Here is a 71212-nt window from a genome sequence, read left to right as displayed (position 1 = left end):
CAAGAAGTGGTCAAGCAGTTAGTTGTTGAGGGTAGCTAGTCTCAAGCATGTTGTTAGCTGGTCTTAAGCATAAGATTGAGTTAAATAAGTTATTTATTATTTCTGTTAGGTTGTTAGTATGAGAAGGCCTTGGGATCGGCTAGGTAGTTAGAAAGCTAATCCCTTACTTTGAGGCTATCTCAATGGTAGGAAGTTAAGAAGTTAAGAAGTTTCTGTATTTAAAGACCACCTCACCACATGGTGAAGGCAGTCGAAAGTCAATAAACTTTTATGGTCTTATTCTCACCTTAAGAAGAATATCCTTTTTTTATCCTTCTAGCTTTGACTGGGACCTAACATTGGTATCAGAGCTAGGCTCCATGGCAACCAACAAAGAACGAGTTGAGAGTTTGGAAGTTGGGCTTGGAGGACTCCAAGCAAGTTTGAGTAGGCTCAAGTTAGGTGTTAATGACAAGTTACACCAGCTTGAGGCTTCTATTAGTAAGATGTCTGAAGTCTTGTTTGCACGGCAGGAACCATCTACGAGCCACGCTAATGAACACAGTGGACAGCCCTCCTACGGACAGTCCCGTGACAATACAGAAGGAGGACGACCCACGTTTTCCTCAAAGTTAGCCAAGCTCGAGTTTCCCAAGTATGCAGGTGATGACCCAACCGAATGGTTCGCTTGTGTTGATCAGTTCTTCGAATACCAACACATCGAGGATTCACAGAAAGTGTCACTAGCTTCCTTCCATTTGGAAGGAGAAGCAAACCAATGGTGGCAATGGCTTCGCCGGACCTATATCGAAGACGGGAAGGAGGTAACGTGGAAGATTTTTGTAGAAGAACTCTCGGCCCGTTTCGGCCCAACCGACTGTGAAGACTTCGATGAGTCGTTATCCAAAATACGACAAACGGGGTCTCTACGTGACTATCAGAAGGAGTTTGAACGATTGGGCAATAGGGTGCACAGATGGACTCAGAAGGCGCTTGTCGGTACGTTCATGGGAGGGCTCAAAACTGACACAACCGACGGGATTCGGATGGTCAAACCGAAATCCTTGAAGGACGCTATCAGCTTGGCCAGAATGAAGGATGAGCAGCTGCGTCGTCAGGAGAGGACTCTGCGTGTAGCTACCAGGACCGCCGGTGACTCTTTCCCGACAAAGACGAAGACCACCCCATCATTGAAACGTCTTTCTTGGACAGAGATGCAGCGGAGGCGTGCTCAAGGTTTGTGTTTTAACTGTGATGAGAGGTTTGGGCCCGGGCATAAATGCAATGGACCGCAACTGTTACTGCTCGACGGGAACTGCAGCGACGACGAACCAGAAGATGCCGAACAAAGCTTCACCGAATTGTGCAGGGAGCCGGAAATATCTCTACATGCTCTCACGGGTTGGTCGGCAGCTAGAACCATGCGCGTCACGGCCAAGGTAGGATCACACGAACTGATTGTTCTCATTGACAGTGGATCCACCCATAACTTCATCAACAATAAGATAGTCGGACTGCTGCACCTACCGGTAATACCTACCGAGCCGTTCAACGTCAAGGTAGCCAATGGCGAACCCCTTAAGTGACGAGGAAGATTTGAGAACGTGCATGTTCTTCTACAAGGTATTCCATTCACCTTGACACTTTATTCTTTACCACAAATTGGGTTGGATATGGTACTAGGAATCCATTGGCTAGACCAATTGGGAACTGTGGCATGTGATTGGAAGCGTATGACGGTGGAGTTTTCCTGGGCCAACCAACACCGGCTGTTGAAGGGGATCGACCACCAAACAATTCAGCTTGCCTCCTTCAGACAGATTACGAAGGGGATCAAACAGGAACACTCGTTATTTGCCGTCTGCCTCCAAGCAATCACAGAAGAAGTGTCTCCACAACTTAGCCCGGATATGCAACAACTATTGGCGGAATTCAGTGATCTCTACCAAGAACCAACACAACTGCCACCACGAAGAGAGAGAGACCACCGCATCACTCTCAAAGGAGGAACGGAACCTGTCAACATCAGCCGTACAGGTATGCCTATTTCCAAAAAGCTGCGATTGAAAAACAAGTACAAGATATGTTACAGTTGGGACACATCCGATCTAGCACAAGTCCATTTTCTTCCCCTGTCTTGCTAGTTAAGAAAAAAGATGGGACTTGGCGTTTTTGTATCGATTATCGGGCACTCAATGCCGTGACCATTAAGGATAGATTTCTTATCCCCACTGTTGACGATATGCTAGATGAACTGTATGGAGCTTCTTTTTTTACCAAACTTGATTTACGATCCGGATATCACTAGGTATGGATCCACCCACTGGACATTCATAAAACGGCATTTCAAACACACAATGGTCACTATGAATATTTGGTTATGCCTTTTGGCCTGTGTAATGCACCTTCCACATTTCAGGCTATTATGAATTCTGTCTTTCGACCCTATCTCCGTAAATTTGTGCTAGTTTTCTTTGATGATATTCTTATCTACAGTCCCAACTGGAACATGCATCTTGAACATGTTTGAATAGCTTTTGAGATTTTAAAGCATCACCAATTTTTTATCAAATTTAGTAAATGCATATTCGGTCAGTCAAAGGTGGAGTATCTGGGACACATTGTCACTTCCCACGGGGTCAAGGTAGACCAAGGGAAAATTGAGGCTATGCTTAAGTGGCCTCAACCCACTCATATTACTAACTTGTGAGCATTCTTAGGACTTACAGGGTATTACAGGAAGTTCGTCCGTAACTATGGGATCATCGCTCGACCCCTCACGAATCTTCTCAAGAAGGGTGAATTCAAATGGACCACCGAAGCGCAAGAAGCATTCACAGCCTTAAAAAAGGCAATGACCACTACTCCCACATTGGCAATGCCTAATTTTGAGGAGCCTTTTACCATTGAGTCGGATGCTTTCGGAGCAGGTATTGGAGCGGTATTGACACAACAGGGACGACCCATTGCATTCATGAGCCAAGCTCTAGGCGTCAACAAACAGAGTTGGTCCACATATGCCAAAGAAATGCTCGCCATTGTTCAGGCAATACGAACATGGCGACCTTACCTATTGGGCCACAAGTTTTACGTCCAGACCGATCAACGCAGCCTCAAGTATCTACTAGAGCAACGCATTGAAACACCCGAACAACAGAAATGGGTATCCAAACTGCTCGGGTATGACTATGAAATCATCTACAAGCCTGGACGAGAAAACTCTGCTGCAGATGCACTTTCGAGAATCTTGGGGAGTCTTAGCCTTAACACTCTTTATATGCCTCAAACATCTCTGTGGAACACCATCAAGAAAGATGCCAGCACCCACCCATACATGATCCGCATCAGCAAGCAAGCAATGGAGAATCCTGGAGCTCCCTACACATGGAAAAATGGGCTGGTATGTTATAAAAACCAGGTCGTGATTCCTCCTCAGTCCCCCCTCGTTTCTATACTCTTACAAGAGTTCCATGACTCCCCGTATGGTGGACATTCTGGTGTCCTACGCACATACAAGCGTATGGCACAACAATTCTATTGGCCCTCTATGTACAAAGATATTCAACAATATGTAGCTTCATGTGCCATTTGAAAAGAATAAAGCAGACACTCTATCCCCGGCAGGACTGCTACAGCCACTACTTGTTCCCTACCAAGTATGGGATGACATTACCATGGATTTTATAGAGGGACTACGACCCTCCAAAGGAAAAACCACTATTTTTGTGGTAGTAGACCGCCTCACTAAATCAGCTCATTTCTTGACCTTGCCACATCCCTATACGACAAAGGTAGTAGCTGAAAGGTTTGTAGAAGGAATTGTGAAGTTGCATGGGATGCCAAAGACGATAGTTAGTGACAAAGATCCTATATTCATCAGCCACTTTTGGAGGGAATTCTTTAAGATGTCTGGTACCAAATTGCAGATGAGCTCCGCCTACCATCCCTAGACTGTTGGATAGTCAGAAGTGGTCAACCGTTGTCTAGAGCAGTATCTTCGTTGCTTTGTTTTTCAGCAACCTCGGAAGTGGAGCTCCTTCCTTCCATGGGCAGAATTCTGGTATAACACCACCTATCATTCCTCTATCGGAATGACGCCCTTTCAAGCACTATATGGAAGACCACCACCTCGTATTCCAAATTACCAAGGTGGAACATCCCCAGTAGAAGAGGTAGATCAAGCCATGCTCTCTCGCAATGCCATTTTGCAACAACTCAAAGTAAACCTACATGCGGCCATTAACCGCATGACCCAAATGGCCAACGTTAAAAGAAGAGACATCGAATTCCAAGTGGGTGATCTGGTTTTCCTCAAGCTCCACCCATACCGACAACAAACGGTTCATAGGCGGGCCTATCACAAACTGGCCAGTCACTATTATGGGCCATACAAAGTGGAGGAACGAATAGGCAAAGTGGCCTATAGACTGCAACTTCTTGAGGGCTCGCGCATCCATCCAGTTTTCCACGTCTCCCTACTCAAAAGACAGGTGGGCGACACCACTACCACAAGCACCGAATTACCACCCATAAATGAGGAAGGGGAACTCATCACTGAACCAGCCGCTATTTTGGATAACCGCTGGGTGAAGAAAGGATCCACCTTCGTGGAGGAGAGCCTCGTCCAATGGAAGAACCTTCCTAGTGAAGATGCCACATGGGAGACTTCCCAAGAGTTGCGCGAGAAGTACATAAATCTGGACCTTGAGGACAAGGTCCATCTTCAGGATGGGGGCAATGATGGGCCGCGAAGGTCGAAGAGGGTACCCATGCGTAACCCAAAAGTACGTGGACTGAAATTGGGTCCATGCATACCCAGCCCATCACGTACGACCCATGCAAGCCCATGTAGCGGCTCAACAGAGCAGGAACCCAGAGAGCAGGATTTGGCCAACCACAAGAAGCGGTCAAGCAGTTAGTTGTTGAGGGTAGCTAGTCTCAAGCATGTTGTTAGCAGTTAGCTGGTCTTAAGCATAAGATTGAGTCAAATAAGTTATTTATTATTTCTGTTAAGTTGTTAGTATGAGAAGGCCTTGGGATCGGCTAGGTAGTTAGAGAGATAATCCCTTACTTTGAGGTTATCTCAGTGGTAGGAAGTTAAGAAGTTTCTGTATTTAAAGACCACCTCACCACATGGTGAAGGCAATCGAAAGTCAATAAACTTTTATGGTCTTATTCTCACCTTAAGAAGAATACCCTTTTTTTATCCTTCTAAATTTGACTGGGACCTAACACTCCCTGGGCCGAATGATGATTCTTTCGAGCTTGGCTTCAGCCAGTGCAAGTCCGTGTTAACACAGTTTGAACAGTCTCCTGCAATTTTGCATTGGGAATGTCTTTCCATGAAATAAAGCACATAATTTTGAACATATTCCCAATTAATGCAAGATTGTGAAGGCTGTTCAAACAAGCTTTGCACTGACTGAAGCTGAACTCTCGATTCTTCCAGGAGCCTGCAAGGGGTGGTGGAGGGGAGTCATGGCCCCCGTATGCCTAAAAATTCTCCACATCCCTATTGATGTTTCACTTATACAGTTATACATTGATTCCTCACCCTTGTTTCATTAACTTTTGCCCCCCCAATCTATGTTGGATTCTTCTGTTATGGATTGATGGATTCGGATTTATGGGGTACTGGGGTTAATAGCTTAATTCATGATCCTTTTGTTGTTAAAGAGAAATGTGCAATTTTTCTGTTGGTTCATTTGGAAAAACAGGAATGATAAGCTTTTTAACAACAAATCTGTTCATCTCCCTATTCTCCTTGATAAGGTACTTCATTATTTCTTGAAGATTAACGGATTTTGCTAATACACTTTAAAGTTTGGAATCCAATCATTTGGGTTAATTCGAGGGTTGGGTCTATCAAGATCAATTTTGATGCCTCCTGTAACTTTGAGGGGGGTTGTACTCCATTGCTTGTATTGCTAAGGATCATCTTGGTGTGGTCCTTGACATCTTAAAGCTTAGTGTGTTGGTCTCTCTACTATTAATTTAGCTGAAATTTGGACTGCTTAGAAAATTCTCAACATTGTCATCAATTTTAAAGACTACCACGTTATCCTTGAAGGAGACTCGAAGGTCATCATTGATTGCCTAAGGAACTGGTCCACCTTGGAGATTGAAGAATATCATTGAGGAATGCCATATGCTTGTTTGAATGTAGGTATCACTTTTCGCTAGGGGTGGCAACGAGCCGAGCTTTTCATGAGCTGCTCGAGTTCGGCTCGGCTCGTGTGGCTTGCGAGCTAGATCGAATATATATATATATATATAATAAAAATATTATAATTATTATAATTCTTAATTTTTTAAATTTAATATAAATTTTTTTATAAAATATTTTTTCTCAAAATCGAGCTCGAGCCGAGCCAAGCTCAAGCTTATGAACTTCTGACTTGAGCCGCACTCGAGCTCAAGGTTCTGGCTCGAACCGAGATCGAGCTTGAGCTCGAGCCTTGTAGAATAGTCTCGAGCCGAGCTCAAGCCTGGTACTATTCAACTCGGCTTGGCTCGAATCCACCCCTACTTTTCGCCTTGTGTATCATGAAGCTAACCAAGCTGCTGATTGGCTAGCTCGTAATGATCTTTTTGGAGGTCAAGTTAGTATGGATTGTTTTCCATGGTCTCTAAATTTTATCTATTTTTATGATGTTTGGGGAAGTGCTATCCTCATCTTGTGTACCTACGTCAGATCTATAAAAAAAAAATGTTGGACTTAAACTCTTCGTCTCTGAGAGGATGAAAGTTGTTCTGATGGGTTTTCTTCTTATTTTTGAGAAAAGTTTTGATCATGGTTTTCAAAATTAGACCGGACTGAAAAAACCAAGAACCAATCACTTGGCCAATTCTGTTTTCCCCAAAACCATTGATTTTGGTCAATGAACCACTGAATCGGGCAATTAATCGTTCAAACGGTTTTGACCATTTTTTATTTTTCTGATTTTTTTTTATTTTTCTGTCAGAACGGGCCAAGTATTTAGTTTGAACGGTTGGACCATTCAACCCAGTAACCGGACCCCTGACTGGTTCGGTCACCGGGTCGATTTTAAAAACCATGGTTTTGATGGTTTCTCTTCTTGTACCATTACTGCCAAAACTGGTTTGATATATAAACTGAGAGACAACATTCAATTCAAAGCAATTAGAAGGTGTCTCTATCTAGATCTCACTTTATACGTTTTTTGTTTTTTTATGAAAAAGATAAAATATTAATTCTTAAAAGTAAAAAAACAAGCATACAAGGCATATACATCAAAGAATAGTAGCACACTGCTCTGCTTCTCAAGCCACAAAGGCTGGACAAACCCCCCAAAAGGGCCTAGACCCAAACAACCCACAGGACGGGTTAGGCACTCAAGGCCCCATCTGAATAACAAAACAAGCCCGTACACAAGAGGCTCCAATTGGTACTTTGGGTTCCTCAAATAATAGGCTTAGCAACCACCACGTCATAAAATTTCTTGAGCTGCCTTAATCTTCTACACCTTGGAGGATAGTCCAAGCTAGGCTGTCAATGGACCAGATATTGGTCCAATCTGATCCAGTCCATTACAAGTTTATTACAGATGGACCAGATCCAATTCAATTCAATGAATATCTTGGATCACTCTAGACTGGTCCAATTGAATGTTTGGGCCATTCAAATTGTTCAAATTGATTTTAATTTAGATTGGGTCTAACCCAAACTTGATTCTTTGATACCCATACTTTTATCTTATCTCAATGGATCAGATATTGATTCAATCTGATCCAATCCAATATAAATTTATTTCAAATAGATCAGATGATTCAAATCCAATCCAATAAATACTTTGGACCATTAAATTTGGACTAGTCCAATTAAATGTCTTATTGTTTAAATTGATTTTTGATTCAGATGGATCCAATCCAAACCCAGTCCACTGACACCCGTAGTCCAAGCTGTCAAAGGAACATCCGGAACAGAAACCGTCCAGATCCGACTCAGACTCCAAACTGAAGAAATGATCCAACAATGGAGCAGAGACAGTATATACACTTCTTTTTTCCTTAGCTCTACATTACTCACGAACTTGGTCCTCCTGACCATCTGCGAAGGTCACCCTAAGAAACTTGCCAAAAGCCATAGGGTAGGTAGTCTTGTATATGAATTTGGACTCTCAATTTACAAGTATAGATTGCCCAATTTTTTCTTTGATTTTTCTTATAAGTAAATGGTTGTTTAATACTTAATAGTTATAAATTTAACCTTGTGCATGCAGGCCTCTGATATATTTATTTATTTTTATCTTTCATTCGGGTTTGCATTTGGAAATTTTAAAAATTCCATAAAAATTTGTCCAATTATCTCTATTTTAGGTTCTGCTTGTTTCAACATAAAAATAAGATTAATGGCCTAAAATGTTTTTTCTCGGAGATTTTCATTTTTACTATATAGAAGCAATGCAGGCGGGCTCATTTTTCAATTAGAATACTGGAAAAAAGAAGAAATAATAATGCTTAATCTATTTAATTTATGAAGGGTGTTTGCCTGTTTGATGAACAATAATAATGCTTTTCTAGTTTCTATTATGTAATCCATTTACTTGAGAATTAAAATTAGGGTTCGACTATAATATCGGAAAAATTTACAGCCAATCGACCAGTATCATACAAAGAGGTTACGAATCAAGTGATATTCATCAAAATTCACGGGGTGCTTTGATTGGTCAGAGATCTTCCATTACCATGTCTTTCCACTTCCATGCATGAAACAGTGCAATTATAGATCTTTCTTTCTACTAACAACAAATTTAGAATTGATGTACATAAATCATGATTGAGTTGTTTGGTTATCGGCTGCTATACTTGTTACTCCTTTCTCGGCGTTTCATAACTTTCAGCGCCATTTGCAGAGATCTCTAGGGTACCCTCTCCTGGTGCTCAGTATTACTTCTTTATTGGTCAACACTTTGATTTTTCTATTGGTGCTTTGATCTGGTTATCTCTTCTCTTGCTTGTTATTTATATTGCCATGTAATCTGAGCGTTTCATAGAATGAAAATTCATGAAAAATAAGACAATTACCATCATGTATGTACAGGTAAAAGACCTGACTGACTCTCTTCAAGTAGCTAAATGCCTCATCATCTGATTCTGATTAGTGATTCATCTTGAGGGAATTAATAAGAAAGTGCATTATTGTAAGAAATTTTAACTTAGGTAATTGGTTAAAATGCCCAACAATAAAATATATGCCTCAGACATGGTTCAAAATCTGATACATATATATTTATTATTATATCATATGATATGTATCAGTTTTCAGGGTCCTCGAAATGTTAAATATTGAGACTTTGGACCTTTATTATTAATAAGTTTGAACCTTAATATCCTTTGCAACTTGTAACAAAACCTAGCAATCTTCAGAAAGTAGGAATTTTCTTAATTTAGTAAGGCATCAGGTGATCTCTTTCAAACTCTTGTGTTAAGAGATCTTTTTTTCTTTCCACTAACAACAAATTTAATTAGAATGCCTATATACCATGACTGAGCTAATAAAAGCTCTCATTTCTATCTAAAGGACAAAAGATAAATCTATGATGCAGAAAAGATACGGTATGGAAAGAGTTTTGACCAATCAAAACCCACCCATAAATTTTGATAAAAAAAAAACCCCTTATTTGCTACCATGTTTATGATTCCATTTTATTGGTCAATTGTTTTTCAGATTTTCCGTATTAAATTTTTAGCGCTTGTTCGGTATTAAGTAAGTTTCTATAAAACGTGGATCGTTTCAATCCATTGGGTTCCACTAGCATGGTTGAAACCACACCACACTCTTTCATTGCATGGCATGGATTCTTTATTAGTAAAGTTTTCGATAAAATACTTTAATCATTTATTGTAGGAACTTATAAAAATGATTGCATCTACTATGGCATGGATGTTCAATCCATGTTATCTATGGTGTGTACTGAACTGATTTACACCCTCAAATCAATGTATACAAAACCATGATCATTGAGACGATAGTCTTAAATAGGTCAACAGCTCCACAGGAGAGACAGACGTTGTGGCAAATATCTATACAAGGAGGGGACGTTATGCATAGCCTCTAGGAGTTCTGCTCTATTCAAATTGTACAATCCACTTCACAAATTCGAAGTTGGGCTCAAGTGTTAAAACTAAAAAGATCCTCGGCAATTGTGTATCATTTATTTACAATATTTGAATTTGCTTCTATTTTATTTCAGTTAGCATCTTTTATTTTCAACAATCACCAAGTGTGGGTAATTAACATGATTTGATTCCCATTAGAAGCAGTCAAATAATGTTTGATCGTGTAATTAGTGATACTCACAAATGGATTAACAAAAGCATAGAGATTAGAGATTTGATTTAGCTAGTCGGATAAAATGCCCATGCATGCCTCTTGTAAATTTGTGACAAAACCTAACAATCTCAAATGGAAGTGAACGTTTCATTCTTCATGGCCTCGATATAGAGTTTGAGTTTTCACACAAGATGCAGTATATTAGATAATATAAATTAGACATGCTTTAATTTTTCTTTTTTTAGGGTTTTGGGTGCAGTTTCCTGAGAGATACATAAAATCCAACTCTTTGCTTCAAATGGGAGAGACAGTTCTTGGCTTTTCTGGGTGGAAAGGTAGAAAAATTAGTGGGCTCCCACCGTACTTACTTGATGTAAAGAGATAAGTGACCCTAAAACATTTTCAATTTACTTTCAGTGTAAACCCTATTTCACAAGATTTAAGTAGTCATCAAGGTTTGAAATTTCGTCAATGCATTGGAGTATCGCATTGGTCCTATCCCGATGTGCTTAATATTAAGTATTTTATGTTTTAATTTTAATATATTTTCAAGGGTCCAGCCTTGCTAAAACCTGTCCCCTGTAAAATGCAAAATAAATAAAAAACTAAAAAAAAAGGAAGCCTGAGGTGAGTTCGATGGTGGAAGTAGTAGATTGATTCCTTCATACTTTGGACTTAGAATTAATTTCCCAAGCCAATTCTTATCTGTGTGCAGTGTTGCTTATTGGGTATGCTGATAAGCTTGAGTCCGGATCTCCTGTCCACGTTTATCCTAATCACACATAAAGAAAATCTCATCCTCTACTCTGCATAGTATTATGCAAGGGTAGATGTTTCTAATTCACGGGGTAGTGTATTGTGGGTAGGAGATCCGCCTCGATAAGCTCATCAATATTAATTACATGTGGCAAGCAATGCCGCGTGAGGTCCATAATTTCGAAGTAGGGTTTTGTGTGGAACAATCACGTTACAAGCTGCAGTGTCGTTGCCTGACAATAGTTGAATTCCAACTTCAATTCTCATATCTTAGTAAACCCTGAATCTGAATCTGGATCTGAGGATTTCTTTTTCAAACCTCTACTTAGTAATTAACAGAGACAGGTTAACAGTTATAACTTCCTCATCCCACAGTTGAAACGGTTGTATTTTCTGCAAAGTTTACCATTTGTAGACCATTGTTTTAAGGAACTAATATTACTACAACCTGGAGCTAAGAATGTAATTAAATGTTTGCTTTTATAAACAAAGGGGCTCTGATAAAGTTGGAGAATCCCTTCTTTATGTCCTCACTCTAGGCCTTTCTTCTTTCATTAATTCCATTTCTTACATTACACAATTAATAAGAAGGTTATTCTTTTGCTCATTTGATATATTTTATTTATGATTTTTGTCTCTGTTATTTGATGATTTTGGGAGTAGCAAATTAGTCCAGAACGTGGTTTTATTAAGCACTGTAATTCTTCATGCATGGGCCTAATTTGTCAAATTTGAGGGAAGAACACAGCAAATACTTGCTGGGAGCATTAAGGAGATTGTTCCTTAAACAATAAAATAGATCCATCATCTTTTAATCAAAACCCGGATGGATTGAGCAGAAGGGAGAGGTCTCTGAATCTTCTATCCCAGTTATCAGTACTATGTACTGTGCTTAAAAATCTCACTGCATTCAATTCTCACCCAGGAGAGCTCGATCGAAAACTCCTATATAAAGGCTTCAGTTGGGAGGGATTGAGTTGAGACCATTTCATGATCTGATCAAACTTCTGTATCCTTTGCTTCTGTTTTTTCTTTCATTCTCCATCCCATTACATACATCACCATGCTGAACCCAGAGACGTCCTCTTGTTCCAGCAATCACTTGGAAATTCCTCAAACCAAACGCTGGGCTTATAAATGTTTCTACTGTGGAGCGACGTTTCTGAATCCTCATGCACGGTTCAAGCATGAGAGTCGTGCTCATCAGCGGGAACTCAGCAATCCATACCTTGCCATTCGCAGGGCTAAGAGGCAGTTCGTCGCCCGATGGCGTTGCTCCATTGCAGATGAAGATGATTGCCCGCCGCTGAGTTCAACAACTTCAACAAAACACAGAAGTAAAGCAAGGGTTTCGCCATTCAATGAGGGCCAGGGTGATGAAGTCAACTCAGTTCTGGATTTGACATTACATCTCTAATTAACTAGAACAAGGAATCTCTCTCTCTCTCTCTCTCTCATCCTCATCTATTTCTGTGATAACCATATAGATTCTCGATTCATGGACTCCACATGAGATCGTAATCAAGTTTTGCAGGTTAATTCCATTAATGGTGGATGTTTGTGCTTACATCTCTAGATAGTAGATACTAAATAAACTGCTGGGCACGAATTGAATGCTCCACAAAGGAAAAGGAAACTGACCATCTTTCTACTGTACAGTTTCATGGTTCATTTTGAAGATCTTAACAGTTTTATGGTTCACAATGTAGTGTAGAACCCCACCTAAAAATTTTTCAAGAGTTCTGATTTGTGCTGCTCAAGATTTCTAAAAACTGATCCCATGAATGTTTCTTATTTCTGATTTTTTATTCATTTTCTCTTTTAATCTTCTTTCTTGGTTTTTGGTTTCATCTTATATTGTCTGATAAGCTGGACAAAAGCAGTCTATGCCTTAACTGATTTTTATTTCCATTAAATAATTATGTAAACAACATCAGACATTTAAAGAAAACTGAGGTTCTCTTCTGGTAATTCTGACAGAAGCATATAAATTTGATATCGTTTAGATATGAATTGGGAATCTATATGAAAGTGAAGCAGAATATGGACTTATGTTATCCAATTCAATAAGGTTTATTTCTCTTGTAAAAATGGCTAAAATAGAATGGTATATTGAGTCTTGCCAGGAGAAGCCTAGTATTCACAATATATGGATATGGCATTAAACAGAATAGAATGGAGAAAGAGGATTCATGAGCCAACCCCATATAGTTAATTGGGGTAAGGCTCGGAGGACAATGATGATGATGACATATTCTACATTCACCAGTACTAGAATATGTAGGCTTATTAACACACAACCTGCATCATATATAAAAATAACAGAAGGGGAGAGAAAACAAAATACAATATGCTTCAAAAAGATGAACTTTATTAGAACATATAACATAGAGATGTAGTTTATTGTGAAGAATCTCAGCATCCATAGAGAACACTTGTTTCCCCTAATTGTCTTCAACCCTGCACATCCAGCTTATACCCTGATGGATGCGTTGGCCTTTATCCCTTTGAGCTAGTGTGCTCTCTTGTTGTTTCTTGTTTTGGATATTCAGAATGTCGACCTCATTCTCCAGCATTGGACTTAGTACCAGTCTAGTCATCTGGGCATTTTTCATATATAGTATGAAACTCTCATGCTTTTGGTAATTACGCATCAAGCAAATCAAATATTAAGATAAGCACTACATTAGAAGTAGATTTCAAAGCAATGTTTTTCTTGCTATTAGAAAAATATATTTGGGAGTTTCAGATGCAGGAAAATAGCTTTTTTTAATTAAAGACAATAATACATCATTATCTAAATTTAATTAGTATTAGATTTAATTGATATTATTGCCTATGTGAAACTGTCCAATGAAGCATGGCTATTGCTACTACTGTTTGTTTCTTTTTTAACACAGGAAGATATCATAAAACTTCCTGAAATGTAAAATTCAAATTCTACTGTTCCTTTGACACAGTCTTAACAATTAAACACTAAGACAAGATTAAGGTTTTGGGAGAAGAGGATTTCGAAGTTCAAAAGGAGAGCCAGAAATGAAGTTTGATCCACACTTGTCCTCAACCATCATATTCGGCTAGTACTGATATGCATGCATATTAATGTTCTAACTCCTAACAACCCATTTAGAAAAGGGAAGAATATCTTATTGGAGTCTTTCAAAGAGGAGCCATGCATCCTCCATCTATCTGTGAGAACTCTGCGAGATGAAGCTATGCATATCAATATAATCCTAACTCCTAAGAACTATCAACTATATATAATTTTCATGTTGGTTACGTTTTGATGATTAGGGTAAGATGTTCATAGATTAACGGTAATGGTTATTAGAATGTGCTAACCGATTGAGCTAAAGATTTCTTGGTTGTGTTTGGATAAGCTTCAGAATTTTTGCTTTTAAAGCCGAAAAGCGCAATGCCCTAATTTTAGGCATTGCGCTTCATGGCTTAAATGTGTCGTCTTAAAAACAACTCTTATCAAACACCCAAAAACACTTTTTGGCTCAACCTTATTTTTCACAGCCTCAATCTCAAAAGCAAAAGGTTATCCAAAAAAATCCTAAACAACCTTTTCATGTAGAAAGACAAACTATATATTTTAATTGAAAAATATATAGCTGTGGATTGAGGCTTCATATCCCTCCATTTTTCAACCAATCCAGTTCATACTGGAGTGACTGATGTAACTGTTTCTGGTCACGTACCATTTTTTGTGATGTATAAATTTTTTTTGGCTAAGTACCTCGTTATTTGACCCGGTGGTGACGTGCCATGGTGATGAGCTATTTGGTGGCGAACTCCCTGGTGGAGAACTGCCTGGTGGCAAGCACGCTGGTGGAGAGCTACTTGGTGACGAACTGCTTGGTGGCGAACTCCCTTGTGGAGAACTGCCCGGTGGCGAGCTCCCTGGTGGCGAACTGCTTGGTGGTGAGCTCCCTGGTGAAGAACTGCCTGGTGGCGAGCTCCCTGGTGGAGAGATACTTGGTGGCGAACTGCCTGGTGACGAGCTCCCTGGTGGCGAACTGCCTGGTGGCGATCTCCCTGGTGGCGAACTGCCTGGTGACGATCTCCCTGGTGGAGAGCTACTTGGTGGCGAACTGCCTGGTGGCAAGCTCCCTGGTGGCGAACTGCCTGGTGGCAAGCTCCCTGGTGGCGAACTGTCTGGTGGCGAACTCCCTGGTGGTGAGCTCCCTGGTGGACTCGTCATTTGACCTGCTCCTAGGCGGCCTGCAACTCAGAGGATGGTGGAACTCTTTGGTGCAGCGCAACCCGACTACCCTCTGCGTGAGGTGATTTCCTCTCCTTTGTAGGCGGCGGGAGCTGAGGGACCTGCGAGAACTGAATCAAAGGACCCGGGGGTATTTTCCCGGCGGGGACTCTCCGATGCCTAAGTTAGCATTCTGATTACAGAGAGCTTGGAGAGAAATGAGAGAGCTAGAGAGTAGGGGTTACCATCCTTTTTTCCCTCTCCTTGGCTTTGGGGGTCGGAGTCCTTATATAGTGGTGTCCTCGCGGGTTAGGTGGGTGAAAAGCCTTCAAACGGTAAGACTCGTCATATCCCATCAGAACCGGGGTACGGTGTTGAACTCCTCGAGGTTGTCAAGTTGGCGCTTGTGTCAGGCGGCCAGGTCGGCGCCTGTGCCAGGTTGTCAGGTCGGCGCCTGTGTCAGTTAGCGGGTCGGTGTCTGGGCCAGGTTGTCAAGTCGGCACCTGTGTTAGTCGGCGGGTCGATGTCTTGGCCAGGTTGTCAAACAGGAGATCTTCCTGTGATACGCCAAACTACTCTTTTGTACTGAGCTACCCTACAAGTGGCGAGCTGCCCGGGGGAGCTATGCCGAGCTGCTTGTGGCGAGCTTTGTCGAGCTGCCTGGCTCCTTGGTGGTGAGCTCCTTGGAGAACTGTCTAGCTCCTTGGCGAGCTCTTTGGTGAGCTACCGAGCTCCTTGGCGAGCTCCTTGGTGAGCTACCAAGCTCGCGGGGTATGCCCTTAGGGTTCATCGGTGGGCATCTTATGGGTTGCCAGGTCGGCCAGATCAGATCATGTGTCGGGCTGATCCAAGTCGGCCAGGTCGGTGCCCCGGCGGGACACCAACTTGGTAAGTTGTTGCCTGGGTGTCACCTAGTTGTCACGAGGTGCCACGTGTCACAATTTCACTGGTGGGCCAAATCTGCCCTCATCATTTGCCCCCCACTCCCGAGCTGAGTGTAACTCAGTGAAGGGAGTAGATTTCTTTTGGCCCGTAAGTCGACGAGCTAGTAACTGCTGATCCAATTCCTTAGGCTTTGGGAGCTGCTTGTATGTGGCAAGTTGCTAGTAAGGCGAGGGGGTCTCCGCCAGTTCAGTAGTGTAGCCCTTAGGCTCTGGGGCAACTTATAGTTCACTTTTGCTAATTTTGCTCCTGCTGAGGAAGCGACTGGATATTTAGCAATAGTGTGGCCCGTAGGCTTTGGGAGTGACTCGTAGTCTACTCTTTTTTTACTTTGCCCGTGCCGGAGAGGCGAACGGGTCTTAAGCAGTAATGTGGCCCGTAGGCTTTGGGAGTGACTCGTAGTCTACTCTTTTTTGACTTTGCCCATGCCGGAGAGGCGACCGGGTCTTAAGCAATAATGTGGCCGGTAGGCATTGCCTGTGAGGTGTCGAGCTATGATTGTGCTACATCAGCTTCGTAATGCCGGTCACCCACTCCTACAAGAAGCTACTAGGAGCTCGACCTTCAGGGGTAGCACTACTAAATTTAGGTCGCCAGCTCACACAGGAGCCTTGGAAGGCTCGACCGGTAAGGGCGCCTATGTAGTCTGTTGGCCACCAACTCCTATGGAAGCCATGAAGAGCTCATCTTTGTAGGGGGGACCTTGCGGAGAGGACTGATGAGACATTATTTGAATTGAAAGTAAGGTTGGTAGAGCTACTTAGTCTGTTAGGTCCCTGCACAGTCTTTGAGTTCATAAAAAATGTAAATTATAAAGCGATAGCTTCAATTTCTAAAAAGTGAGGACTTAGCTTTGGTAAGATGAAAATTTAGCTTTTGTAGATTGAGAACTTTGCTTTTTTGTAGTGTTCCCACAGACGGCGCCAATTGATGTAACCGTTTCTGGTCACGTACCATTTTTTGTGATGTATAATTTTTTTTGGCTAAGTACCTCGTTATTTGACCCGGTGGTGACGTGCCTTGGTGGTGAGCTACTTGGTGGCGAACTCCCTGGTGGAGAATGGCCTGGTGACGAGCTCGCTAGTGGAGAGCTACTTGGTGATGAACTGCTTGGTGGCGAACTCCCTGGTGGAGAACTGCCCGGTGGCGAGCTGCTTGGTGGTGAGCTCCCTGGTGGCGAAATGCCTAGTGGCAAGCTCCCTGGTGGAAAGCTACTTGGTGGCGAACTGCCTGGTGGCGAGCTCCCTGGTGGAGAGCTACTTGGTGGGGAACTGCCAGGTGGCGAACTTCCTGGTGGTGAGCTCCCTGGTGGGGAACTACCTGGTGACGAACTGCCTGGTGGTGAACTCCCTGGTGGCGAACTCCCTGGTGGACTCGTCATTTGACCTGCTCTTAGGCGGCTTGCAACTCAGAGGATGGTGGAGCTCCCTGGTGCAGCGCAACCCGACTACCCTCTACGTGAGGTGATTTCCTCTCCTTTGTAGGTGGCGGGAGCTGAGGGACCTGCGAGAACTGAATCAGAGGACCCGGGGGTATTTTCCCGACGGGGACTCTCCGATGCCTAATTTAGCATTCTGATTACAGAGAGCTTGGAGAGAAATGAGAGAGCTAGAGAGCAGGGGTTACCATCCTTTTTTCCCTCTCCTTGGCTTTGGGGGTCGGAGTCCTTATATAGTGGTGTCCTCGCGGGTTAGGTGGGTGAAAAGCCTTCAAACAGTAAGACTCGTCGTATCCCGTCAGAACCGGGGTACGGTGGTGAACTCCTTGAGGTTGTCATGCTGGCGCTTGTGCCAGGCGGCCAGGTCGGCGCCAGTGTTACTCGGCGGGTCGGTGTCTGGGCCAGGTTGTCAAGTCGGCGCCTGTGTCAGTCGGCGGGTCGGTTTCTGCGCCAGTTGTCAGGCAGGAGATCTTCTTGCGATACGCCAAACTACTCTTCTGTACCGAGCTACCCTACAAGTGGCGAGCTGCCCGGGGGAGCTATGCTGAGCTCCTTGGGCTATGCCAAGCTGCTTGTGGCGAGCTTTGCCGAGCTGCCTAGTTCCTTGGTGGCGAGCTCCTTGGAGAGGTGTCTAGCTCCTTGGCGAGCTCTTTGGTGAGCTACCGAGCTCGCGGGGTATGCCGTTATGGTTCATCGGTGGGCATCTTATGGGTTGCCAGGTCGGCCAGGTCGGATCAGGTGTCAGGCTGATCCAGGTCGGCCAGGTCGCGCAGGCCGCGCTAGGCCGGCCAGGTCGGTTCCCCGGCGGGACACGGACTTAGTAAGTTGTTGCCTGGGTGTCGCCTCGTTGTCACAAGGTGCCACGTGTCACAATTTCACTAGAGGGCCAAATATGCCCTCATCATACACCATTCCCCATTCCTGGAAAATTTTATTGATACTGTATTTAAAAAATTTAATGACAAATCATAAATTTATACTTTCATAGAGAGCCATTTAGAATAGACTACTTCTTTCTTAAACTTGTTTCAGATTATGTCATTCACAGTTCCATAGGAGTGGGGACATCAAAAATTTTTATTAATATCCAAAAAAGAATTGTATAGGAGTGGGGACGTAAAAACCTGTTATGGCCCCGAGCGTAGGATCGCGTCCCGGGTCGCTCCACCGCAGGAACCTTAGATCTTTCCTTGCCCTTGGCCTTGCGTACAGGCCCTATTTTGACTATCTCGTGGGTGATTTGTCCAAGAGACCACCCGAACTCTCCTAATGGGTGATTTGTCCAAGAGATCACCCAAACTCTCCTCACTCTCTTTCTTGACTGCGAAAAACTGATTCCTTTATTTCAATTCGTAGCTCCTTAAATAGGAGATTACAAAAGGAAATTCTTAATTAAACTCAAACTCCTAATTACCAACTCCTAATGGTAACTCTTACTTAAGATAAGATAAAGATAAGGGATATGATAAGCTGGCGGCGAGTTGGCTTGACGTGTCCAGATAAGGGTGGGCCCACCCTTATGAGCTATCATGTGGGCCCCGCTCTGCTGCTACTACCGTGTGCGTGCGCGCGGCTCGTGGTGCCGCTACCGCGCGGTGCGTGCGCACAGTGCTGCTGCCACGCAGTGCGTGCGCGCGGCTCACGGTGTCGGGTGTGTGCGCGGTGCGTGCTGCCGTGTAGTGTGTGCGATGCGCGCTGCTGCCTGGCGGTGCGTGCTGCGCACCCTGATGCCACTGTCGTGCGGTGTCGGGCCTATGCGCGGGCATGCTGCCGTGCGGTGCGTGCTACTGCCTGGCGGTGCGTGCTACACGCTATTGGCAGTGCGTGCTACCGTGCGGTGCCGGGCCTGTGCATGGGCATGCTGCCGTGCGGTGCGCGCTGCTGTGCGATCTGTTGTACGTGCTGCTGCCTATGACTGTGCCGCAGTGCGCTGCCGGATGGTGTAACCATAACAAAATCCTACCCTCTAAAAAAACTATACAAATAGACCTTCCATTTCATAAATTACAAAAAGTGCAATAAAAAAAAAGATAATAAATTATCGCCATACATCTTAATTAAACAAGGAATCTGAATTCATTGGGGCTGATGCAAGTCTATCTGAGCTCTAAAAGTATATGTGGAACTGCAACTGTCATTACATGTAGGGGTGTCAATGGACCGGTTTAGGGTTGGACCCCGTCCAAATCAAAATTGATTTGGATGGATTGGATGGATCAATAAGACATTGAATTGGACTAGTGAGACAATTTATAAGCGATGTTTGGTGGAAAATCCGGAAAGCCCAACTATGCCGTGGTTCAGTGAAAAAGTGGCATTTCGCCGAAGCTTCCTTAAGTAGTTTCCTCAAAGCGGCTAAGTGAAAGCAGTAAAATTAAAGCTTCAACCCACCCAAACCGGCCCAAATAGTAGAAAAAGAGCTTTTGTCCGAAAGGAATTCATCTCACTCATGAATTCATGATAAATGCCTGTGCGTGGGCCAAAATAGGACCACCTTCTCCCTTTAGCACCAACTTTCTGCTTAAACACAGGCCCAGCCAAGCTTTGACAACTAAGCCATGGAGCTGCTCCAGATGTTATTGGTTTTTTGGTTCCCCTCCCACAAAAACTCCTTTTTCTATTACAAAGGCAGTGACTATATTGCTCCACTAATGAACCCCTTTTTCTTTAAGGTCTCATAGAATATATGATCTTAGTTGTAGGGTTTCATCGTATTCTCATCGTCTGAGAAATCTGAAAAGAATGGAACAAAAGAAGATTTCAAAATGTGACGTGTTGGTTACAAAAAAAAAAAAAGTCTTCTATGAGTTATTTTATTGGCTTTATTTGATTCTCAAATCTGGTTCAAATAATCCATGCCCTTAAATGGAGCAGCTTTCCTTGGACAAAACCACATGAGAATTCAAACGAGAGGCTTCCATTAAGAAAATCATGTTCACCCAATGGGAATTTGTTGTTTTCTTTCAGGTGGCCCATGCTACATTGTTGAAGGACGGGTTGCTGGGGAGTGGGGACACATATCAAAGCTGTTTTTGGCTTAACCATTAAGTTAAAAACAGCTTATGACCCAGTAGTTGAGATGGTCACTCGGTTTACTTTCGAAAATGGAGCCGTGGGATCAAACCCATATAACTGTGTAATGTTTTTATGGTAAGAGTTATGGACTTCACATGCACCCTATTCCGTTGTTGCCGATTGCTTGATGGAGTTCAGATCTGTGCCTCACAATGTCCCACAGAACATCCCCGCTGTGTTCCTTTTCTATCGCTTTACTGGCGTATTGAGATCCATACAGTCCCTATCTTTTGATTTCTATTTTAACTTTCCTTTGTCTTCTCACTAAGGATGTACCCCTTCATCAAAAATATGATATGCCGAAATTTAATTTTTGTCAATTATGGGGCCATTGGTAATGGCTGAAATTGCTGAAGTGGATGACTTAATGCTTTGTCCTTAATTTCCAAAATTAAGGTTGGTAATTGTTAAGGGTGTCAATGGATTGGTTTTGAATTGGACCCCATCCAGTCTAAAATCAATTTAGATGGATTGGACAGACCAACAAGACATTGGATTGGATCAATTCGGTCTAAAATTTTTATTAGATTGGATTGAACCTGCTCCATCTGTAATAAATTTATATTGGATTGAGTTGGATTAAACCAATATCTGATCTATTGATATAAAATAAGATTGAAACCAATCTATATCAAAACAAATTTGAACAGACTGGACAGTCCAAACATTGAATTGAATCCCAAAATAGTCCAAAATATTCATTGGATTGGATTGAACCTAGTCCATATATAACGGATTCACATTAGACTGGATCGGATTGCACCAAACCAGTCCAATTGACACCCCTAATAATTGTTAACCATTCAGAGACTTATTCACTAAACAACAAATCAATAAGCTTTTCAATTCAATCTTTACTTATTCACTAAACAACAAACCAATAAGCTTTTCAATTCAATCATTTCAGTTGTTATGTGCCTTTTTGGGTGGCTTTTGCGCAGCAGCTTTTAACATTAATGAACTGCTAAGCCGGAAAATCGCGAAGCCATGATAAATAAATAAATAACCACTAAGCTGAAGATGGGCTTATATGAACCAAAAAAATGACTTTCCAAATAAATCTTAGTAATAGCTTCTATAAAGCAGCTCAGTCATGCTCTCCCAAAGGGCTTTAGGAAACAGCCCCAAGACTCCTCACTTTCATTTCTCTTATTCAAAGGTAAATTTGAAAATTGAAACAAATTACACCTATTTTCGAAGCAACTTGATATCTTCCATGAAGAAGATAGAACACGTTTTATTTTTTTATGGTAAAATGACAAAAAGCCTCCTCTTTCTTCACGGCAGACGTGGGTTAAACCCCTGAATTAATGGGCCAGTAGGCCCCAGAAATTACCCTCTGCATTAGAAGATTTCATCGCATTCCATCGTTTTCGTACAAAGAATCCAAAATGGTTGTTTTCAAGGCCGTATCCATGGGCTTTTCCATCAGGATCCATCCAACGAATGCTACATGGCCCACATCCCTCTATTCTTTATTTAAACCTTAATAAAGATAGATACCCCTCCTAGTTGGGCCATTTGAGGTCATAGAAAAGGATGCCATTCCTACCCTTCTTTGTTTAGACAGATACATGTAACAAAGACCCTTGCCACGTGTCAAGGTAAGCAAATTCTTTTGGATGCCTTTGAGTGACGTGGACTAGAAGTGGAACGTGGCAAACCAGAGTCAAGTGATCGATTATTTCTTAGACGGTTTGAATCCTCTCCATCCTATGATCCTATCTTCGCACGCTACATCCTCTCTTAGACCCCCCACATCGAATCAAAATCCTCACTTTGCTTTGGCTCGGGTCACTCGGTTCGGTTGTCGAGGTGGTGGACCAAGTGACTCACGAGATACGAGGTGGACCGGTGACTCAGTCTGACGAACACGGAACATCGAGTCATCGACTTTAGTGGGCAGTTGGAGTTTAGCGAGAAAGAACGTACTCTAATAAAAAGTCATAAAATTAGTCGGTTCTCCTTATCCACACGTGGCAGTTCCAGAAAACAGAAAACCTTGCCCGTAATGACGAGATTACCCTCTCCCCAATCCCAAATTTCTAGAATCATGCCATCAATATTTGTCAACGCTTTACCATTTCGTTTTCATTTCCAGAAATTAAGAAAAATAAAGAGAAAAAAAATTAAAGTACAGCACCAGAAATTTTCACACAAAGAAGAGGGAAGAAATAAAATTTGATTAAAAAGAACAAGGTAAACCAGAGAGAATTTCATTATAGTTTTGTTCACAATCTAACAAATCCCTCTCCCACTCTCTCAATTAATCGATCGAGAGTGGCATCAGAAAGTGATCACCGGATCGAGCATCCATCTCTCCACATCGTCTCTTTTCTTTAATCTTCACGAAACACAGTCATTTCGTTTCTCCGTGTATTATTCTCAGATTTTAACGATCTTGGCAGCTTTAACCACCGGATTTTCCCGCGATATCGCCTCCCGACCCGCAGCCTTGTAATCGTAACTGCACTCGTGCCGGTCTGAATACCTGTGCTCCGAACAGAACAGATCCCCGCAGCGGCACCTGAAGCCGGTCAATCCCACCTTCCTCCGACAACCCGAGCACCGGTTCACCTCCCGCCTCACGACCGAGCTTGTCACCTCAGCAGCTGCCGTCGTGTCACGCTTGGTTACCTCCCTAAGAATCTCCGGCTCCGCTGGACGATCCGATCTCTCCGGAGACCGGACGGAGCTGGATCTGGGCTTGTCCTTGCCGGAGAACTTGAGAGGAGTGAGGACTCCCGCGGAGGCCTTGAAGCAGTTCTGGCACATGTTGTTGGTGGTAGGGTTGCCGGGGAACCCGCAATTGTTGATGCAGAGGGTTAGGGTTTCGGGGACCTTGAATTCGGTCTCTTCTTTCTCTCGTTGAGCCATTTCTCTTCTTTCCGATTCCGATCTGCGTCCGTTCGAAGAGGGAAAAAGAGAATCGCGCGGGTGAGAGGGGGCTGTGGTGGTGATGGGTTCGTTCGTTCGTTCGTTCGTTCGTTCTTTTGGGTTGAACGACGAAAGAAATTTGGGGCAGAAATGGGAGAGCGGAGGGCTCCTTTAAGGCGGCGATTCGAGGATGGGTAATGGTAATGCCATATGGGCCTGGGCCCTCTTTGGAACGCGCATCAGACGTTTCCTTTATTGCTTTTACTATAATACCCCTACTCCCTTTTCTTTTGATTTTACATCATAATGTCTGCGTTCTGCTCCTTCTGGATCTCCTCTGACACTCTGATGTGTTGTGACTTGTTTCTCCGTTAAAAGTAATTGGACGATGCAGCGTCATCCACGGGAGCATCGTAGAGGTTGGCACGACGATGGCCACCATCCGATTTGATTGATGGATCAGCTATCGAGTTCGAGTGGGTCCCCTCGGTGCCAAGGAATTAGTTTAGTTCAGGGCTGACGTACCTACACTGTTGAACAAAAAACATGAGGGGTAAATATGGAATTGTAACTTTGATTTGATGGTATCTTCGTTTTCTCCCCTCTGGCTTTTAGCCGCCCAGGCTGACCGCCTCTTTCTCTTTCACGGGGGGTGTGGTGTGGGGGTCGCTCTCATCCCCAGCCATGCCGTACACGTGGGACGATGCCATTTGTACACGTGGCACGCGGATGTCCCATTACCCAGGTACTCGCTGCCAAGGCGGAAGAGTCATCGCCCCAGCAGCAACTCCAACTCCTTCCGCGGCTGATACGACTTCCACTTTTTCAAAGTTATCTGGACAGGACTGAAGACCCCCCCCCCATCTGACGCATTCGCAAGTTGCAACGTGCTGGTGGGCTCCACCAGATCGATTGGGTCCCACCGCACCAGTCTCATAAATTCATCGCCTCATGATCCACCGCGATTCCAATCATCCGTGCGAGGCAGGTTCATAATCGTCGCGACCACTGACATAGCGGGTCCCACCGGTAGCGTAAGGTCTTACTAAGCGTAACGTGAGCTAAGCCGAATGATAAAGGTTAAAGGGGGCATAATATGATGCATTGCATTCCGCCTTGTTGGCTGCGTTATGTCGGCAAATTCTCTGACAACATCGTGGGGCTGGGGATGTAGAGCCGAGCCTAGCTGACGCGTCCGTCGAAGCGAAAGGATATAAGCATCGGACAAGCATATAAAAACAACGCGCGCATGGCTTACGCGCAGAAAACAACGCACTAAACAAAAGCATGTGTGATGGATGAGTTGGTGGGGGCCCATTCAGAATGGGCCTTAAATAGCCAATAGATGCGTCGACGCCCGTAGTCGTAGCATAAACAAGTAGGTATAATGTTTCTTGGCTTGACGTGTGATTAGGCATATGGCTGCCTTTTCCCTAATAAACATGTTGTGGTGGGTCGTCGAATACGTGGCACTGATTTGGTAGGTTAGTTTGGTTGGGTGTGACCGTGTGAGTATAAAAGAAAATGCTGGTCTCCACTCTCCACCGCGTCGGCTTTTGGTTTTTTTGGGTACTGGCCTACTCGGTGGTGGTGCTTTTGTTGGTGAACTCGTCATTCAAAGAAACCTGGTGGGTTAACTCCTTGACTCGGGTGAGTCATGAATGGATGGATAATTGGAGAAAGGAGAGCACAATTACGTAAGAAAGAAAAAGAGATGGTTTGGATAATTGGAGAAAGGAGAAATGGACGACGGACAGGCTTTTGTGATCTGGCTTGGGCCTTAAAGCCTATATTGCCATTGGTTGGGGGTTGCCTTTCCCACCTCCCCACCCCCCAATCATTTACTTTAGTTCACTTTCGTCCTGTGAAAAGGGGGTAGACGGCCAACCATGAACCGGTGTAGTTTCCAAGCAAACCGGTCCCAAGCCGGGTTTTTTTTTATTTTTTAACAATAAATATATTGGTTTTGCTGTATTTGTGGGCTTGGGCTATAATAGGCTCTACAATATTAAATAGGCCAGGATGGGCCAAGACGCATTGCTGTAGATTTCTATATAAGGCACAAGAATGGCCCAACAACATGAACCAAAATTCTCTATATCATATCATCTCTCTCTCTCTCTAAAAGACAAAAACACCCATAGATGAGTATCAATTCAGTCAAGAGTAAACTAATCTGAGTTGGTAGGAACATACAGTGGATCTTGATCAGTTTCCAAGAAGATTTGGATCACTCCAGAAAATGAGGCTCTGTAGATTATGTATAAAAAAATTATTGTAGCAAATTTGAAAATGAAGTCAGAAAAATGAACCATATCTCATCTCTTTTGTTGGCCATATACCAAATATTTGATCAAATTAAACATTGCATCAGAAGAAAATTTTCAATTTAATGATAAAAGCCAAAAACATCAACATAAACTCTCAATTGTCGTCCCACATTGAAAAAACACCAGCATTTGGATTTTGAACCGAATCTGCCGTCCACCCACCGTAACCCGCAGAACTCATCTCATCGTAATCAACCTTAACCAGCCCGGCGCCGGTTTCCGGACCTATTCCTCCTCCATGCACAGTAGCTGAGTTGGGTGCCATCATTATCCCGTTGCACAAATACCCACCTCCATTGTAGCTAACTCCGGTGCCCACATTTCCATTGTAGTTGGTAGCAAGGCTTCCTCCGTTGTTCTCCATTACAGGCAAGGCCGTCGGTTGTCCCATGTTCATCATACCATGAAGAAAAGCAGGATGGCTGGAAAGGTAGCTCTGGTTAAACTGAGACTCTTGACCAGCAGCATTAAACAGCGAAGTGGGTTGTTGGTGCAACTGGAGGTAATTTTGATGAAACTGAGAGTCATGGCCGCCATATTGAGGACTACTCAGCTGGTTTTGTAAAGCCAGTAAAGTCTGAGGCTGAGCTTGCTCAATTGGTTGCAGTAATGGGTATCCCTGAAAATTACTGGAGCTTGTGCCGTAGAAACTGGAACTGCGAGTTCTGATTTCCTCTCTGTTCCTCGATGACTCAATCGCTTTAGTCTCCTTCAACCGCTTGGCTGCTCCATTTCCAATAGGTAGTGTGCTGCTTTCGAGAATGCTCTTGACATCATAACGGTTCATGTCGAAGTTGGTCACAGCATTCAGCCCTCTGAACTTGATAGCAGCGATATCATAAGCCTCTGCTGCTTCCTCTTCGGTACCTATATATAATTAAGAAGATAGAGGAATATTAGTTCACATTTCAGAAAAGCTAGCTTTGTGACGTTACGTTGCTACTTACTGAAAGTTCCTAAATAGAGGTCTTTGTTTCCAGCAACCCTTCCAATGCGAGCTTGCCATCTTCCATGTTGATGATGCCTAGAGAGAGAGAAAGAGAGATCAGTATGCCTGTTTGTAAAAAGGGAGAGAGGTAAGGGACCAGAGAGAATGCTCCCTATAATACCTTGTGACCCCACGATACATGGATGCACCCCTTGAAAAGCCGCTGCTTTTCCTGAAAGTTCAAGCAAGAAGAAGAATTAAGAGAGGATTACGAATATGATGATCACTAGGGTTTCAACTGTAACTCATGTTTGGACCCTAAGATTATATGCGAAGCAAGACAAAAACAATTGAATACAAACAAGGATTGATGAACATATACTTGAGCATGAACTCCAACTGCACTTAATTAATGATGATTACCTTCTAAGAGATGCCACAAACTCTTGCCTTGTCATATTCTTCATCTCCTCCAATTCCTTTTCATAGTTACTAATCTGAAATGTCATAGACATGTACACCCCAAGAATCAATCAGCATGAACAGAAAAACGTTAATGTGGGCACAAATTAAAGTTTCTACAGTTCACCATTCTCAAGCAACAAATGTGCATGACATACAGGAAAGTTTGTTGTAGTGGATGTTCCCCAGTACTTGAGTGCAGCCAAATCATAAGCCCTAGCTGCCTTCTCTTCCTTGTCATATCCACCTGCTCAGAGGAAAAAAAAAAAAAAAAAAGATGAGGAGGAAAATAGGCAAATCTTCAAAAGCCGATCTTGTTTAGCAAAACTGGGAACCAGAAATGACTAAATTAATGCATGGAATCAGTAATCTATACTCACCCAAGTAGACTTCAAAGATGTAAAGGGATCCGAGCAACAAGAACACAATGATAGGAGATAAAATGAATCGTCAGTAACTCAACAAAAAGATATTTTGTTGGCGGCCGTGATCAAAACCCTAGAGCTAGAAACTGAAGTCTTACCTTGGCGACCTTTCCTTGATTGTCCCTCCCTTCTACAACTGTTATCCCACAGATGAGCTTCATACCTTCCTGTCCATCTATGCCTGCAATCACACCGAAAGCCATTAGATTGTTAAGAAATTGCAGCATAAGCAAAGAAGCAATAGAGGGTTCAGGGTTGTACCTTGTTACACCTCGGTATATCGATGTTCTCTGCCCAAATGTATCCATAGATCTTCTGGGTGTCACATCAACAGCACTACTGCTACTAGTACTCTCAGTACCCTTAGCAGTTCCCATGGACAACGTCAATGACTGTAAATTGTTACCAATTCCACGAGGATCGTTACTATTAGCCGATGGAGCCTCCAAGCTCTGCATCGACTGTAGGTTGTCGTTGGATAAGAGGTAATTAGGGTGGGTTGCCGTAATTTGGTTAAACGAAGCAAGGTTGAGCTCGTTCTCAGGTTTGCTGACACCAAGAAAATCTGCCACCTTTGGGACTTCCTCGCCGCCGTGAGAACTCATCAGATTCCACTCTGCAAAACCTAAGAGAGTCACAGAAGGATAACGAGAGAATAGAGGAAGAAGAATGTGGGGAATTTTAAATACCTTGGATTTGGAAGGAATGACCCACTGTATCGTTTACCAATCCCAGAGAGAATTGAGATGGAGATGCATGGAGATTATTAGTAGGCATGGTTGAGGGAGTAGGAGAGATATTGAAAGCCAGCCAGCTATTTGAATTCATGGAGCCCATTTGTTCTTTCAAAACAGACTTGGAACTGTGTTAAGATCTTCCTGCATAGATCACAAGAAATTATGAGAAAACCTTGTTGAGGAAAATCATGACAGATTGAGACACCATAAGTTTTTAGCCGTGGAAGAAGGTACCAAAGTGAAGAAAGATAACAGAAAAGAACTCTCTATCTACGCTTTTCATGTCCAAATAATGCATGAATGTTGCTCAGAAAGGGGTGAGAGGGACAGAGAAAGATGGAGTATCATCATTCTTCAATATGTAACACTTTTAGCAGCTCTCCCCCTCTCCCTTACAACTTGAACCACGAGCTTTAAGGGGAAAAAGGATTGGTGGAGGAAGGGGGAAGAGAGAGAGAGAGAGAGAAAGGTCTGTTTTCTCTACATTTGGTGTAAGGAAGAAGAAGAAGAAGAAATATTTTCACTAAGCAGGAGATAGAAGAGGAACAAATAAACTGATCCTCTCAAGTAAAAATCTTCTATCTCTCTCTCTCTAAGAAAACTAGGGAGAGCCTCCACCATTGGTCATTTTGGGTGGTCGACCATCAACCTAGTTGCAACTATAATATTGTAATGTGAATAGAATATATCAACAAAATATAGTAACTACAAAAATATTTTAAGGAGCTAGTACGACAGAAAATTAAAGCTATAGTTATGAGGTCCCTAAGTATTTATAAAGATAAAATTAGTTAATCACACTGAAAAAATCCAACAGGTCAAAATGGAAAAAATGATCCTTCAAAATTCAAAAAACCATCTCAGATCGATCATAATCATAGAAAGACTTATAAATCACACTGTAAGTTGATAGCTTTACAATGAGTATGAAATTGAGATCTACTAGTGAAATATACAATATATAGGACCCCCTCCGTAAGAGATTAAAAAATTAATTGTGTGTTTGCATGTTGAACCAAGAAAAAACAAATTTTAGTTTTTCCTCTTTAATTTATATTTTTCTCACACCCAAATTGGTTTCTTGGAACTGTAGTTCTCGGTCTCTGCAATAAGTGACTCCCCAAAGCCCAGCATTCCCACTCTCTGCAAATTTGTAAACCCCCTCTTAGCCGAAAAGTCGCCATCCCTACGTAAAGTTTACTAAATCTCTCTCTTCACCTGTCTCTTTTACATCAAAAAATTCAAAAAATAATAGTAGTAAGAATTGATCTATCTATAATCTCCGTACCCCGTAGACATGGCTCACATGCAGACCACTTCATGGGTTCTACTACGGAACGATCATAGCCAAGTTATATACTAAGACTCTCTCTCTCTCTCTCTCTCATAATGGCACCCATCAAATGCCAAATGTTGGGTACTCACCCAGTCCTGCATGCATGTGTTCATTTTGCACTAAAAAATGAAATTCTTTGATACGGGCACCTTTGATTTTCGAAAAAAGAATAAAACAAAACTCGACAGATGAAAATAAAAACTTTATAAAACGAGTAGTAAATAGAAAGTTAGTCAAAAAACTGTACTACATTGACGATAAAAAATTAAATGAAAACAAACTTCAGAATGATTAAATGATTCATTAGGTTCCCCAAGTAGAAAGGTGTTGACCACTTAATAACTGAAAGCCAGTATGCATTTAAAAAGGAAAAAAAAAAAAAACAGTAGAAGCATGCTTGAAATACAAATGATCCTGGGATAGGTTAACTGATCAGAAATTCAGGGCCGCGGAACTAAAGCAGTTCTTTTTTCCGTTTGCTCCGATCATCTGGACTCCTTGGTTCAATGATGAAGCTATAAAAATGGAATGGAGAAGATGAATTTGGGATCAATCTGTATTCATTTTTTTTACTTTCTTCTTATGGGTTTAATCTCTACTCCACAATTACATTGTTTACCTTCCAAACCAGTTTCTACCATTTAGTTAGGATCTTAACTCCAATACTAATAATTCTCAGATGATGTTCCTACTTCCTAATGGTTTGAATAATCTGGTGAGGTCCTGGGTCAGAAGATCTACGTTTCCTCAGTAGGGTTTACTCTTTATGGATCAAAAAGGCCTAGAATGAAACTGAAAACCGAGTTTCAGTATATCTATTCGATTAAAAGACTCGACAATGCAAGACCACAAAAGAAGTGATCAATAAAAAGAAAGATAAACCTGCCTGTTGAAACTTGAAGCAGTCTCCTCTCCACACGTACGCCGTTTGTAGAGAATAAAGTGCTAAAAAAAATTAAGGGAGAAAATATGTTATCAGGAAGTGAGAAAAATATAGGTTCAGGTTGACTGAAGTGCCCCACAATAAGGAGGCAGGACCCACGTCTCTCGCTTTTCAACCCAGAAGCCTCCAAAACCCTAAAACCTGAAAGCAAAATTAAATTAGAGACAAAACCAGAAGCGAAAACAGAAACCAAAGAAAAACCCACTTTGTCCAAACTCCAAACAAACACGAGATACGAAAAAATCCATAAAAATAGAGACGAAAGATGGAATTTCAGAGGGAAGACAAGTGCCCTGTACACACCTCTCGTTGACGGTCAAACGAAAGACACCATTTTTTTTCTTCCAGTTGGATTCTGTCTCCTTCTTCTTATCAGAGAGAGAGAGAGGGAGAACGACCTCGAAACTGAGGAAGAGAGACAGAGAGAGAGACTGTGACAGTGGTGGTTGGGATTTATCACCGGCTATGGCTATCTATGTATCCTACTGTGAACTCTCTTTTTGTTGTTCATTAAATGTATCGTCACGCCGGTTCGCATTAGTCGGCCAGGTTCCAATGAACGGCGACTTTCAGTCTTGCTGACCGTTGGGATTGTTGATTTTATATACAACCAGCGCGCCTGTCTTCCCCATCTTACTAGAATTACCAAATTGACCTTTCAATCCCGCTTTCTTAGGAGGGATGAATCCGGTCTGGCCGGCAGGAAGCCGCATGAGGCAACAGCCAGCCAGCCAGCAGTTCATCACTTGAGTTCGAGCCTAGTTAATGAGGGAGCTACTGGCCCCAACTCTAATCTAGGCTGTGTTTGGCTCGATAGAAGATAAGAAATAAGCAGAAAGTTGAGAACTTTCTCTTAGTGCTGTCAATGAGTCGGGTCCATCCGGTCCAACCAAATTATATTGATTCTGGTTCAAACCAATTATGTACTTAATAATATATATAGAGAGAGAGAGAGAAAGAGAGAGAGGTTTCATTGTTTTCTTTTAATTTTTGTTATATCTTATGTCCAGGTGTAAATTTCATAAACAGTATGTAAGATAATGTCGCTTAGAAACACTAATTTATCAATATATAAGAAAATAGGATCACTATGATACCAGAAAATTTTAACCAATCAATTGACAACACAAATGCAGTTACGAATCAGGTCGGTTTCATCAAAATTCGCAAGGGGGGTTTAGATTTGATTGATAAAAGTCTTTTCCGAATCATAGATTTTTCTATAAATGATTTAATATTTTTATCATAAATATTATGAAACTTATGAAGTTCTAAACTGTTATTATCATTGGTAATCATAAATGCCAAATATAATCAGGTCTAATCGGGTCAAACTTGATCATCTCGATAATAACCAGTTGAGTTCTAGGTCTTTTTTATAGTCCAGATCAATAAACAGTTCAACCAGACCTGATACACCCTATCCCATAATCCCAAATCAGACCCGATCCATTGATAGCTCTAGTTTCTCCCAATTCAATCAAGAGCATTCTCTCAACATTTTTTATTTCTCTCTTATTTTTTATCAAATCCAATATAAGTTCAAGGTTTCGTTCATTTTTTAAAAACACATTTATCTGGGTAAATGCACTTACCAATTACCATGGTAAAAAATGATAGATAATAAAACAATTAACAATGTCCGTTCAATTATCTAACAAACCGGCTAATAAATACTTCAGAAGAGAAGTCCCATATTAAGCTCCTTATGTAAACAACCGCTAAAAAGATTGCTACACAAAGGATGTGCACGGTCATTGACCCATAAATCTGCAACAAATAACAAACAGATATTAGTCTCACAGTAGTAGCTCTTCCAGATTTGTAGTTCCATAAGTATTGTTTCATACACAGTTTGGTTTCAGTAATGCCCTTAAAAGCTTTGATATTCTATAACAAATAGTTCTAATTTCACGTAATCCTTTAACATGTTGGCATGATTCGTTGAATTATTCTACTTCCTTAACAATCATTACTTATCTTCATTCAAAGAACCAAATCCTCAAAATATCCCAACATAATAAATCAAGAAAATAAAAACACAGCAAGAACAGATAAAGAATAATTATGCTAACCAATTACATATCTAGGATATCAGTATCCAACTTGAACTCGGCTAATCAAATTCCAAACTGGATTAAGACATCACAAATTCTTAACAAATGAACTAAAAAAACTTTCATTAATCTTTGCCTTGCAAATTTACATAAAGATTGTCAGATCTGGGTTCTATCAAATAAATTTGAGTGCATCTGGACTCAAACCCATTGATCAAATAGATGTATTATTGATATCCATATATGACTAAATAGATCCAGGCCATGATCTGATTCACAGAAAGACTAAAGTAAAGCACATGTTTTGATTACATAACCTACTTCCTAAATAAATCTTAATCAAGTTGGCAACTAACAAACCAACAGTATATTTGGAAAGGTCATATTTTATACAAAAGCCTAAGTTCCAAACAAGTCTTTCACAAGTAATTGTTACTAATCACATAACCACCCAAAGAAAAAGAAAAAGAAGATTTGAAGAAAAAGCTTAATTTTTGGCCATAACATTGGCCTTAAAGAAATTAGAAGCTAAAAAAATACAAGTTCTGATGATTTTGTAAATTAATAATATGGAATAACACACCTTTAACAGTGTCTGTTCATCACCATTTACATATCCAATTTTCCTATCTCCAAGTGCATCAATATTGCTCGATATTTAAGAACCTCTGTCACAACCAAACATGGAAGAAGACTCACAAGGTTTTAACCATCTTTTAAATGGCTAACTAACTTAATACTCTACTAAGATGGGACTATTAGCAAGGTTTTAACCGTATACCTGCAGCCTGACATTCTGCAAGTAATTGTTAGCAAAGACTCACAAGACAAATCTTAATCATCTGGCTCTCAAAGTGTAACAAGTTCCTTTTATGTTTTTTTTTCTCAGATTATATATGGGTACAACTAGAATACAAAAATGAGAACATAGGTATTGATCAAATTTTAAGTGAATCTGATCTGGCCAAATTTTAAGAGCATAGGTATTTATTGAGATTATGTTTTAATTCTTAATCATAGATAAGTGAATTTGATTTGGCCAAATTTTAAGTACCTAAGGTTGCATTTGGAAACGATGCAAATAAGTGTGAATGCAAGTATGTAGAGTGTAAACCAGTTTATATAAATTGCAAAATTGGGTTAGTTTTGCACTGACAAATTTAGCTTCTTAGGCTGCATTTGGAAACGATGCAAATGGAGTGTAAATCCCGGGGTAAACTTGCACTCTAGTTCACTTTTGCCTATGTTTGGCAATATTACATTTATGCATTGACAAATGACAGACCAATGCACATTTACCTTGATAATAAGATGTAAAAGTACATCAACAAAAATTAAGTAAATTTGCATTCAAGTGGGATTTTGATTAAAAAAAAAAAAGCATATGCTTTATTGAAATTTATGTTTGCATCCATTACAGTTAAAAGTCTGTTTGATAAGAAGGTAAATTTGTCAGTGCAAAACTAACCCAACTTTGCAATTTATATGAACCGTTTTACACTACATATTTTCATTCACACTTATTTGTATCATTTCCAAACACTCCATTTGCATCTTTTTCGAATGCAGCCTAATGAATTCAAAATTAAAATATTAAGGAAAATCTATGATATGAAAAAGATATGATATAAAAAAGTATTGACCAATCAAAACCCACCTATGAATTTTGATAAATAATACCTGATTGACTACCATATTTATGATTTTAGTAGGATATCATATCTTTTCCATATCATAGTCAAACCCAAAATATTATATTGACCAAATTTCCGGAGCATTTTGTCGCAACTCTTAAGTTGGCACCTTCGTTTACCACGTTTGGAATAACCGCCTTAAGAAAGACCACAACCATTGAGTTGGAACAAGGGCCCCACGTAACCAAAGATTTACATCCTTGAAGGGCTGTGATTAAATGGGAGGGAGTTATGCTTATGCAATATGCATGGCAGCACGTAGGGTGGTCGTTGAGGGTTAATTTGGTAGTTTAGAAGAGAGAAAGGGGCATTTATGGTGTATAATATTTTAAGCACAAAATGTCGCTCCAAAAGGAGCGCGCGAAAATCCAAAGAAAGGGGTTGCCGGGTTGGTGAGGGTTACGAAGAAGAGGAAGAGATGGAATTCTGGCGGGGGAGAGAGAGAGCGAGCGTGGGAGAGATCGCCGGAAATGCTCGTGCCTCCTCGAAATCGAACACACTTGATGAGGAAAAACACACATACACAATTCTCCCTCTCTTTCTTTCTCTCTCTTCTTATATATGTGCATGTGCACTAAATCCCATACATGGGGTTACGAGTTAGGAGCTAGAGTTAGGGTTAGAGTTAGATCTAGCTCAAAACGAAATTAGTTAGGGGGCCCACCATCCAATCCATATTTAAGCATGTAATTAGTGGGTGGTGACATGTTGTAATGGTGATGAGAATATATCATCTTCTTGTCCATTTCCATTGGTGGAGATGAGTCTTAGTAGAGGATCTGGTCGGGTTAACCAAACCGGCTGAGAATTTCATGGGTATGGGTCAGTTGTTGACCCATTTCCACATATCAGATGAGGCTGGATGATCATGTAGATGGACATGGCCATCCTGTTAAAGCATCTGTCACACCCACCCAGATAATGCATTACAAATTTGAGAATGAGAACCAATTATTGAACTACCAAAATGCCAAAATTAAAATAATTAATTTTGTTTAACAAAACTCGAAAATAATTCTCAGTAGCAGAAGAATAAACCCAAAATGATTCTATATATAGAAGCAGTGTTTTAAGATTCAGGACGGAGTAAAAACTGGAATGCTCTCCAGGTCCCGATTTTACTGGTTAACCTGGGCGATTTGCTCATCCAACCCACCAAAACTGCTATTTAATGAGACTCGGAAAAGCCACCGATTTCCGGTTTTCATGGTCTGATCACCCGGTCCGGGCAAGTCTTAAAACACTGTACATGCCTAGCTATACCAATTAAATGTTATTTCGAGCCACAATTGTTAATTAGAACCAAAATGATCGCTTGGATTAGTTATTAGCATATAGAGTGGATGCCATGATTTTGACATAGCAAAACAACGACAACTATATATAGAAATTAACATGTTTTTTGTCAAACAATTATAAATTAAAAAGCCGTTTGACAAGTTTTTTTTGAAAGATTTTTTGGAAGCTCTAATAGTCAAAAGATGATGTAAGCTTTTGCATCAAGATCTTAACAGCTTGAAGACTGTTTGGTTATCTTTCCGTGCAAAGATGAATTGGAAAAAAAAATGAAAAACTCCATTTAGAGCTTCCCGAAAATAATCTGAAATGAGTTTCTCGTATCTTTTTGAAATTACATCTTTCGATGACTAGATATTTTCTCAACCAAATAAGAAAAGACTAAAATAAAAATTATCGGACTTCTAAAAAACCAACAGCCCATCCAAAAAGATGTGCCAAACTGAGCATGTGCATGAACATGGATTGCACTTCAACTTATACAAAACTCTGTAGATTGTACTTGAGCTAACAGATTTGGTCATCGATTAACTTCAACATATATATTATACATAAAAGGGAACAGTTGAGCTCCAGATGAAATTAGTAAGACAAATTGTTGTTTTTATCTTTCAAGCTTTTTTTTCCCGGTTAAGTCTCCATGGTGGAACCTACTTAGGTAGGTCTTAATTATATAGGTTCCTATGAATTTTTTTATTTTTTTTCTTTAATTTATATTAATATTTTCTTGAACTTCAAATGAAGTTAGTAAGACAAATTATTGATGTTATCTTAAGTTGTTTATCGTCCCAATTAATCTCCAAGATGGAACCACTCATTTTATAATGCGATTTGCATATAGAATTATTTAAGACCCACAAAATTTGCTTATAGGTCTTATATCCTAATCCCAAGAGATTGTTTTGTTGCTTATAGCTCCTAATGGATTAATTAATCATGGCATGAATATATCTTCTTCGGTCATGTAAAGGAGGGGGGAGAGAGTTAGGCTTGTTATAGAATAAGAATCTATCAAGGGACTTCACCTAATACATTATGTTTGTTCTTTGAGATGGTAGCCAAGTATGTTTGACCAAGTGGGCTCAAATTTCTTAGGTTGAGTTTGGAAATGATGTACATAAGTGTGAACATAAATACGTAAGTGTAAAGCAGTTTATATAAATTGCAAAGTTGGGTTAGCTTTGCATTGACAAATTTGTCTTCTTACCAAATAGACATTTAGTTGTAATGGATACAAACACGAATTCCAATAAAGCATATGCATTTTTTATCAAAAGCCCACTTGAATGCAAATTTACTTATTTTCTATTGATGTACTTTTACATCTTATTATCAATGTAAATATGCATTGGAATATGTGTTTTATGTCATTTGTCAATGCATAAATGTACCGTTGCCAAACACAAGGAAAAGTGAACCACAATGCAAATTTACCCTGAACCGGGATTTACACTCCATTTGCATCATTTCCAAACGCAGCCTTAACAGTCTAGTGTTCAATCTTCATTGTCCTTGTTATAATTAATTAAATTTCAACGAAAGGTAAGTGTGGGTCTGCTTATCCATGTTTCAAATCCATGGGTTTTCATGTGAAGAGGTATCGAGGATTAAACACTAGACCGCTTAATTGAACCTAACTCCAACTCCAACTTAAAAGCTTAATCTGCCAGGTGAGGTTCCAAAAGCTTCAATGTTCAATATCAGAACCTAGGTGGTAATTGGTTGAGCTTTCTAGCAAGATATTTCAGAGGCAAAAACTCAAAAGATATTTTAGGTTGGAGTAATTTGAGTTCAGTCCATCTCAGAATTCATAATGCTATTGTACAATTCGGGTCAGTGTCAAAGGGGGAAAGATTCCTAATTCACAAGGGATATTGTTTATAGAGAGTGGGGACAAATGCATTTGGGGAACAAATAAATGAATTCTGAGCGAGAATGGACTATAAAAAGGCCTTTTAGGTAGGGGTGTTCACGGGTCAGGTTGAATTGGTTTGAGTCATTTTCTTCAAATGAGACCTAATCGGTTTACTTGTTGACTAAAATTGACCGACCTGACCCTGAAGCAAAACCAACCCAAACATAAAGGGTCAATTTGGGTCAGTTTGTCGGTTTAATCGAGTTTTATATATATTTTAAACTAAAATATCTATTTATATTTTTAAGTCTATTTCCTTTTAGATTTTATGCAAAACCAAATATATATTTAAATCAATTAATTTTTTATGAAAAACTGATTTTTAGTATATATATATATATTAAATTAAATATTGTACCATTGTATTATATTTGTACTGGTTTTGTGGTTTTAGTTTTTATCATAAATAATCATTTTTTTTAGTTCAAATAAAACACAAATAAAATATATCAACATTTAACTTATAGGATAGGGACTAATTAGTAATTACTTAAACATACAGAATCGGTTCGGTTTCAGTTTTTATGTATGAAAGCCGAAACCAAACCAAATTATCGGTTTATTTTCTCACACAAACCGAAATCAACTAGTGGTTTTGAAAAACCGACCAACTCGACTTGAATCAAGCCGGTTTGATCGGTTTGACATTTAATGTGAATACCCCTACTTTTAGGTTTCAAAAATTGAAAATAAAGTTTCCAAACCTATTTGATAATTTTGCGCTTCAAACCGTTTTTTATAACAGTCTGAATTAGAAAGGTTTGGTTTTAGACTGGAAGGTCAAAATGGAAATTGAAAAGGCTTAAGCTGAAGTTTCCTGTTTTTTTTGCCTTTTTCTTAAACATCTCACACTAAAATTATAAAAGATCTTTTCCACAGCTTAACCAAACAGGGCCTTGATACAAGACCCGACACGAACCATGAGATGAGAAGTGAAATGGAATGGATTATGGACTTCTTTAAGAGAAGAGACAGTGGAGAAAGCTACGGATGAAGCGAATTTGGGCCACCAGTTGTGCATCTACTTGTAGGATTCTAGGTCTTCCTCTTCCCTAAATAATTCATCTATAAAGAAATGTAATATAGGCAAAACATGTGCTAAGCAATGTCTTGTTTTAAGCAATTTTAGGGCAATAAATAATCATTATCATAAATTAAAAAACTAATATCCACTTTTAAGATATTTGGCCTTGGCTGGAGTGAACAATCGCCTCAAATTTGACTTTCTTCATTGAACCATGCCGGATTTTGGTTAAGTTTAACCCAAAGATTGGATCTGCTGGTTAGTTCTCTGGAGTGAAAATAACTACATTTAACCTAGTTTTTAGTGCCCTAATCAGCAATAAGCTTTAATGGCAACAGTAGCCTTCTTAAATCCCAATCCTTGACAAATTCCTTGGAAGTTTAAAATATTCAGCAATTCCTTGGTAACTTCACAGTATGTTTAAACTCCATTAGTAGTAGTATTTTTTATTATCTTAATTTGTAAATAAATAAATAACCCACTTGAAAAGTAAATTTTCATTTAATATTGTATTGAAAAATTCAGAAAGAAAGAATCATTTTTATCAGGGAAAATAAACCTTAAAAACACATCCATGAATTTTACTCTCTCTCTCTCTCAACTTTAAAAATATATAATATTATAAGGCTGTTTGGCAAGACCCATTGGAGAAGTAAGAAGATAAATGAGACTTTTTAATTTGAAAATCCCTTGCAGTTTCAGAGAACCCATCCATCCAAACATTCTGTGTATCAGGATGCATTGACCATGTTACTTACCTACTCTCTCCCAGGAATTAAAACATTTATGCCAAACATAAAAGCTACTACTCCGACTGCGTGGGTGGTAAGGAATGTGGATTCATCTCTGAAGCTTCATCACAGCAGAGAAAGCAAGGAAAGAGAAGAATTACGCCAAAAGAAAAGGCTGACAGTGAGGGCCCTGAACAAATTCATATGCAATGGAAACGAATCAATGCGGGAAATATTATCTTGTAATTAATTAATTAAACATAGGAAAATCGCCTTGTTATGACCAAGATTCTCTTGTAAGTTGCACCCTTTTTACACCATATATTTTTGTTAATGGTATAGGCATTGAAAGCTTCTGTGTTCAGGCCAGTTCTTATCTTTTGAGATGCTGCTCCTTTTAAGGGATTGGATCTCCTTCCTCTGGTGTTTCTATGTAGGTTGATCGATGCATGAGCGATACCAGTTTACCTGATCTAAGCTTGATTCTTAAGTTTTTAAGTTTTTATTCATATATAATTCTTCTCTTTGTGGATACTGGGCAACTTATGTTTGGATGCTTTCCGTTTTTTGAAAACATAATAAAATATAATCAAACTTCTAAGTCAGGTCAGGATAGTGTGATCTGAAACCTACGTCAACCCCATGTATTGAACTCTCAGTCTTGGTTTTCAAAACAAAACTTTATTTGAACCCACCCACTCTTTGATTGGATGTACTCAACAGTTAACCCTAACCTAATTCAATTTAAGAACTTGGGTTGGTCGAATTGTTTCCATTTAATTTACTGATTCTGAAATCCTCTTTGTGGATTAAAGGGCTATTGGCTGATATGTGTGGTTTTGCTTTTCTTCCAGAAAACGACCACTACATAAGTAAAATCATTTAAGTCGACGAGGAAGTTGTTTTTGTTTTGAGATATTGGTGCGGCAATGGCATTTGTCCAGTGTTTCTTCCTGTCCTCATCCAGTTTTTAACCCCAAGCCAAAATGTAACCCAGCCAAATTGGACCACCAGATTGATTATGGATTGCGGTTTTACGGGTCAACCGGATGGTTAATTAGCTCATTCTGACCATGAAAACTGTTAATTAACCGAGAGCTGAAACCAAAAGGTCGCTGGGTCAAGGGGTCTTCAGTTCAACCATCCGGTCTGGTCGCCAACACTGGTTCATCCTACCAGGATTGAGGATGACAAGAAGCTTGGCAAGTTAGGTCAAGATTGATAATACCTACATTATTCATCCTTTAATGCTAATCTGCAAGCCTTTCCTGTTGGAAAATAAAAACTTACTCAGGAACCTCACCTCACAGTCAATAAAATTGTTAGTTGACCAAGTGATTAGTGTTTGAAGTTCCAACTTAATCGCTCCCATTATAATTAAAGGTTTGACTATGATGATAGAAAGACGTGATACTAGAAAAATTTATAACCAATCAACCAGCATCATAAAAGTGGTAATCAATCAGGTGGGTTTTCATCAAATTCACATGTTTTGATTGATCAAAGTCTTTCCCGTATCATATCCTTCTTTTTTTCGGATCCTTATAAATAATTAAAATTCAGCATAAGGTATGGGTGAGCCTGTATTTGCCCACGCTTTTCACATAGAGAGACATGTTAGAAGGAACCTCACCTAACAGTTTAAATGGTACAAAGTCCAACCCCATCATTTTGTCATAACCATGGATGATGGATCTGTAAACTATTTTCAATTTAACCAAAGGATTCATTTGGCAAACCATGCATCTAAAGGATATGACAGTGTTTCAACCCTTTTTTGTGTGGAGAAGGGAGTGCTCGGGATGCCTCAAAGGTCACAACTCTCCAAGCTATAGGTCTTGGGGTTGAAATTTTGAAATTCATGATTAATGGGAGGCAAGAAGAGCAGATTTCTTTGATTGGCTTGGGCTGTTTTCTTTTCATTCTTCCAGCTTCTAGGCTGTGAACTGATGAACCAAGGATCTTCAGCCCCAAATGGTTCTTGGGCCAGGGTAGGATTTGGCAAATAAGCCTGTTGGACCATGCCACAATCAATGATCGGTTGAGCTTTTGGAAAATGCTCTTAACAAACTAAACAAATTCTAGGTTGGGCTGATAATGGGCTCATATTCTACTGGATCTGGCCCAGATTGCCCCGACTTCTTGAAATGCTACCATCAAGACAACAGGTTACAGGATTTGCAGTAGTTTGGGGATACTACATGATGTTAAAGATTTGTAACAATCTTAGTAGACCAAAAAGGAAAGAATGATCTGACAAAAGAAATGCCAATGTGAGGATGTGATATGTGAAGGGAGGTTTGGGATATGACTTGAGAGATTGAGTGGGCTATGCCCACGGCCCACACCCTACTCAAGGGATGAGTAATTATTTGGTCAACTGGAGTAATAAGATATCCACCTTTGAACCAAAAAAAAAAACACTTTTAGGCATAGAGATAAAGCTGTTAGTGGAGGTCTGGACACAACATAAGCAATTTTGACATGCTAGCTGATAACAAACAGCAATTCTGAGAATTGTGTGATGAGTACAGTATTGTCCCAAATGGTTCTCATAATTTAACTATTTCTATAACTAGCCTCTTGCCTCCCTTTCTCCTTCAAGAGAATGCACCCATGTTACAATTGATTACAAATAGCAATTCTGAAATGGTATTCATGATTTGCACTGATGTGGTAAATACTGTACTGCTATTGATGGAAATCCAGAAAGAAACTGCATGTGGAATTGTGTTTCCCTTCAAGAAATATGCACCTACATCACAATTGATAACAAATAGCATTTTGGAAATGACACTCACAAGTAGTTTTAATATGGTAAATACTGTATAACTATTTAACAAAATCCTGAAAGAAATTCTGGTGTTGATTACAAAGGAACCATGTTCGACAGGGTAGAACTTGGAAAATGAAACAGTGCAAACTCGATTTAAATTTACAAAGGTTGCTGGAAAATCCTGAACCAACTGCTGTTTATCATTCAGGTTCTGCTTTGGTCTGAATGTTCATCCAAGGTGGAGAATCTGCCACCAGTGAAAAATGAACTTGGAAGGTGAGTCTCAGAATCCAGGGACTGAAGTAATCTAATGACTTCAAACATCGTTGGCCGTTTCTCTGGCATGACAGAGGTGCAACGGAGAGCAACTTCTAGAGCGCCCATCATCTCTTGCTGCGATGAGCTGCAGATCCTGGAATCCAGGACCTGAGAGGCTCCATTGGTCATGTTAATTTTCCTTCGGACCCACTTCACAACATCTACTGAATCCCCAGCTTCTATCTGTTCACCTTGCCTCCCAGTTATGAGCTCTAATAACACGACACCAAAACTGTAGATGTCCATCTGTTCAGTCGCCTTCTTACAGTATCCATGTTCTGTGAGCAAGCAACAGTCACTTCGGCTATTGCATTATCTAAATTCTCAAAAGAAACTAAAGACATTTGTAATGCTCATTCATATGACTGATCTGGGTTTATTTGTCTTATAGTATATTCTTGTTTAAACTAGCAAGTTTCATCTCAATATCTCATCTCAGTCTAGCTTATGTGAGTTTACAGAGTTCATCAGCAGGATCATCAAGCAAAATTTCAGAAATAGTACTGACAAGAGTATAACCAAAGAAGAAACGGAACTCAATCTTTAGCCAAAGCAGTTTTACTAAAATAAAGGTACAATTAAATAAGAGAAATCTAATTATCTATGGTATCCTAGCAGAGCTAAATCACACGAGGAAAGGAATGCAATTCATTAATTACATCCCCACAACCATGAACCATCCCTCCAGTCAGTTTTATGCTCCAAATTTTCAGTATTTGATTTATAAAACAGTTTCCATTATGTCACTTGTAAACCAGTTCTGTTTGCCTATTGTGCAATATCTTGGTTTTCTCCTTTGATATATAGATTAGAATCAAACCATAATTGCATCAATAAAAAGCCCTTAGCCCCTGTTGCAAAGCAATATAGTTTCTCCAATATATTGGCAAACTCCAGAAGTACTTAAGTAATCCAATGAAAATAATTGACAACAAATTCACTATCGCTTTAAGTTAAATCAGATATCAAACATATTTATCATTAAGTAATGGTTTCGGAGATCTATATACCTGGTGCTATATAACAGGAGGATCCTGCTTCAGAAGCCACTGCTGACTGATAAGCAGACTCACCAACAATTCGATCAAGTGCAAAGTCGGTGAGTTTTGGTTCAAAGTTCATGTCCAGAAGAATGTTCCTTGATTTTATATTCCTGTGAAGTAAGTGTGGACTGTAATCCTTGTGAAGGTAAGCCAGTCCTTGGGCAGCTCCCACAACAATCTTCAATCTAATACTCCATTCTAATTGAAAGTCTGATCTGCATATCAAATCTCCTAAACTTCCTCTTTGTATAAATTCATATACCAGGAGAAGTGAATCATCAGAATAGAAAAAACCCAAAAGCTTTGTGATATTCTTATGTCTGATCTTTGCTAAATTCTTGATCTCAGCCTTCAAAGTTTTCAAAGATTGACCTCCCACACTCTTTAACTTCTTAACAGCTACGAATTCACCACCCGGCAGCCTGATTATGTAGACTCTGCCAAAAGCTCCACCACTACATATTGCACCTTTCTCGTCCATTCCCATTATCAAGTCCTGTTCAGTAATTCTCAGAGGATAGAAGAACACCGAGCCCCATTTGCCCAGATGAGATTTCTTCTTGGAGGAACGGTACAATACAAAGAAACCAGCAGCAACAACCATAAGAGAGACAGCAAAAGCAATGGATATCAGCACAAATGTCAATTTGGTCGGCCCAGCAGACATATGCTTAGGCCCGTCTTCTGAGCAAGAATTGGGTAATCCAGGTCCGCAGAGGTCTGGATTTCCCTGAAGGAACGAAGCTGGAAGACCGGATATGAGAGAGTACGGGACCCTACCTGAGAGCTTATTGAAGGAAACATTGAAAAGGGCAAGCTTCAGGTTCTGTAGCTCTTGTGGAATTGGTCCAGTGAGATTATTATCGGAGAGATCCAGGTAGGTCAACACTGGCAATTCAGCTAGAGAAGACGGGATTTCTCCGATGAAACTGTTGTCTGCCAAAGACAATGAGACTAGTTTTCTACATTTTGTAAGCTCGGGAATACTACCAGACAGAGCATTGTGAGACAGATTGATTATACTCATGATGGGTGAATCGCAGAAGTTTGGAGGAAGGTCTCCATAGAAATTATTTTGAGATGCAGAGAATCTATAAAGGCTCTTAACCATGCCAAGACCCTGAGGAATTCTACTAGTAAAGTTGTTGTTATCTATCTGAACTTGCTCCAACTCAGCAGCCATGGATATTGAGTCGGGTATTTCTCCTGAAAAATTATTATTTTCAGCTCTGATGAGCTTGATCTTTGGCAATGACCACAACCCATTAGGTAAATTCCCAGAAAATCCATTGTTCTGAACTTGAAATTTCTCCAGATTCGAGCACTCTTTGAAAGAATCGGGTATGGAACCAGTGAAGAAATTTGTATGAAGGCTAAGATCAATGAGGCCTTTTGCTTGGCAGAAACCAGTAGGGAATGACCCAGATAGCTTGTTCTGTGAAGCATCAAAGGATACCAGATTCCCAAGACCAAGCCCGAGTTTCTCAGGAACCCCACCTGTCAAATTGTTCTGAGAGAGGTCTAAAATCTCCAACCCTTGTAAGCCCAAAAATGAATCTGGAATCCCCCCATAAAAACCAGACCTCTGCAACAACAGTTTCTTAAGTTTCGCAAGCTTCCCAATCTCGCTAGGTATCTCACTCACTAGGAACGGATTTTCAGACAAATCGAGAACAACAAGCTCACTCAAATTCCCAAAGACAAAAGAAGGAACACTACCTGAAAACAAGTTGCTTCCCAAATTGAGAACCTGCAAGCTCTTCAGAGAACCTAGGCCGTATGGAATCTTTCCCTCCACATGGTTTCTGCTGAAATCAAGCACTCTCAGTGAACTGAACTGAGAAATCTGATCGGGGATTGTTCCCCATATGAGATTGTTGCTGAGATTCAACGTTTGCAACGCACTGCACTGTGAAAGATGAAGAGGGATGGGCTGGTTGAAGAGATTGTCTGCAAGATTGAGATTTGAGAGGCTAGGTAGTTGACAGATTGAAGGAGAGATCTCACCAGAAAGATTGAGACTTCGAAGGTTGAGAGAAGAAACTGACAGAGAAGCCGTAGCACTAGCAGTGCAGGCAACACCAGTCCAGTTGCAATGGTGGGTAGCAGAGGTGTTAGACCAGGTAGAGAGAGAGTTCACGGTGTCTTCAATGGAGGCCTTAAAGGTGAGAAGTATCTGTGCTTCATCTACAGCAGAGCTAAAGATAAAAGCTGAGAAAAAGAGGAAGGGAAAGACAAACAGTGGACGAGTGAAGCTAGCAGCCATGGACAATGCAAGAATGCTCTTTGAATCGTTCAAGCTTGATTGCACATTTGCTGAGAAGCTGCTGTAGCCAGTAGCCTGTTTGATGGTATAAAGCTCAAGCTCAAGAGACTGAAACCAGTGACAGTGAATGGAGTGGAGTGGAGTGGAGTGGAGCGACTTTGCCAGGAGTTCATATATCATACAGTCATACACCAAAGTTAATGATAAATTGTTAAATTATAAAAAATGAAATAATTATTGATAACTTTGACTTTTTCTGGATAAGGGTTAGATTTTGACTCTTTACCAACCAAAATTTCTCTGTATGAGAAATCTCTACCCTACGTAACATCTGATCAGGTGAACACCCTGATCAAAAAAGCAATTTTTGACGGTTAGGATCACAAGATTAACCCAGGGGAAAATCTAAGATGTGAGTCCTCCATAAATGGCCTAATAATCAAATCAGAGAGTATCCAAAGTGGTATTCCGCGAGGTAGCAAATCATTAAAAAATATAACTGAATAAGACAAAATTAAAAATCGATATTAAATTAGTTAATTGGAGAGAGAAACGTAGAGAGAGAGAGAGAGGTTAGGGCTCCCGTCCCGTGAATTGGCGCTGACAGGACAGTGGCGCTCTGATGAGAAAAGACAAAAGTCCAAGTTCGCACGTGCCAAGCTTCTCCTTTTTTCAACGCGTAGCAACAACTAACAGAACAAGAGTACAAAGGCAACAGCAGAGCAGATCAGCTATCCCCACCGCAGCAACTCTATTCCTCCCATCCTATTCCTACACACAAACTTCCCGTCCGGTCGCTTTCATCGCTACCATCGTTTTCTTTTTCAATCGAAAAAAGGTCACCCGCTTTTGCCGCTGAGTCACACTGTAGAATTCCCATGTTTGGAAAGCGATGGAGTGGACCAAGGGTCTCCCTTTTGAACCCTGAGACCATCTCATAGACCATTGGATTGGAATCGTCTGTCTTCGGATAAACAATCGGGCCCATATGAGGTAGCCCACAAATCCAGCGGTCAAGAATCAAAGATTAGTATGCATCAAGTTAGATAAGAAAGGATTTGGATTCTGATGACTTCTGATAGCGTTCCAAATTGGGCCTTGAGGAGTTAATGGGCCCACTGGGTACTGACAATGCAGTGATGTACCACCCTCGACACCCAGCGTTGGAAGAGCGTGGGACTATGTTAAAACGCTGTATCGACGGTACCTGACCTGTCTACTGAGTACTGGATCAATGAGTTGTACATCTAACATCTTTCACCTTGTTCATTTCCAAAGTGGGGCCACTGCTATCAGTCATCAAAAGACTACCTTGGGATTGGGATCTCCAGAGGATAGTTTACAAGGTCCAGGCCCACCTAGCATCAAGATGGGCCCCACACCCACCAGCATTTCCTAAAGAAACAATGAGAGAACTGAACACCAAGTCACCAACCACAGGCTACAAGTGGGCTTTGTTTGTTTGCACCTAAAAAAATTAAAAATAAATAAATTTGTAGAGTACATCATCATGAAGAAAAAAGAAATAGTCTTTGTTCAGTTAAAATAAATTAAATCCAATTCATTTTACAGAAAAGAATTTCTTTTCTTTCTTTTTTGCCCTTTTTATTGTTCCTTTATTAAAGAAAAGACCATGATGATTCCAATTCTTTGGCAAGTCAATAACTCATTGTCGGCTCCTGAAGATGCAAACAAACAGGGCATTAATTATAAGGATATGACTGGAAAGAAAAGCCAAAACAAACAACAGGGGTTATACTTCTACCAATAAACAAAAGATGGGTCCTGCTCAAATTCACCAACATGGTGAATTCATTTTACCTTCACTGGAATTTTTGAACTTTGATCAATTAATCCATTCTCTCAACTTCCAACAATATGAGATCGAATATATAAATCTTGTTTGGCTTTTCATTAAAATTAAATTATGGGTGTTTAAATCATTTTTATTATTTTTTCTTAAAAATAATAAAAAAAAAAAACATTTCTTATTGTTGTATTTAGAAAATTGGACCGAAATGACTAGTTGGACTGGTTAAACCATGACCCAGCCCCTGGCCAGTTTTGATCATACTCCAAAATCACATTGAGTAAAAAACCAGCCAAAACCATTGACCTGAATGGTCGAACCGGAAAATCATTGACCCAGTTCCAGTTTTAGAAAAGCCATCGGTTTTTTGAAATCTTTTTAGCACATAAATGAAAAATTTTAAAGGCCATAACTTTGTGCTTAGATGTTCGATTGGGGTAAATTTTTTTTTATGTTGGGTAATTTTTTGAGATTTACATGTTCCCAAGGAGCAAAAGACACCCTGCCCCTCTTTTTTTTTGCCAAAAACACCTTTTTTGGCCTTAAATCTTAATTTTTAATATAAAAAATTGAAACTAAAAATAAAAAGACATATGTTATAGAATAATATAATTAGATATTTTGAATATATGCATATAATTAATATTATTATTCTGTAATTAATAAAAATGATATTATTATGTATATAATCATATATCATATAATTATGCATATTATATAATTTATATATAAATTATATTACATTACATTATAATATAAAATAAAATAAAAAAATATGTTATAATAGAATATTATTATATATTTTGAATATATTATAATATAATATATATTATATTATATACATAGATTATATTTATTACATTCGACCTTAGTTGAATCTTTAATCCGTAAGCATTTCCATTTTTTAGGTCAATGCCTAATACGGTTCTCTAAAAATTGGAAATTTGATCAACAAGGTCAAGGGTCAAAAGGGATATATTGAAATTGGTACACGAAGGCTCCACTATTTGGGGCTTGAACCTAACGCTTTTTTATCTTTTTAATTTTTTTCTTAATTTCAGAGGGACGAATAATGTTATTTAACATTTATGGAAATTGGGGCTTGAAAACTCATGGTGAGTTTTCAATATTTCTCTTAAACTCACCACAACTTTTCAAAATGTTTAAAACTCACCATGTCATTAAGTTTTTATTTTCCAAAACTCACCTTCCGTTAGTGCCTTCCATTAGTGCACCATTAGTGCTTCCTAACAGAGGTGTCCATGTCACTGTTTTTTTACATTTTTCTATTTTCTACAATCTATAAATTTTCCTATATTTTTTGTTATTTATTTACAATTTTATGTTTTTCTATCATTTTTGGTGTTTTTTCTACAATTTTTTTTCTGATTTTGTTTTTCAATTTCTATAGTTTCTATAATTTGAAAATAATTTTTTATTTTGTTTGCAATTTTTTATAATTTTTATATTTTTTGTGATTTCTATATTTTTATGTATTTTATATTTGAAAATATTTTTTGAACCTTTTTCCTTCTTTTTATGTCTAAATATTAAAATGGTAATATATTAACACTCGTTAATTTATCTTGTATATATTTTGTATTTTTCTATGAAGGTTAAACCCGTTAGTCTGTTTAACATCAAGTTAATTATATGGTGAGTTTTAGACATTTTGAAAAATTGTGGTGAATTTTAAAAAAAAAAACTGAAAATTTATGATGAATTTTAGACAATTTCCCCAACATTTAAAACAAAGACTTTATGGTGGAGGGAGAGTACAAGGAAGCAAGCATTAGCATCCAGCGTAGAATTTGCAGGGGAGGGAATTCCGATGGAAGCAAAGATTCCATACTGAGACAGCCCAGATTGCTCCCGTCACCCAACGCCCTTCCCCATAATTTTTTTTTTATATATAAAAATCTATTCATCGATGGAAGCGCTGCATTTAATTTTTCAAATTTGTGGCCCAATCAACAACTAACACGATAGAGATCACACCATTTATCCAGCGTGATCGCTCCCGCTCAATCTACCACCCTTTTTTTATCAACTCGTACCAAGGGAAAAGGTAAAGATAAAAGAAAAATAAGACTTTATGGTTCAATGCAGATTTCTAATTTCTACTGCAGAGTTATAACCATTGAAAAGGTCAAAAATTCTTATTCCATACATCAATGCTCCTCTATGAATTGGCATCAATTCCGATTTGACACCCACCCTAATTGTACATTGGGTTTAAAAATTCTAACCCTAGGTTGAACTCTCATTCTTTTATTTTATTTTAGGAAGAATGATTGTTCGGCCCATCTCAGAATTCTTAGCTTTATAGTAGAATTAATTTGAACGGTGGATTGATGTTATATTCACGGATAGGATGCTATTTATAGGAGGGATTACTAATATATTATGAGAGGCTGTAATTTTAAAATTCTGCAGTAAATTATGCAGTTTATTGATTGGAATTGGGATCTAGTCCTAACAGAACGTGCCTCATACCAATCTCATGGCCACAACTCACTCTCTCCATAAATACTAAATACAAGTACAGGACACTCTCTTCCAGATGTGTGGCCAAAAAACGCTATAAGGTCGGTGTGAGGCTGAGGAGCAGATCCGGACTCAGGTGATTGGGCGTCCAATGCTTGAACCCACAGCATTGCAATGATGAACATGGACTCAATTCCTTGGATATCACATCTCTTGCAGGTAGGAGTAGGACCCTTTTAGTGGTGGGCCCAGATGTGAATGTAATGTTGTTCTGCTAACTCATCCCTAGACTCTAGGACAAATGTAATTGATTTTTGGGAGAATAACTGTTCAGCACACAGCACACCCAGAATTCTCAAAATTTATAGGGGATTATCACCGATACGGCATATCAGCCTATATCGATATTTAGAACCTTGGCTATTAATAAACTATGAGAATTATAATTTCAAATTTCTGCGATGGAGTGCAGTGTTCTTCATTATTGATTTTTCTGAAAAGGTCTTTTATAGATGGTCTCAAATGCTACACGTGTTGTACTAAGACGGTTCCACATGTCTTCCTGTTGAACTTTGGGCTGGACCTGATATCCTACCCACTCCTCTAGACCATCCCAAGCAAGGACCCAGAAGCTGTGAACAAAATAGCATGCATTTAGTCTTGACTCTTGAGAGCACTGCCAGAAAGCAACGCCAAGGTGCAATACCCCATTGATCAGTTAGTGGAGCTTCTATCAATTGGCCACCAGCTCACTTTCTATCCTTTTAGCATAATGGGAAAAAAATTCTAGGCTTTACCACAAGTCGCTCTCTCTCTCTCTCTGACTATGCTCAGCTATAACCAAGAAATGATGTTCCCAAGTGCACCCCATTTGGGTCGATTCAAAAAGTTGAGAGCATGTCCTCATAACTTGATAGTCAACTTCAAAATCGAAGATTGGAAGGAAAAAAAAAATAAGCAAGGACATGGATGTTTGTGCTTTTTGTCCTTGTTCTGGTCATATAGATTTGCAAGCCCAAAATGACCCCAAAACATGAAATTTTGAGTGTGGCCTTGTATTGGTGAGCAAAGTTGCTAACCAGGCATGATTTGGTATGTGAAAGTGATCTTGTGCTATTATCAGTATTCACTCATTGCAATGGAGAAAGCAAAAAAGAACCACAAATTCTCTCTCTCTCTCTCTCCCATCCCACTGAGCTCTGGGGGTGCTAAGTGGGGGCCATTGCTGCTGATTTTGCTTGCCATTTTCTTGCTTTAGCTATTGCCTTCCTTTGGGAGGGTTTTTGGTTATATGGATGCAACTGTGAGGAACCTGCTTGTGTCATTGCTGGGGTATTTGATACTTTATTTTTACTGTGAGCATGAGTGCCAATCCAAAGTCTGAAAGGCATGAACCAGAAAGCTCAACAGTGGAGTTCAGGGCATATTATACTGATGCTATCTAAGTCTAATACCCCAAAAGAAAAATCAAGACAGACAAGATCATTGGATTCTTTCACCCCAAGGAACACCAAAATTGTATCTGGGTATCAACAGCATACAATACAAATTACTTTGCTGTTACTTCTTAGTCATTGTTTCCTCGTTTGGTTACATGGAAACATGGATCTGCTTCTTTGCACGCTAACTGTAACTGGGTCTTGGAGTAGAATGGAATCCAGACAGTGGAGATTGAATGCAATTTTAATCATGTTATGAAAAGGCCGGGCCCGGGCCCATCAAGTGCAATATGTTCATATGCCCATACATTATTAGTTAAGGCCCAGCCCATTTGAGTGACAGACATGGCATCTGCTCAACTCTCACCATATGCAGACCCACATCTCTGATCATCTTGACTAAGATTCTCCCACCTCCACTCAGAAAAACATTCCCCATTACTCAACTCATAACAAAACAAAATTACGAAGAACCACACCTTGAATTATTTCAAATCGAAGAAAAGTTTTATTTCAATTGACCAGATAAAGGAACGGTTAAACCCAAATGACAGAAATGAAAGATTTTCAGACTGTAAAGTGGACGAGGCTCTGTTTCAAAGAAATAACAACTGTTCCAGACTTCCAGTGTTCAGTGCCACGCAGGCTCCACCAAATAGTTCGGTTGTGATCAAGATGGGCTCTATATTTGGATGTTCCAGCTTGAGAGCCAAATGGTAAATAAATGAATGGGGCCCATCTTTTGAAGATTCGGGCATGCCATGAATCTACCACGCTCTAAACCTGCAGGCTGCAATTAGAGAAATCCAGTCGAGGATTGAATCTGCAAAGAACCCAAGTAGCAAAAGAAACGAGTTTGGCACTGTTTGGAAATTATTTTCTTCGCAGAAATGTATAGGAACTGGAAAGTTAATGGAAATGACACCAACGAGAAACTAAGATCAGCTAAGAATCAACTACAACACTTTGCAGGGAAGCTAAAAAATCATTACTCAATTCTTACCAAAAACAATAAAGATTCAATTCCCAAAATCCTACTGGATTAGATGACTTCTAAACATCCTCATTGTTGTGGGCCATGGAGGCAAACAAACCTTAAATTCATATTTTCCCCTTTCCCCCTTTTGGATTTATTGGAAAGCAAAAATTAAGGGAATAAAATTTGGGCGATCACCAAAAAAAAAAAAAGGATACTTAGCTTCACCTTCTCTTCAACATATTTTACAGGAATCAGACAAGAAAAGAGACTTTTGAAGTCGTATAAATATAATTTATAGATCATCCTGTAACAATCTCCAGCATTTCCCCAAAGATACTATTCTCTCAAAGAAGAATATCATATCTCCAATTTGGTAAAACCAATTTAGACAAGCAGAAAACCGTGATGGTTATCTTTCTTACCTATGGCTCCAACTACCCGAACTAGCTTTGCGCTCTCCTCGCTTTCTTTTGTTCTTAGGAACTTGAAACTCGGATGCTAAACAGGAATTTAGAGTCAACTGATCCTGTGTTGAGGTTTTTGAGGCCAGTTCAGGTTCTTTTGCTGGAAGTAGAGGAATCATGCTCTCCTTTTCTTCTTCTTTCACTTGTTCCTGAAGCTTCTCTGGGGGCTGAATAGTAACCTCAAAATTATGCAAATCTTCCTGGGTTACCTGATTATGTATCAAAACATGATCTCCAATCTGCTGACATTAAAATAAGAGAAGAATCAGAAACTTCTGGTTGTACATTTGCCATTTTCTATATTAAAATTGAAGATAATTCTGTTAACACTAGAAACCTGTGAACCATGACAAATGTTCAAGGTTACCATATGGGTCCAGTTAAAATGGTTTGGTAACCATTCCCCCCTATAAGTTTAGAACTTTTTCAATCTATAATGAGGGTTAAGTCCTTGGAATAATTAATACATAGCGGAAACAAATGATTAAACTTATCGAAAAAGAACATAAAGCATTTCTCCAGTACCTCTATTAGAGCAAGGAGGAAACATGAGGGGTGAGTCATTGGATTAGCATCCACGTTCCCCCAGTACCTCCATTAAAGCAAGGGGGAAATATATGATTGAACTTATGAGAGGAACATAAAGCATTTATGTCACTTGTAGAAAGTATACGGCAATATTTCAAGGCAAGTGGTCCAGAAGAAAACAGCGGATCAACTAAAATAGGTACCACACAGTTTCATCTTCACTGCAGACAAAGTCCAGCTAATTCTAAAATATAACAAAGAAGAAAAAGAAAAGTTAACAAGAAAAAGCACTTACTTACATCTTCACAAGAGTCTCCAATCTGTGGCTGATCCATAGCAACATCAGTAGTAGATAATAATCCCATTGTGCTTTCAAATATATCGGGAAGAGGAGCTGCTTCCCCGTAACTAGAAACTGCACTCTCAGGCATAACCAGGTCTCCTAAGTCATATTCTGACATATGCTGCGTGGGGGTATACAAAACTCCAACTGGCATAGTTTCCCCATTGCCAGGAGAACAATTAGGACTTCGAGCAGAGCTAGTGGGCACATCACCTGGCACAAGAAGGCTTAAATTCTCAGTGGAAGAGAACTTCCCAGCATTTCCAGAAATCACCTTGTCAATTCGAGTTTTCAGCTTTTGAACTCGAGACTGCAAAACTTCAATATTCCAAAGGATTTGCTCTGAGGGATCATCATCCTTGAACTCAGGTGCACGCCACTCGTAACTAACACCAAACTCTTCATTGCTGTTATTTTGATCTGCTGCAGGAACTGCCCGGAAGTACAACAAAATAAATAAGCAGTTAGAAGTCAACAACTTAATAATAATCAAGGTTCAAATTTTCGTTACGATACGCCCCATGTCGGGCGTATCGTGTCATATCGGTGGCTTCATGATATGCCTATTTACAGGTGTTTCGAGACCCCCCCTCTTTAGTAAAAATATGGTTAAAAATAGGCCCAAAACCAAATTTTGAAAAAAAAAAAAAAAACATAAAAGCATGTTATTTTAAGTACCGATACACAGGGGTGTATCAATATTTTGAACCTTGATAATAATAAGAGGTCTATGGAAAAAGAAACTACCATTACCTAGAACTTCTACCGAACATACAACATAGAAAGAAAAGTGTAAATAGCAAAAGTATATCCCAAAGCGTACAAATACATAGAATATAGATGTGCATGGTACTGCATAGGAACTTGCCATGCTTCAACAAAATCCACTTTTTGGTTCCACAAGAAAAGAGCTTTGAAGAATTTTACAGATCTTTGGTTGCAGAGAGTGGGAGAGAAATATCGTGAAAACTATTTTCCATGGTTCAGTTGTTCAAAGAAATTGACAGAAGAGAAAATAGAAAACAAATAAGGTTTATATCTTTATCTATCTATATATACACACAAGGCCAATTAGCTTAAGTATTTAAATACAAAGACCAGAAGATTGTGGTGATTTTATATATCATGGACTCAACTCAACTAAGCCTTGTCCCAACTATATGAGGTCAGTTACATGAATCCTGTTCCAGGATTCCACTCTGTTCAGAGCAACCTCCATTATGGACCCTTCATTTTAGTTTTTTACTACTTCAAACCATTTCAATTTTTGGTCTGCCCCTAGCTCTTCTAGACTCTTCAACTTGTATCAGATCACTTCTTCTAACAGCCTCACAGGTGCCTGTAGAAGGTCTTCTATGCACATGAACAACATACCATGGAACCACATAGTCAATTCGTCCATGATTTAATACATGACTCTCCTAATTCCTATTCTCACTCTGGTTGCCATGTTTCTTTTTGCTTTCTATGCTCATATCCTACCACATAAGACCATTCTACATAACACTATTAGCTTTTGTTTTTGAACTGAAGGGAACTTTCTAGCCACCCATTAGTTGCAGTTGTGAATACTACAATTTTGAATTGGTTTTCTTCATTTCCCACAAGATCTGAACATCCTGCTGGCCAGTTTTGCAGACAATACATTATTGAACTGTTGTCAACTCCCCCCTCCCCCCCCCCCGAAAAAAAAGAAAAAAGGCATGCATACATACAACAGATCAGACCTAACATCTAAATAGGATTGTGCATTGAACTTTTTTTTTTTTTTTTGATCAGCAGAAAACGAATTTACTGATGAAAATTTAGGAGTTACAAGAGCTTGTTTAAATTCCATCCAAAACAACAAAAATTACAGATTTGCCCAAAACATTTGCTGTCTCACAGTCCCTTGTTTGGCCAAAGAACCTGCCATTCCATTTGCTGTTCTTACCCACTTAAAGGCAACATTTAGCCCTCTTGTTAGGCTTACAATCTCCCTGAATTTATACTGGAATACCCACGGAATCTGGGAACTGTTCTTGGTCCATGAGATGACTACTTGGGAATCCCCTTCCACCTCTAGATTCTGGAAGCCCAATTGTTTTGTAAGCCTTAACACCTGCAGTAAACCAGTTCTGCTGTCAATGCATCACCATGCTCCAAGGGTCCTGAATAAAGGGCCACCACTCTACCTTCTATAGTTATGGGAAGCATCTTTATCCTTTTTATTTATATAGATTACAAAACATACCGAAACAGTAGATGGTTGGTGCAATTGCTTTCCCTCATCATTGCTGTTCTGTGCCCTCACTCTGGCCCTTTTTCTTTCATCATCATCATCCATGCCTTATCCCCATTAACTCTGGCCCTATTTCTTTAACTGTATAATTTAGATTCCCTCAAATGGACAAAGAAAACTTTTTAATTTAGATCCTCTGCCCAGAAAACTGCTCATCTGCGGGCCCTGTTGGTTGGGCATTTAGGATTGCCACCAACCTGCCAGCTAGTTGATCAACTAAGCAGCCACCCAAACAATGGTTTTATTTCATAATCAATAAAAATGGGTTTATATGTGACATAACTAGTCAACATTCTAATCATATTTTTTATTCCTTATTGATAGTCTTTATTAGCATATACATATGACAGCCTCCTAATCTTGATTACACCACCGAACAACTTTGATTACACCAATTCTAAATTATCAATGTTTTCCCTACTTTAATCATCAACATCATCTAAGCCTTGTCCCAACTCCCAACCATATGAGGTTGGCTACACTGTTTCACCATTCCGTTCTGTTCAGTGTCATATCATCATCAAATTATGGGCACTTATATCATATCTTACTACTTCCACCCAAGTCCTTTTTGGACTGCCCCTATCTCTTCTAGACCCTTCAACTGGTTATAGATCATTTCTTCTAACAGGTGTTGAAGATGGTCTTCTATGCATATGACCAAACTACCTCAGTCTATTTCACTGATAAAAAGAAATGGTCTTCAGTCTTCCCTACTTTGTTTGATCTTTTTCAATGTTGTCCACATTGATGAAGGATATTCTGCTCTCCTCTTATCTTCCTTTGAGTTTAATTTTTGTATCAGTAACAAACTGATTCTTTCATTAATATTGAAATGGGACCCATCATTAGTTTTAAATTCACTTGGTATCCATGGATTGTTTTAAGAACGTAAAGTATAAATTTATGTTGAATTTCTGTATGAAATCATAAATACATCAGCCCCACACCAGGGGACTGTACAATGGGGATACATAAAATGCCCATCTCATCTACTAAATTCCATTTACAAAAAAAAAAAAAAACTCTTTCTAAAAAAAGGTATAGGGCATTCCCTTAAACAGTTTGTGTGCGTACTCCTAGCTATGAAAATAGTAGACCTTGTATCTTTCTAGCAACCACCTCTCCTGTTTGAATTATGTTTTTGAAAATCTTAGCATTCTCTCAACTGACAGCAAAAGGGTCAATCTTCCACACACTACTTAACTGGACAATTTTATTTACATCATATTTTTCTTTTGTTTTTTCTGATGAGTTGCTTCATAGTTTTCATTTTAAAAATCATGACAATAGCATGCCAGTAAAGATATGAAAAGTATTTCTGTTCATTTTAAAGCTTAGTTTAAATTTAACCATGAAAAAGTTCAGTTTAAGCTAAGGATTTTATGGATGCATCCTTAAATTCCATAAAGAGCTTTGTGGTAAAAGGACAAAAGTGATTTTTATCATATTGACTAAATGGTTCACTAAGTATTGAGTGCTTAAGGTTAGGTTTGTCTCTAGCATGGATTGAGTCAGGCTTTTGTTCAGTGGAGCTACTGAATCCTCAACCACATCCCAACACAACTTGAGAAGTGGACCCAATTTTTCAGGTCTAAGTGCAGCACCATGACCAAATCCCAATCCAACATTTGCAAAAGCTCAGGCTAGGTTTAGTTGGGTTCAAATTGGACACCCAAGCTTCACGCCTACTTTTAGGTCAATATGCTGTGAGCATCTCTCTAGCAGAAAAAGACAATGATTGAACAAATTCAGTTTTGTAGTCTTTTCTCTTTCATTTGCTTCTCCTATCAATTGATTCACAAGAAAATTCAGTTTTGTAGTACAGATGGTCTGCAGCAGAATCATTGAACAAATAGCAAGAAGCATGTAGTAGTAGAAAAAATATCATAAAAAATACCTCAAATTGCATAAGAAATCATGATTATTCTCCAATCATAGAAGACTATCTGCAGTAAAAAACAGTAATTGCTCTTACCCTGATCACCACAATCATCACCCACAGAAGCAACATCTACATCAGACTTCTTATTTTCTGAAAGATATGAGGTAGGTAATTTAGATACTATAAAAGAGAAGGAAAAGAAAAACCTCATGCACAAAGAGTAAAATATATGACTAGAAGCCATCTGTACCATAGTAGGAGAAAAGGCTATGATGTGACATATATGATGGAACATCAATGATGTCTTCAGCTCTCTTTCTTTTCCTCCTCTTCATGACACTACTTCCCCTTTGTCCAGTAAATGGTAATGACCTCAATCCACAACCTTCTAATGTATTGTCTCCTAACTCCCACTGCTTTCTTTGATCATATGCTGCAAGTTCTCGATCATATTTTAATGCCTGCAACTGAAATTCCTTGAGCCGCAATTCTATCCACTTACACCGCCACATTAGAGGCCGTATATACCTCCTCCAATGAGCTGTCAACTTCTTCTTCCTGGAAATTTAAGCAGAAGAGGTTCGAACTCATATAAAGCATAGCAGAACAAGCATGAACATCTAATCAAAATATCATCAGGCAATAATGTTAAATAATCAACTAATATATGCAGAAACAGTTTACCTTCCACTGTTTTTTACTGTTGTGAAGGAGGATTCAAGAAGAAATGAGACAGGAACATAGCCTACCGAACCAGTCAAAGCATGCTCAAGACAGGAAAATACACAGGAAATAGATGCTCACCATACGTTACCCCCCCCCAAACACCACCTAGGCTAATCCCCACCTCATCAATACCAATTTCAACACCCATCAGAAGGAAACATTCATGGATTTCTTTTGATGAATGGCATGGAAATTATATTGTAATAAGATAAAAAATATATAAAATGTATAAAAAAAGGGGTTCCATAAGCTCTTAGTTTTATAATAGCACAATAGGCCTACAATGCAGAGCCTCCATTTAAGCTTCTGCAAACTCCTGCAAGTTTGAATTAACAAATCACAAATACCTCGATGCATCAGTGAGGGTGACTTGAGATGTGTAGTTCTTTGGGAATGATACCCTCATGCCGTTTCTTCCTTATTTTAATCTGATCATTTAACCTAATCAAGGAAAGGATGTATTTTTTATTTGATTATTACAAATAGAATTTGATACCCAAAAAAAAGTGCATTGTCATGATCTTCAATCCTCCATGGAAGCATAGACAACATTGGCGATGATAAGATCTCTTTGTTAACAAGAAACTTGATAAGATCTCTCAATCCAGATTATTAATTCCTTATCATACGATGTCGCTGACATCTTGACTTCCATTTTGAAGAAGGGGAAATTCTAGACATACTACTATAGGTCCTTAGTTACTAATGATATATTGCCTATTATCCTTTTTCTATCTGCCTGCAGGAAAGGTACTGAGGATCATTATGAAAAATATGACACCCTATATGTTATAATGTTAATTTAATACATTGTAGGAAGGCAGCAGTTGTTTTGGACCTGTTTGTAAGACTGACTTTGACTAAGGGCTTTCCATCCGGCCTATGGATGGTGACACTTGTAATCTTTAATTCTCGTTATCAATGAAAGTTACCATTTCCTATCAAAAAAAATATATATTGTAGGAAGGCAAGGTTAAGATCTTCATGACGCACTGATCTTCTCATCAAAGAATGGGAAGCACGATAGATTTCAGAAAGGAAGCACTAAGGACTAAGAGTAAAGAGACAACTCTTTTCTGTATAATAAAGCAGAGATAAGAGGGCAAAGAGAAAGGGAGAGAGAGAGAGAGAGAGAACTGGTTAGAACCAGAATTCAGTAAAGCAAATCAACTCCTCTGATTTTCAGCTACAATGACTCTATTTATAGACTCAACCTAAGGGCTTGGGTCTCCCGTAACAAGCTCCAATTTGGATTAGGAAATTGACCAGGAAAAAAGAAAAGGAAAAAAAAAAAAACTCCATTACTTTATAACTAAGAGAAACCCCGTAAGGACACTCAATTACAGACATCCAACTCTAATCATATTGAAATTAAATAAACAAAAGACAAGTCAAAGATGAACCAAGAATAGAAGCTTCTCTAACCTATCATAAGCTAACACCTTTTGTGAGGAAAAACATGAGAAACATAAGAATCTCCAGATTGTGGGGAAGGCATAAAAAACATACACTTACCCCAAGCAATTAATAAGAAAAGTTACATTCAACTAAACACATGATTACTTTAATCTTTCAACTTTATGAGCAACAATATGATAAAGAATATGATGCATTTGTGTCTATGTTCATGCATCCGGATCTTTGGAAATCATGAGGGCCATAACTATTACAACTCATAGCTCCAACCTAAATTGGTATGTTTTGATGCAATCGTGCAAAAGGAGTAGAAAACACTATTTTCATTGTATAAGGGGCAAAATATATCTGAAATATTTCAGACCAAAAAAATTCCACCCATTTTACACCAAAAACAAATGGCCCCTAAATTGATCACAATAGTTGCAACAACTTCCATTTATGAATACTGAACAGCTGAGCTGATAGCCTCAAATAAAATTTGTATAAATGATGAGAGTTTCACATGTTTCTTAAGTTGGGCCTCGTGTGATACACTTAAACCTGGATTTTGGATTCTTTTAGTGTCATCACTTCATTTAGTAATATTGCAGAAAGGAAACAAGTTCCGGTAACATCAAAATCTTTGTTAAGCATATGCATAAAACCTTTGATAAAGCTTTCAAGATATAAATTATATGGAAAGTGTCACAAAAATGGTACTGGATTATATATACACATATGCATGTGCATGTGCTAAATTATAAAATGGTCTAAGATATTTAAGTGGTCTTTCTTTCTTTCTTTTCTATTTATTTTCTTTTTTTGTTGGAAATATATGGGGAAGCGTAGTGATTAATAGGTGAATATGGGTCCTAAAGACAGATTAATGCATCAGCACTCACGAATTCCACCACTGAAAATGTGGGCATCTTCAAAGGCTGACACTATAGGCATCCCACTGCTAATCACCATGAATGAAGATATAGTAATTATGATAATACCCACACTAAATGCAAATAAAAGGGAAAAATACCTTTTTCGAAAAAGACTATCAAGCCCATCAAAGAAAGTAGAAGCCAAATCATTGTCATCACAGTACCGAGACTCCACTTCAGCATCACTCAACCTTGAATTATCCTCAGTTCCCGAAATTGTGTCACCAAAAGAACTTGAGTATTCAGTTGCATCCGGATCGTCGGCTTCATCCAAGCTATTAGCATTAGTGTTCATACATTCAATTATATCAACTTCCACATCCATGGCCTCATCTTCTACCTTAGTATGTTGATCCAACAAACATTCAATATCAAACGTGGTGTCCTCACAATTACTCATACACCTAAGCCCCTGTTGATCCCGGGTCGCCAAGAATACTCCATTCACTTTCTCCAATGCAATTTTTACATTATCCTTTGGTTTACTTTCTGGGTCTGGATCAACAAAGATTTGAGAAGGGTCCATGCTGTAATTTCACTCAAATTCAAGTCATCTTCCCAACAAGAGACTCAAAATTTTCCTTCGTAGTTTACCTGCAATTAGATCAAACTGCTCGAGTTTAAGTCCACTGTGCTATTACCGGAAATGTAAGAAATCGATTTCCAAATTCAATTCAGTATCTAAAAATATACAAGTACATATATAATGTAGCTCAAAAAAAAGATATATGATGTATGACCGAATAATGATTCAAATATGGATTCCACTGGGAAAACCTTTCAAGCTTCCATTTCTTTTACTTCTGAAAAAAAGTGTGTAAAAGAATATAATTCCTTTCTGGTTCACCGCGGACCAACCAGGAAAAAAGAAAAAAGAACAGAGTGTATTCATTAGCAATTGGAATGAAAGCAAAGAACAACTGAAATAAAAGTAAGAAACACTGAAATGCTAACGATTAGAATAAACTAGAAATCAGGACTTCCAAAATCAGAAGCCTCTAATCACTAGACCCTAAAACAAACATGGTAATCCATTAATTTCACAATACAGAGGCAAATGATCTAAATGAGTTCACTGTGTGCAACCAAAGATTCAAGTGAAGACCAAATGATTTCTTGATTGTTCTCAGCAATTAAAAAGTAACTACATGCTCAACCCATATTATACTTAATAATGACAACTCTAAAAACCAAGTTTAATTGATGTACTATGAACTGAGCCGATTGGAACACGGCAAAAGCAGCTAAATGAGCTTCGTTATGCCCAACTGAACCCTTGAAGTTCAGGCCAATAACGAATAACTTTCGTTTCTGAAGAAGAATATGTTACCGAGAAAGCCCGAGTAGTCAAGCAGGACTCTAGTCTTCCGCCTCCTCTGGCGCGTTACTGCAGTTACTACGTAGCTTGCTCCATGACAAGAAAAGGCATGAACCCTAAAACCCCGCCAGTTGAGACAACCCGGTTTCACAATGGGTTCGACCGGTCCTACGATCACTGTTTTGTCTGTCTATGACTATGACTATGACTATGACTTCTAGGTTATAGCAAAGTAGCAATGCATCTTGGTCTTGGACGGGTTGAATCGGGTTCAATGCTACCCAGACCCAACCGATCCAATCATAAGATTATAACGTCTTGGACGGGTTGAATTGGCTGAACTGAATGACTCATTGTTTTGGTAATATCACAAATAACCCAATTTCAATTGGATCAGTCTCACAACCTTCTTAATAATTTATTTCACTTAAAAACAAAGCAATAGATTTAGGCTGCGTTTGGTTTGATGGAAAAATAAAAAAAGAAGGAAAAGAAGGAAAAGAAGGAAAATGTAAATAAACCTTTACAAACATTGTATAGACTTTCCTATATTTTCTTTCATTTCTCTACCTTTTCCTTCAAACCAAACATAGCTTTAATTTAGTCATTTTCAGTTGTTTTCGAATAGCCCTAACACAACTTTGGGTTGGGCCCAAAGTCTAACAGGTTGGTCGGGTTTGGGTTTGGAGCCATCTCACTCATGTTTTGTGCTTATACGTTTCATTCAAACTTCATTTGGGTTTCATAAACTAATAATCTATGATTTATAGAATGGATGCTTATTGCCTTTGCAGTAGTAAAAGTTAAACCATAGTATTATATCATATACATACATCCCTTACACTAATAAAAAAATATAAATAAAATAATATATATAGTTGTCATTGCATAATGTGCTTAGTGTATAAAAATATATATGGATATCATAAATGTATTATAGAAAATACATTATATATGACATAACAATATAATACTTGCGAATGAGTATGGAGTTGAGTAAATGTAACTCAATTAAACTAGCAAAGGGGCCCTGCTTCGTAAGGGTTGGAATGGAATCGTCGATCTGTTGATTCGGTTTTTGGCCAAAAATCGTTGAATCAGTTAATGATCCATTGACCTAAGTTTGACCCGTTGATCCATTCAACGGTTTTTGGCCTTTTTTTTTAATCAAGAACCATTCAGGCAACCGGTTTCATTTTATCCTAATCTCGATCCCTAGCCAAAAATCATTGAATCGGTCAACGACCCATTGACCCGGGTGGTTGAACCATTGACCCGTTCAATGGTTTTTGGTCTTTTTTTTAATTTTTATTGTCAGAACGGGCCATCTGTTCGAACTGAACAATCAAACCGTTGACCCAAAAACCGGTGGCTATAATGGTTATGTTTTTAGGTTGTATGAGTCACACACTCGAATGACAACATGTATGGTACTGGTTAATGGACCTCACACACTCAATTTTTTGCCTGTAATTTTTGTTGCCATAATGGGTCATCCGTTTTTTTTTCTTTTTAATTGGGAACCGTTCAAGCAACCAATTCCATTTTACCTCAATCCCAGTCGCTGGCCAAAAACCGTTGAATCGGCCAATGGCCCATTGACTTGAGTGTTCGAACCGCCAACCCGTTGACTCGTTCAATGGTTTTTGTTTTTATTTTTTTTTATTTTGTTGTTAGAACGGGTCATTCGTTCGAACAGGATGGTCGAATCGTCTACCTGAAAACTGGTGGCCATAACGGTTCCATTTTCGAGTCGTATGAGTCACACGCTCGAATGACATAACATGTATGATACTACTGAATGGACCTCACACACTCGATATTTTGCCTGTAATTTTTATTGTCATAATGGGTCATCCATTCGAACCGGACGATTAAACCGTCGACCTGAAAACCAGTGGCCAGAAAGGTTCCGTAAATTTTTGCTTATAATTTTTTGTTGTCATAATGGGCTGCCCAATCGAATCGAACGGTTAAATTGTGGATCCAAAAACCAATGGCTATAATGGTTCCATTTTCGGGTCGTATGAGTCGCACGTTTGAATGACATAACACGTATGGTACTACTTAATGGACCTCACAAACTCAGTTTTTTGCCTATAATTTTTGTTGTCAGAACGGACTATCCATTCGAATTGGATGATCGAACAATCGACCTGAAAACTGATGGCCATAATGGTTTTTTTTTTGCTTGTAATTTTTGTTGTCAGAACGGGCCATCCGTTAGAACCGAATGGTCGAACCGTCGGTTGTCAGAACATTATTAACAACATTTATCAATAATAGTAAATAATTATACTATTTAATTAAATAATCATTAATGATAATTTTAATAATATTATTTAGTTATTTTTAATATAAAAGTAAATATTAAATTTATGTATAGGATTTATTAACAATATTCATTAAATTAATAATTACCAAAATTAAATTAAATTAATAGTATTTATCAGTAATAGTTAGTAATTATAATATTGTATTAAATAATCAATAACAATACTTTTAATAACATTTTTAATATAATAATAATTACTAAATTTATTAACATTATTTATTAATAACAATATTTATAATATTAATTTAAAGTAAAATTAAAATAAATATCTATATTAACAATATTTATAATAAAATAATTATTAATTATATATTTATTGAATTACTGTAATAATCAATAAATTTTATTAATTATTGTAATTACTGGGTGCTCTCACGTGGGAATCTACTCGCACCATTTCTTCCACGGAGAGAGCACCCCTATTCTATTAATACATATAAAAGATTGGGCTGGGCTAAGTCGGTGTCAGGATACCAAAGATCTCATCTCAAATCCAATCCAATAGGTCAATGACTAAGTTTTCTAAGCCCAATTCCAATCTAAAGTCTAGCATGTGCAGGGTTTGGGTTGGATCAAATCGGGTTTTGGTTAGGTCCACCCAAATTATACCCCTAGTGATTTTGATCGGATGTCTAATGGTCTGTTTTTTTTAATGGGTATGGCAATTTTTCCCATCAAATTCAGGGCCCACCTCACCTTGCCCCATTTTGGAGCGGGTTTTCCCAATCTTAAACGGGGATGGAGTGGAAATAAGGAAAATATTTACACATGATAATTCTTTGAACCCACCCCAACCCTGCTGGTGAATTATTAAAATATTTCATTATTAAAAATGTTTTTATGTTTAATATTAATTTTTAAAATATCCTTGAATTTCCCCCAAATTCCAAAAAACTTAAGATTTCATAATCACATTTTTCATAATCATATATCTAGAATACCCCTAAAAATTTAATGTATTTTAAGAGTTTGTTTGTGATGATGCACAATCTGGCTGGTCTTAGCTATCAATGATCTTACCTCTGAACTGAGTAACAGGGACCCGAAACGGAAGGAGAAGAGAAGCTCTGGGGAGAACCCGGCGTAAGGGCTCCGAAGCTCAAGTTAGAATCCTTCAAAGGCAAGATAAACCAGATAGCGCCAAAGTTAGCATACCTCGTTCCTGGGGGGTAGGAGCCTTTTATAACCACCTCGCGCACTCACTTCCAGGCTTCCATCAGATCGGGCATGATTACTTCTGAACTACTACCAGTTCGGATGTCATTTCTTCTGGCCGGACAGAACCGCCACTGTTCCTTTTGTCGGAGCCGTCTTTGCGGCTAGTGACGACGGTTGCAGGTGGCGGTAGCAGGAAGCCGTTTGAAGTGCGGCTGTCAGGCGTCAGATCCCAAATCAGTCAGGTGCGTCGCCCTTGGATACGGACGTCCCTAACGTCAGGTACGTTTGATCAGCCTAGTGTTTCGGAGGTGAAGTGTTGGAGTGAGCGAGATGTCTTGAGTTCGGTTTAGGGAGTGTTCCGAGCTGCCATGGGCCAGCTCGGGTCACAGCTTTGCGAGGCTTGGGGCCCAATAGTGTGCTCCTTGCAGGGAGCTCGGGTTCTCAGTAGAGAGCTCCGAGTTCTTAATAGGGAGCTCGGGCTCTTGGTAGGGAGCTCGGGCTCCTGGCGGGGAGCTCGGGTTCTTTTCAGGGAGCTCGGACTCGTGGTAGGGAGCTTGGGCCCTTGGTGGGGAGCTCGGGCTCCTAGTAGGGCGGTCTGGAGTTCGGGCTCAGTAGCGGGCTTGGGCTTTGCTTTCGGTGCTTGCTTCGGGCACTCTACTGTCCCGAGTTGCTTGTTTCTGCCACGTGTCGGGTAACTGCGAGGTCGGGCCAAATTTCCCTTCATCAATTGCCCCCCACTCCCTGCGACAAGGGTCCCGTCTTGGCGTGGGGAGTTTGCAAGGTACCAGGAGGGTTTTGGTTCGTGCCGAGCGCGCTTGCTCTAATTTGATTTTCAAAAAAGGGCGCGCGTTTGGGAGTCAAGACGGCAGTTGTTCGGGAGTTGCGCTGCGGACGCTTTTATTGCGAGGAGACGTGCGCCGACACCCCGTTAGTTTCGGGAAGACGCGTGCCGACACCTGTCCTCTGACAAGACGTGCGTGACCCTCCGTCAGTTTCGGAAAGGCGTGCACTGATTGGTCTCGGAAGACGTGCGGCTTAGCGCGACTGTGGGCCGTTGGATTGGCTTCGATCTGGGCCGTCGCTTTCTAGCCGCTGTGGATATAAATAGCACGCGGGGGAGGGGGGGGGGCGTCCTTGCTACTGTTGTACATCTTGAGCTCGCGCCTAAGTTTCAGCTCGCGTCCCAGGTTCCTTGCTTGTTCGAGCTTTCATGGTCTGCTTCAGTCTTCTTCCCGGGTGAGTGCTTTTGGAATCTTGTTCCGTTTCCCGATGTCTAGTTTGGAGGGTTCAGACTGTTCAAGCGGGTCTGATGTAGGTTCTACGAACCAGTTTGCATCCCCCGGTAGTTCAAGTGAGCCCGATGTAGGTCCTGAGGAAGGGGTCGGGCCTACAGCCCGAGGTGCTTTGGGTAGGTCGGCGTCCACCTCTTGTCGTGGCCGGGTTGTAGATCAGTTCGGCCCTTCGACTATGACGCCTGAGGAACTTCAATCCCTCGTAGACTACTACGACTTGCCCGGGGAGCACAGTTACTTCATCCCTACGGGTAGTTTCCCTTGGGAACATGGTCCTAATGAGATCGTGATTTTTCGGGAACAGCTTGCTGTGGGGCTGCGACTGCCCTTTCATCCTCTTCTCGTCGAGGTTCTAAACCACTTCGGTGTGACGGTCGGCCAACTTCACCCGAACTCTATTAGAAATTTAGTGGGGACGATCTCCTTATTTTGTGACGAGAACTTTCCTTTGGATCTGGAGATTTTCTCCTCTATTTTAATGCTGAAAAAACAAGCGGGTCCCCTTCCTGGGCGTAGGCGGGCATACTACCTGTCTCCTCGCCCGGGCTTCAAGCTCTTACACGGACTCCCCAATAAGGTCCCGGCGTGGAAGCGGGACTATTTCGGGGTGCGAAGTGCGCTGGGGTGGCCGTTTCAGACCGGCTGGGGGATGTCCGCTCCCGATTCTGGCATCACACTTGATAAGGAGACGGCGAAGGGCCTCCGACAATGGGCGCGGCTTGGGCTGGATTGTCAATGGTATCTGATGGAGGCCAAGCTTATTTGCTGCGGGCCTGAGTTCGGGTAGGTTCTTTCCCTAATGATCCTGTCTTGCTCTTCTTTTACGTGTTTTACTGATGCCGAACTCCTTTTCGCAGGTACGATGGACTCTCGAGGGACCCGAGGTGGGCACTTGTTCCAGGGCATGAAGAGGAGAAAGCAGGTGGCTAAGCGAGCTCGCGCCGAGCCATCCCAGGGTGCGGAGCCCAAGGTGCCGGATTATCCGGCAGAGGAGCCCGAGATGGTTCCTCCTATGCAGGAGCCGGCGGGGGCTCCTTATGCCGAAACCACACACACGGGGGCTCCCGCCTATTCCGAGTCTGCCCATACGCGAGCTGGGCCGTCGGGCTCGGAGGCCCCGGGGGACTTTAGGAGCGTGCTGTCGCCTGTTCATGCTCTTCAACGGAGTAAGGAGGCGATGTTTCCCGAGGAAGTTGCGGCGTGGACCGAGCTCCCTCTGCATCAAGTGGCCTATCGTGCTGTTACTCATGCCATGGTGGTAAGTGCTCCCTTCTTTAGAGTTCGGCTTTTATTCTTTTATTCGTTCCTTTGATCCCGTTTTCCTTTGATAGGTGAACTCTTCCATTCACGCCTTGGCGAACCAGGTGGAGAGATGCTCGAGGCAGGCGCGAGCTGCCAAGGAGAATGCTCGTGCTGCTGAGGCTGCTGCTCGCCTCGCGCGGTCTAGGCAGGCGGGGTCTCAGAGGGATGCCGAGGCCATGGGAGTGGTGGTGAAGCGTATGGCGGAAATAAAGTTGGACCTGGAGAACTAGGTCGAGTATCTTTAGGAGGATATCAGGGAGAGGACTAAGATCTTCTCTCAAGGCATCGAAGACGCGAAGAAGAAAGCTGTCAGCGATTACATTGCTTCGCCGGATTTCGATGATCTGATGGTAGACTCCTACAGGAGGGGTTTCAAGCTAAGCCGGTGGATGATCCGGAATACGTACCCCGAGCTCGACACTAGCGCCATATCCACTTCGTGCATTACACAAGAAATGGCTAATGCTGCGGATGCCAAACCGGACTCCGAGGGGAAGGCAGGTCCTTCGGGTGTTGTTGAAGTGGCTTCTGATAACGATGAAGTAGCCCCTGGCTTGTGAAATGAATTGTACACATTTTTTTTTCCGAATGTACACATCTATTCTGAAATGAAATGGCTTTTTGTTCATGTACTGGTTGTCCTGTCTTCGAGCTATATTTTTTGCCGAACTGACCATTTCGGTCCTTCAGTTCGTTTTCTGACATGAAATGGCTTCGGGTTATTGGCCTTGGTGGTCTATAGGTAGTACCTTCTTAAGTTGACAACGTTCCATGCTCGGGGTACTTGTTTTCCTTCTAGGGTTCCGAGCTCGTATGCTCCCCCACCGAGTGCTTTCTTTACTCTGTAGGGTCCTTCCCAGTTTGGTCCAAGTTTCCCTACGCCGGGTTCAGGCACCATGACCTTACGGAGAACCAGGTCGCCGACGCGGAAGTTCCTCTTTTTTACTCGCGCGTTATAATACCGAGCTACCTTTTGTTGGTAGGCCGCAGTTCGGATGTGCGTGAGGTCTCTCACTTCGTCCAGTAGGTCGAGGTTGGTGCGTAACTCGCCCTCGTTTGTTTGTTCGTCGTACGCTTCTAGTCGCAACGTAGGTACTTCGATTTCCGCCGGGATTACTGCCTCGGTGTCGTATGTGAGGTTAAAGGGGGTCTCACCTGTGGCGGTTTTTTCTGTGGTTCGGTGTGCCCATAGAACACTTGGTAGTTCGTCTGCCCACAAACCTTTGGCTCGGTCCAATCGCGCTTTCAGTCCGCGGAGGATGACTCTATTCATTACTTCTGTTTGGCCATTCGCCTGCGGGTGTGCAACCGATGTGAAGTTCTGACTAATTCCCATACTTCGGCACCATTCTTGGAACTTGATATCTTCGAACTGTTTGCCATTGTCGGAGATTAGTACCCGAGGTAGCCCGAAGCGACATACAATGTTCTTCCAAAAGAAGTTTTGTATGTTTCGGGCTGTAACTATTGCCAGGGGTTCAGCTTCTATCCACTTTGTGAAATAATCTACTGCCACCACTAGGAATTTTCTCCCGCCCGTTGCTGATGGGAATGGCCCCAGGAGGTCGATCCCCTATTGTGCGAAGGGCCATGGGCTGGTGAGGTATTTGAGGTCGGCAGCGGGCTGATGGTGGATGCTGGCATGCTTCTGGCACTTGTCGCATTTTCTGACGAGCTCGATTGCCTCTGTCTTCATCGTTGGCCAGTAGTATCCTTGTCAAAGTGCCTTTTGGGCGAGGGCTCTGCCCCCCAGGTGTCCGCCGCACAAGCCTTGATGGATGTCGCAGAGTACCAGCTCGGCTTCAGCTGGGCGCAAGCATCGCAGATAGGGGAGCGTGTAGGATCGTCGGTACAACCGTTCGTCTATCATGACGTATTTGGCTGCCTGGCGCTGCACCCTCTTGGCTGCGTTGCGGTCGGCGGGGAGGGTTCCGTCTAACAGGAAGCTCGCGAGTGGGTCGATCCAGCTCGGCTCTGCTTCGGTGACGGAAGCGACCTCTTCTGCCCCACTGAGAATGCTGGGCCGAGGTAAGTCCTCTACGTACACGGTTCTCTTGGCGTTGTGGCTTGTGCTAGCCAGTCGGGACAGGGCGTCGGCCTCAGCGTTCTCTGACCTCGGGATTTGCTTGATGAAGTGTGATTGGAAGTTGAGCAGAGCTTCATTTACTTTTGCCAAGTACGCAATCATAGTGAGCTCGCGTGCTTCGTACTCGCTTGTAACTTGGTTGACCACGAGCTGGGAATCACTGCAGATAACCATGTGCTTTGCTCCGACCTCGTGCGCTAGGTTTAGCCCGGCAATCAGTGCCTCGTACTCCGCCTCGTTGTTGGATGCCGCGAACTCAAAGCGTAGTGCGTATTCCAGTTTTGTTCCGCTCGGGCCGCGTAGCACTATTCTAGCCCCGCTGCCTTGTTGGTTCGAGGAGCCATCTACGTGAAGGATCCAGGGCTCCTCATCCCAGTTCGCGCTTTGTCTAACCAGGAGGGATGCCAAACTGGCTACTACTTCACGGGGTTCGGACTCGTTTGGCTTGGGAGCTCCGAGTTCGCCTGAACTGGGGATCTCGAGCTCGACCGGCTCAGGGGCTTCGAGGCTAAACGTGCATTCTGCGATAAAATCTGCCAAGGCTTGGGCCTTAATGGCAGTTCTTGGCTTGTACTGGAGATCGTACTCGCTGAG

At 40.4% G+C, this 71212-nt stretch overlaps 5 protein-coding genes across 14 annotated transcripts; 1 reads left to right on the top strand and 4 right to left on the bottom strand.

The window, feature by feature from the left end:
* The first annotated feature begins 359 nt into the window (after positions 1-359).
* On the top strand, positions 360-3929 carry LOC148790112 (uncharacterized). Its single transcript, XM_088891461.1, has 4 exons — positions 360-1380; positions 1663-2016; positions 2709-3379; positions 3555-3929. The coding sequence occupies exons 1-4, from the start codon at positions 360-362 to the stop codon at positions 3927-3929; spliced, it is 2421 nt and encodes an 806-aa protein (XP_088747587.1).
* An 18914-nt stretch (positions 3930-22843) lies between these two features.
* Positions 22844-23573, bottom strand: LOC104597437 (zinc finger A20 and AN1 domain-containing stress-associated protein 5-like). Its single transcript, XM_010258959.3, has one exon. The coding sequence runs from the start codon at positions 23569-23571 to the stop codon at positions 23080-23082; it is 492 nt and encodes a 163-aa protein (XP_010257261.1). The 5' UTR covers positions 23572-23573; the 3' UTR covers positions 22844-23079.
* On the bottom strand, positions 23513-29352 carry LOC104597438 (AP2-like ethylene-responsive transcription factor PLT2). The gene is made up of 10 exons (XM_010258960.3): positions 28688-29352; positions 28406-28594; positions 27978-28332; positions 27815-27897; positions 27672-27680; positions 27450-27538; positions 27253-27326; positions 27011-27061; positions 26849-26925; positions 23513-26768 (listed from the first exon to the last, which is right to left on the bottom strand). The coding sequence occupies exons 2-10, from the start codon at positions 28551-28553 to the stop codon at positions 25996-25998; spliced, it is 1659 nt and encodes a 552-aa protein (XP_010257262.1). The 5' UTR covers positions 28554-28594; positions 28688-29352; the 3' UTR covers positions 23513-25995.
* A 12879-nt stretch (positions 29353-42231) lies between these two features.
* On the bottom strand, positions 42232-46022 carry LOC104597439 (Leucine-rich repeat receptor-like protein kinase family protein). The gene is made up of 2 exons (XM_010258962.3): positions 43554-46022; positions 42232-42821 (listed from the first exon to the last, which is right to left on the bottom strand). Exons 1-2 carry the CDS (start codon positions 45850-45852, stop codon positions 42430-42432), a joined length of 2691 nt encoding a protein of 896 aa, XP_010257264.1. The 5' UTR covers positions 45853-46022; the 3' UTR covers positions 42232-42429.
* A 5799-nt stretch (positions 46023-51821) lies between these two features.
* LOC104597440 (uncharacterized) lies at positions 51822-62644 on the bottom strand. 10 transcript variants are annotated; one of them, XR_016078244.1, is made up of 7 exons: positions 62458-62601; positions 61226-61721; positions 58319-58626; positions 58162-58218; positions 53855-54334; positions 52990-53273; positions 51822-52411 (listed from the first exon to the last, which is right to left on the bottom strand). XR_016078244.1 is itself a non-coding variant. In XM_010258963.3 (7 exons), exons 2-7 carry the CDS (start codon positions 61651-61653, stop codon positions 52366-52368), a joined length of 1599 nt encoding a protein of 532 aa, XP_010257265.1. In that variant the 5' UTR covers positions 61654-61721; positions 62458-62644; the 3' UTR covers positions 51822-52365. The 10 variants fall into 10 exon arrangements, 7 of the variants coding, with proteins under 7 accessions (XP_010257265.1, XP_010257269.1, XP_010257268.1 ...); XR_016078246.1 differs by having other exon boundaries at positions 52990-53270; XR_016078245.1 differs by having other exon boundaries at positions 61226-61737; positions 62337-62516.
* Positions 62645-71212: the final 8568 nt, after the last annotated feature.

This window comes from Nelumbo nucifera, chromosome 7, assembly GCF_055504915.1.
Source record: "Nelumbo nucifera cultivar China Antique chromosome 7, China Antique-T2T, whole genome shotgun sequence".
In the NCBI taxonomy this organism is placed as follows: domain Eukaryota; kingdom Viridiplantae; phylum Streptophyta; class Magnoliopsida; order Proteales; family Nelumbonaceae; genus Nelumbo; species Nelumbo nucifera.
The sequence above is the reverse complement of the archived record's forward strand: the minus strand, read 5'-3'. Positions and strand labels throughout refer to the sequence as shown.

Coding starts and splice junctions, on each gene's coding strand:
- LOC104597437 (XM_010258959.3), bottom strand. CDS start 23,571: ATGGCTCAACGAGAGAAAGAAGAGACCGAATTCAAGGTCCCCGAAACC.
- LOC104597440 (XM_010258963.3), bottom strand. CDS start 61,653: ATGGACCCTTCTCAAATCTTTGTTGATCCAGACCCAGAAAGTAAACCA. Junction 58,627..61,225: donor GATAGTCTTTTTCGAAAAAG/GTATTTTTCCCT, acceptor TTAAATTTCCAG/GAAGAAGAAGTTGACAGCTC. Junction 58,219..58,318: donor TAGCCTTTTCTCCTACTATG/GTACAGATGGCT, acceptor CATATCTTTCAG/AAAATAAGAAGTCTGATGTA.
- LOC104597439 (XM_010258962.3), bottom strand. CDS start 45,852: ATGGCTGCTAGCTTCACTCGTCCACTGTTTGTCTTTCCCTTCCTCTTT. Junction 42,822..43,553: donor CTCCTGTTATATAGCACCAG/GTATATAGATCT, acceptor GCTTGCTCACAG/AACATGGATACTGTAAGAAG.
- LOC104597438 (XM_010258960.3), bottom strand. CDS start 28,553: ATGGGCTCCATGAATTCAAATAGCTGGCTGGCTTTCAATATCTCTCCT. Junction 26,926..27,010: donor ATGTATCGTGGGGTCACAAG/GTATTATAGGGA, acceptor CTCTCTCTCTAG/GCATCATCAACATGGAAGAT. Junction 26,769..26,848: donor CCTCTATTTAGGAACTTTCA/GTAAGTAGCAAC, acceptor AATTATATATAG/GTACCGAAGAGGAAGCAGCA.
- LOC148790112 (XM_088891461.1), top strand. CDS start 360: ATGGCAACCAACAAAGAACGAGTTGAGAGTTTGGAAGTTGGGCTTGGA. Junction 1,381..1,662: donor ATCTCTACATGCTCTCACGG/GTTGGTCGGCAG, acceptor ATATGGTACTAG/GAATCCATTGGCTAGACCAA. Junction 3,380..3,554: donor ACACATGGAAAAATGGGCTG/GTATGTTATAAA, acceptor AACAATATGTAG/CTTCATGTGCCATTTGAAAA.